Raw genomic sequence first — 72,089 nt, 5'->3', positions numbered from 1 at the left:
AGAACTATGAGGTAAAATAAATATAAAGAGTTTTTTAATTTAAAGCAGAAGAGGTAAAATAAATATAAAAAATAATAAAAATTTTAACTCCAAAAAGCTACTTTAAAAATAAAAATATATGGAGTATTGATTTATTAAATAATTAAAAATTTTATACACGGTTGATTCACCAAACTATTAGGAAGTATTGTAAACGTAATCGTATTAAAAATAATATGAATATATTAATTTTTAATTTATAATTAACAATTTTATATTGTTATTTTTTTAAATCGAATAAATATAATTAATCATATGAATACGTTTATTTTTATTAAAATAAATTAAGTTATTAATGAAATTATATTTATTTAACTTTTAATGTAAAAATTTTATAATTTAAAATTTTAAATTATGTGAATAAAATTAGATTAAATAAAAATTAAAATATACCAATATGATTTAGATTGTACTGGAATGAGTTTATGAAATTTTAAAACAAAATAAATCTTAAAAGATAAAAATAAAAAAATTGTTATGGAGAACAATAATTTTTTATTTTATTTCAATAAAAAAAGTTAACACTAATAAAACACTAATTAAAAAAAATGTTGCTTAATAAGTAAAGATGGGAGATTAATATTTTATTATTATTTTATGATTTTTATTTAAAAGTATAATTTTATGTTAGTGTTAATTTTTTAAATATTAACTTTTTAAAAAAATATAATTTGTTGGCATTAATTGTTTGATGATGTTATCAATATATAATAAAGGCTCTATTAAGTATTAATAGAATAGCTATTAGAAAATTGTGCCAACATATATTATAATATTGATAATATAAAGGAATTTCAAAATTCTAAACATGAGGAGAGTATTGTAACATCCACAGTCTATAAAGACTTTAGTGAGTTTTTGGTTGTACCTTATTTATTTTATTATCTTAGATATTTTTCTTTTATCATTGTTTATATTTTTGAAAAGAGGAATAAAAATTGTTATTTTATGATATGTGTTTGTATATTTTTTGTGTAATTATTTTTATATAAGTTATTTTTGTGACTGTAAAGTGTGATGAGATATATTTATGTTTATTTGTATGTATGTATAAGATAAAAATATTTTCAGTTTTTCAAAGAAAAATTAGTAAAGTTTTTAATTAAAGGCTCTTATTTATTATCGTTATATATAAAAATGGCACAATATAAAACACAACATTCTAATAACGAGAATGTTACAATACAAAAATATTTTAATATTACAAATAAACGCTACAATTTACTATACTTTTTAACCTTCATTTTAAATTTCAAACATCATTGTAAACACTACTAAAATGTAAACATCTTAAGCATTATTGTTCCTTTTGGACTACCATCGTATGAAGAGTCAAACGTTTTTTTTATGAAGGTCAAAGTAAATTTTAAAGTTTGCTTCAACCTACATGTCGAATATTTGACAACAAATTCAATTTAAGATCGTGTTATTGATCTATTCTATTTTATAAAAATTAGATTTATGTATTTATTGATGGAGTTGATACGATATGTTTCTGAGAGTATTTTTGATTTATTTTTTAACTCATTAAATATAATTTACAATAATAAATTAATTATATCAACTAATTAATTTGATTAGATATTTACATATCACATAATTTGTTATAATATATATCAATTTATTTTGGTAGTATTTTTTAATTTATTTCTTTTAATACTCTGATAATATTTTTTAATTTATTAAACCAAATTAATTATGTATATTAATTAATTGATTTGATTAATTTATAAATTATTAAAAAAATAAATTTATGAATAAAATAGTCATTAAAATAATTCATTTGACTAACTATTAGTCATTAATTTATACAATAAATTATATCTATTGAGTCAAATTCAATGATGTGAATTAAAGACCAAACTAAAATAAAATAATTTCTTATTTATTCAAATTGAATATAATAAATACAAATTAATTTTATCAGATAATCATGATCTTTTGATTTTTCATATATAGATGGCTAAATAAATTTATAAGAACATCTCTAATGCTTGGTATTAATTTTATTTTATTTTAGGTCCACAAGATGCCACATGAATATTTGTGGACTATATATCATAAGACTTAATTTGAAATTTAATGTAAAATTTGTCACTCCAATGCTTGGTTTTATTTTAATTTAAAGTTTAAATTATTTTTAATTATTTTAAATAAATTTAATTAAATTGTAAAAATTTAAATAAAATAAAATTATAAAATTATAAAATTAATAATTATATACCATATTTAAATTTAGAGAAAAATTAAAATTTTATAAATAATTAAAAAATGACGTTAAATTGATTTGGATCCATGATGCATTTTTCTACCAAATTGATAAGATAATAAAAAATAAAATAATAAAATATAGAGTACAAATAAGTACATCAAATTATTTGAGTAAATTTAGTTGAGTCTTTGTTACAATATTACAATAAAACAATATTACAATAACAATGTTAGTATTTATTTAATGGATGAGTTTAAACAAATGATAAAATTTCACTCTCTTTTTTTTAAGTGATACGGTATCTTACTGATATTAGTGTCATTTCAAAAATGCTATCTAATGCAAGTTTGAACTTTAAATCAGTTCATTTATTATACAAATCAAAATTGATTTCTAAAATTGATCCCATTGGAGTTGCTCGAAGAATCATCATTTTTTTATTGTTTTTGCTATTTCAACTCTTTTTTTTTCTTTTCTTTTTTCTTTATATATAATTTTTTATATATAAATGTACTCAAAATGAGGAAGCAAATATGAATGTTTCATTGATTGTTTATTTGATGAATACCATAGCTTAGAAATGACTCAATTTTTACCCAGAGTAAGTGGACAACGTCACTACATCTTACCCAGTGGTATATCTCAATTAGATTCAATTTTCATTCTCAAATTCATTTTCAATCTCATTTCAATTTATTCAAAAATCATAATTAGAATTAAGAGGAATGCTACGGACCAGCAACTTTTGTGATTTGTAGCCATCAAATAGCTATCAATGATAGTTTTAATAGTGTGAGATTGATGTAAGATTTCATCCAATGGTTCACTTTTCTTTGCTGGTTACATGCTGGCCATAATTTAACAAAGGTGATGGCCCCCAAGACTTTTCCTAAAATTAATCCTCATCATCCTTCATTCTCATAGCCAACCTCATCATTCTCAATCAAATCCAATCATCATCATTCCTCATTATCACACTCATTATCATCACACTTCTCATTTCATTTAATCTATCTCTCTTTAGTTCACTTTTTCGACTCATTAGGTATCATTTCTGACTCCTCTACCTTCCATTACACCGGCTCTAGACTCATAACAGGGTTTATAGAGGGTTAGGAGACTCGAAGAATAGTTAAAAATACAAAAATACATTTTCTGTAAAACTGGGTGGTCATGCGTACGCATGCCACCTCTCGTGTACGCATGATGTTAAAAATTTGGTTAGTGTATGCATGCCAATAATGCGTACGCATGATGTTAAAAATAATATATTCGCGTACGGAGATAGTGCTGCGTATGCATGAAAATTGGGCAGAGCTAGACGCGTCGCGTGACACCTTCGTGTATGCATGCATATCAGAATCCAGAAAAAACTAATATGCTGCAGAAATGCATTTAAAAAACTTTAAATGCGCATAACTTTTTTGTTAAAAATAAGTTTTCAACCGTTCTTGAACCATTGGAAAGATCAATAAATAAACTTTTATAAAAATCTATTTTCATTAAATTTTCAACTCCGAGGACTGAGTTATGGCCCGCCGAAATTGGCCAAAAACCAATTTTCGCCCAACTCCGAGATATGACTTGAGTAATGAGAAAGAAATCGAAGAAGTTGGCAAAAAAGAGGTGAAAATTGAAGAAGCTTGTCAAGAGGGGGAGGTTATCCAAGAGAAATAAAAGGAAGTGAAAAACACATTGCCAAAAATGTTGGAAGCCTCTCTACCTAAGTCACCATTGTCTATCACATCATTTGCATGGGTAAAAATCTTGACCTTTAGCTTTATTAGCCCACTTGAATACGGTTTGTTAGCAATGGATGGTCCACTTAGAGCCCTTTGTGGATTAAAGAAAAAGAGTGAGATGGTTAGTGGTGGACAACGTAAATCAAGGCTCACTAGGGTTGAAACCTCAAGGTTTAGGTTCCAAGGATGCTGCAACTCTCAATTCAATGGATCTCGGAGGATGGTTTGGCATTTAAGTGAGAATTCCGAAGTCTTGTCACCCAAACAGAATCATGAGAATTAACTAGAAGACTGGTGCAAAATCAAGGTTTGGGATCCTATAATACAAAGTGAGGATCAACAATTTTGGGAGCTTTTTGATTGTTTGAATGAATTTGAAAGTTTGGTGCACTTAATTGAGAATTTTGGAGCATACTTGAAGGCCAAGCATTGGCAGAAGTATAAAGATGAATTCAAGCATAAACCTCCATGACAAGAGCTCACCAAAATGTCCAACTTAAGAACAATAAATAAAAGTGTTAGGTGGAAGACACCTCATCATGGTAAAATCTTTCAACCTTCACTTGTTTTTACTATTCTTGTACATATTTCTCTTAGTTATTAGCTTGTTTGGGTAAATTTTTATTGTTAATTGCATGCTTGAATATCTTGTTTGATGTCACTTTTGAAATAGTTTGTAACTTTCTTAATTTGATTTTCTAGCCTTATTGCATTATTAAGTTTTTCAAGTAATTTTTTAGTTGATTTTAGCTTTAGGATGTTAGAAAGTAGGTTGAAAACTTTTTTTAGGATTAGCTATGCATGTTAAAAAAAACATTCACATCATGCGTACGCATAGAAGATGCATATGCACGATACCTTTCTAGAAGCAAAAGTTATTTGTGCGAGAATCATGCGGACACATAAAACGTGAAATCATGTGTACGTATGCCTTATGTTCACCTTTTTTTCTTCTTTCTTCATCTTCTTCCTCAACCCTCAACACTCAACCCTTCCACCACTCAACCACCATTAACCACCACAACTGGCAAACAACCATTGCCATCGGACCACCCTCCACCACCCATCTTCTTCCTCACCTTCTTTTCTTTCCTTTTTTCTTCCTTCACCATTCCTCTTCTCCCTCGTCACTTCACTGCCGTACCAGCACGAACCACCGCCGCGGCACCCTTAATATCGCAGCCACCTTCTTCTTCCTCTTCCCCTTCTATTCCATTTCATCTTTTTTCATTTCTTCCTCCATTCCATGGTTGGGTCCAAAAATAGGGCAGGCCCCTGTTCTCCATCATTTTCAGCGAACTCACTACCGTCGGCACCACCTAGCAGCGCCCACGGTGCTACTGTAGCAGCCCATATCCCCTTTCCTCTGCCCTATTCAATTTGCCATGTTTCAGGTATTTCATTTATTTTTTTCTTCTAAATTCTATTAAGTTAGATTAATTTTACTAGTTAGTTGATTTTTTTAGTTAATTATTTAGTTAGATTGGTTCTGTTAGTTGATTCTAGGTTGTTAGATTAGTTGCGGTTAGTTTAAGTTAGTTTCATAGGTTTTGCATTGTTGTTGTAATGTGTTTGGAATTATTATGAGATTGATGATTGATGTTGGATTCACTAACTTGTTGTGAATTGCTACTGATTTGATTAATTGCTTGGTTCTATGAATTGTTGTATCACTTATTATTTTGCTGAGATTTTGTCACTTTCAATGTTGGGTTGCTGGATTAAATTGATTTGAATGGCTGCTGAAGCTCTGTTGTTCATGCTGAACTTTTGAATTGGTTGCAAGTTTACCTTTTCAATGCTATTGTATGTTGTTATGTCCTTGCATACCAAATGTTTGTAATTTTGTTTGAAAGAGTTTTGTATTGAACATTTTTTGTCAATTTCTTGAATTTGATGCTTGTTTTTCCTCAAATCTTACCTAATTATTGAATGAATGTGTTAAATCTATAATTGACGAAATTTGTTGAATTTTGCATATTTGAGGTCATTTACCTATTATTGCAAGTTTGATACATCTTATCCTATGTAACCTCATTTGATTCACTTTGTTTGCCCTTAATTGGTTTTTGGGTTACATTAGGCATAAACCACACTCTTTTGATATCAACCTTGTAATATTAGTGTTTGAAAGCATTGATATTTGAACATGTTGTGTCATGCGTGAACATCTTTTCTTTATTTTCTATTTATTTTAAATATGAATTTATTGAGATTTAATTAGATTTTAGTATTTGAAGCCTATTTGGATGCTACTTTGAGCTGCTTTAGCGTTTTAATTATTTCAAGTGAAGTTTGGATCGGTTTGGCAGAGTTCGTGTGCAAGGAAAGAGAAGAATTTTGAATCTGCCAGGCTGGCGCTAAACGCGAACTGATGAGTCCATATATTACGATATATTTTGGTTTGATTTGAGTGGATTTCATCACATAAATCCACATTTATTCATCTAAATAACATGCTTTTGAGATTTCTTCCTAAATTGTGCTTAATTGTGAAAACATACTTTTTAAGCCTTAAAATAGCTAAAATTAATTCACTTTAATCCCATTTGGTGCCTTGATATATTTGTTGAGTGATTTCAGATTTCTAAGGCAAGTATGGGGTGAAAGAAGTGAAGAGAAAAGCATGCAAAAGAGAGAAATCATGAAGAAAATGAAGTTTGGAAACTGTTGCAAAGGTGCGTACGCACGCATCGGTGACTTCGTGCAAGGATGCGTACGCACCAAGTGTCGTGCGTATGCACGATGGGAATTCTGCACAACTGTGTGTACGCACAGTAGGTCGTGCGTACGCATGCGTGCATATGCGTGAGGTCATTAATGCAAATCGCTGGGGGCGAATTCTGGGCCTCCAAAACCCAGTCCAACTCATTTTCTGAAGCTATTTAAGGCCAAAGTGAAGAGGAATGAAGGGGGGCAATTAGGATTAGCTTTTATATATTTTTCTCTTAGTTTCTAGAGAGAGAAGCTCCCCCCTCTCTCTAGAATTAGGGTTTTTTAGTTTAATTTCTTGTGATTTCTACTTTTAATTCTTGTTTTCATTTACTTTTCCTTGTCATTTATTGTTATTGCATCTTTGTTCTTCTTCACTTCTCTTGTTATTTTCCTTTATTTTGTCATTTCATGTTTATGCATATTCTTGTTATTTTAATTTTCAATTAATGCAATTTATGTTTTATGCTCATTTAATGCTTTCTTTAATTGTTATTGTCATTTTCTTGCTTTTTGTAGTTAGAATTTATTTTTAATGTAATTTAATATTATTTTATTTTCATGCACACCAAGTGTTTGATAAAATTCTTGGCTTAGTTTCTACTTAGTTTTTCTTCACTCTTGGCTTGAAATTGTTGGTTTTGGTGATCCTTGAGTCATTGATGTCCATTCTTGTTTGATACATTAGCGTATTTAGTTGATTTGGTCTCCCTTGACTCTATGTGACCCATTAGTGTTGACATAGGACTTAGGGATTGAAATCAACTATGCCTATTTGACTTATCTTCGATGTAAGGTTGACTAAGTAGGATTAACTCTTCATAATCACCATGTGTTTGTGGTCAATGTCTAGGATAGGTAACCTTAGCTTTCAATTACTTGCCAAGAGGTTTCTTGCACTTTAATTTTCCTTGCTTTGACTTTATTTGCTTTGATGTTTAATTCCTTGCATGTTTATCTTTCACACTCTTGGTTGAGAAATTGGTTGTTTGGGTGGAATTGAGTTGTGGATGTCCATTTCGCATAGTGTGGGAATGGCTAATTGGTTTGGTTTCCATTGACGCTAGTCTTTCACTAAGTAATTAGTGAGTTGACTAGGACTTATGGATTGAGACCAATTATGCCCTTTTGACTAATTCTCAAGGAGGATTGACTAATTTGGATTGATTCCACACAATTGCCATGTTTGTGGTCCATAACTAGGATATGAATCCTAAATTCCCCAATTATCACCAAGAGTCATTTTTAGCATTTAATTTCCATTTTCATTGCTTTTAATTGCTTTCTTTTAATTCCTTGCATGCTCATTTACTTTCTTGTAATTTACATTACTTGCTCTTTCTTGCTTTCCCAATTTCCCATGCTCTCTCTCATAGCCAATAAATGTACATTTCATTGTAACTCCTAGGGAGAACGACCTGAGGTTGAATTACTCTCAATCTCGGTTACTTTAATTTAAATTTAACATTTGATTGATGTTTAATTGTTGGGTTTGGACTATACTTGTAACGATGGAATTCTATTTTGTGAAAATCTAGATCGACGATAAATTCCTAACATCACGAACCTAGGCATTTAACGCCAGGAGCCTTGTGAGTCATGCCAATATATTCTCCTGGACCTCATTCCGCACTTTACACATTTTTTAAACCCTAGTTTTTTTTTTGAGTTATGAGCAACTAAACCTCTTTGGTTAATGTTAGGAGCTCTGTTTATTTCCATGGATTAACACTATTATCACTCTATTTTAATTAATGTATTAATTTAATTTCAAAGATTACTTTCGTTCTTCATCTTATGAATCTGAGTGTATTGGAAAATAACTCGTGTTCTATATGAATTCTTGTTGATTCTTGGAAAAGTTATCTCACTTGAATACTAGCTTGAAAGTAAATTCCTCCTAAATTTCTAATTACTTTGACTTAATGGATACATGACATATAATCCTCTTATATTTGGGTAATTAGGATTTTTGTGGCTAACAAAATAGAATTGAACCTAACCCTCTAATCTATATTAAGTGACTAAGGAATTGGCGATTGATTAGGTTAGAGGAGACTAAATCACTAAGGAATTAGGGTTTAGTCAATTACAGTTTGCCATGAAATGAATCTTGCATAATTAAAATAGTTGGTAAGAAATATTAATTCGAAAGAATAAATAACTCCGAAACCTTAACTATCTTCTCAAATACTTTTAACACCAATTTCACTATTTGCTTTCTTACTCTCTGAATTACTATTTAATGCTTTTGAACCTCAAAACACCACTTTTTGCTTGCCTGACTAAGTGATTCATTCTACTATTGTTGCTTGGTCCATCAATCCTCGTGGGATCGACCTTCACTCACCTGGGGTATTACTTGGTATGAGCCGGTGCACTTGTCGGTTAGTTTGTGGACTATGAACTTCCGCACCACTGTGTTTTACTATCTTTTTAAGTTTGATTCAACATCAATTGCATATATTTATGCCTATATGTTTAATTTTTGCTTTGAATTACATGTTGTAGCTACCATGTAATTTCACTCATTATTCTTTATTTAGGCATTTACTTGAGAATGTTGCTTCTATATCACTGAATGATGCTTGCTTATATAATCTCTGTTTTATTGCCTTGTGATTCCATTTTGCATACCCTATTCTCCTACTCTTTTACAGAATGACTGATAGAAAGAGAAAGTCAAAGGCCATAGGGCCGAGTAAGAGGGGAAGAACCTAACAAACCACTAAATCAACGGATGATCCACAATATGAGAGACAAATCAGTAGGAGAGACCAGATTAATTAGAGAACACCTCCTACTAATCCGTCTAAGTTCTCCAACCTTTACTCAAAGCTCAAGTTCTCCGAATTTCAGAAATGAAGCCTCCATGTTGAGAGAAAACTCTAGATCCCTGCTGAGTTGAGAAAGTTCACTGATGATCAGATTGATCAGCGGAAATGGTTGTTTCTAGATAGGAAACTGGTGGAGGTGAACGCATCTTGGGTCTTTGAATTCTACACCAACCACTACACGGGGACCTTCAATGCATTTTACCTTCGAGGTAAGCAAATTTTGGTGACTGACGAAGTCGTCGAGGAGATTCTCCACATCCCGCCTAAGCTTAAAGGCAAGGATGATTATGAGGGGGAAAAGTAGGATTGACTCATTTTGACCTTTGATTGGGATAAGGTCCTGAGCGTGATAGCACAGCTGGGTAGCACATGGATTTATGGTACTCAGAAATTGGGTCACAAATTTATTACCATCAAGTACCTGACTATTGAGACCCGGCTATATTATTAGATCCTTTTAATCTATGTGATGCCGAGTACCCATGAGACCGAGATCACAACAGATATGGCAGTTCTTATCTGGTGTATTTTGGAGGGTAAACAGTTGTACCTTCCAAGACTCATTAGGAAGTACATGGGGCGAGCTCACATTATTGGCAACCTCGCCTTTCCTTGCTTGATTACTAAGTTGGCTTTGAGGCCGAGGTTGTTTGGGAGGATGTTGATAAATACCTACAGTCGCTGGAAGCAAAAAGATCATACCTCATGGCGACTAGTACAAATCTCAGCCATCCACCAAAAAGAGAGGGTGCAACCAGGCATAGGAAGAGTGGCTAGTTATATAGGAAGAGTGTTTTTTAAGGGAAATAAAGAGAGATACCTCACACATTCATATAGTGAGTGAGTAAATAAATAATCAAGTATTGGGATCATATGAAACTCGAGAACTTTCGAAAGAGGCCAAATACAAAACACCCGATAGAAACTGTAACTTCTTTTTATTGTTTTTAGACCTGCATAGAAACTAGAACGTGAGGACCTTTGATGTGAGATCACTGGCCACTTTGACTTTGGCTTCTAGAATTTTTTGTATTGATGTGTGGTGTAGATGCAATGTTCATTCACTTCTATTCTAAGGGAACCCTTCAATTGGATTATCATGCACTTTATTATCTCACATATTTAAACTATAACTCTATAATACAGTTATTTTAGGAAAGTATGTATATATTACAAAAATCACAAATGAGATTATTATTAACATGTTATGAACATGAAGTATGAATCATCAGTGAGCAACATGATTCATAATGTTGTCTAGCGCCATCCTTCCCGCTGCTCACTTGCCGACGGCCGTGTAGGCATCATTACAGCCTCACCGTGCGAGGTAGTGTTGTCGATGTCTAGCGCCATACGTTGTTACATTTTCATACGTGCATAACTGTCACATGCACGTAAATGGAGTCCAACATGGATGAACCATTTTGTGATGTCCCATCGTCATTCGTCAACGACAATTCCTCTCATTCATATGTAGTCACCAATGAATAATAAACCAGATATTCAGTTCATTAGGTATGCGGATGGTTAGTCTAATACTTATGCGGTTTGATTAAGTAGTTGCTAGTAACATATGTCAGATGTTTAATTCCATAGGTATGTAGATAGTTATGCTGATTCTTAATTAGATGGTTATTCCTTCTGATTCGGTTTACTCATGCGAAGTTAACAATGGTTAGATGTTTAATTCACTAGGTATGCGAATGATTATTCTAATGTTAGAATTTAGGGAGTAATTTGGGGTGGACTATTTTTTTACTTTATTGGGCCAATTTTAAAGCCTATTGTTCACATTGTTCACAAAGGTCATTGTCTACCTAGCAAAACCGATTAATTTAACATGCACATATATCATCGAACATGTTCATCTTCGAAAGTATTTTTTTCAGTTGCAATTCATATAACTTAGTATTCTAGAATATTTCTATAAGCCCAATATTAAGAACTGGGTTCAAAAGTATAAGAAGTTCTAAGGAACCGATTTGATGATTAAGTATTCTCTCAAATTCCAAAGCATATGTTACAAAGAGGACATTAACTCCTTGTAACTCATTCTAATACCTAATAACTCAATTTTATGAGGTTAATTGTTACATTGTAATCATCATTCTACTATTAAAGGAGAATATTGCAATATTGACTATATAAAGGCCTAAAAGCATCATACAAAGGGAGGCCACAATAAGACCTCAAGTATCTTATGATGATAGAACCTCATGAAAAGGGCAACCAACTTAAGAGATTCCCATAACATCACAACCTCACAATATATGCACTATCCCAAATACGTGCACTAAGGTATGATCTCTAACTTAGTTCTTCTTGCGACCCATGCTAACTTGAGCGTTGGAGTCCTTGAAGGAACTGATGAACTTGGAGAATTAGCCATTCGGAATAGGAAGATATCAGCAACATCGTGTCTCCAACCTACTCTCTACAATTTTGTTCAGGTAACTCCTAAACTCGGAAGAGCAAAAACCCTTCTGAACAATCGTGCCATGTTACATTCTCTTCATTCTAACTTCTATCCCGAGATGAGTTCAACACAACACATGTTCACAAGATGAACAATGTAGAAAAAAAAAGCAGAAAATGCATAGTCACAAAAGACAAGCATTAAAGTACATAATACAGAAATTCCACCAAAGAGATAGAAATGTTTACAAATTTAAATTTGTGACCATATCACTGTACGCTTCAAATGTTTAGAATTGCTAAACCAATTAAATGGTTAATGATTTGGAGACTTAGTAACAACTTCAAAGTTGTGAAGCAAGAAATCGAAAAAAATTGTAAATTTACCACAAAGAATACTATTTAACATCTAGAGATAGAAGTTTACAAAGTCAGAAGACAGAAACTCGTTCTCTATTAAAAAAAAGGATTGAAAATCCTAATTAAGCTCCTTCAAGCCAAACTACTTTCATACTTAGATACATAAAGGTATGATTTATTTTATTTAAATTTTTATAAAATATTTTGGAACATATTATAATTTAAAAAAATAATAAAAAATTTATGGCAAAAATAAAAGAATAATCTCCGAATAATTATTTATTGAATAATTTCACAAGTCAACTAATCTAAATTAGAAAAATCCACCATTCAATTGTCAAAACATTTGTTTTAGATTGGAAAAAGTTTTATTTTGATAGGTTGCCCTTAAATGAAAAAAATCATCAAGCAATTGTTTTAAGAGAAATAATTTCTTTATTTTACACTCAACATTTTCATGATTGAGTTACTATTTTATGCATAATAAATTTAATAATGATTGATTTTGACAACTTGAATTTGTTTTGATATGTCTTCATCGAAATCTCAAAAACTCGAAAATCGAGCCTATAAGCTACGAGTTGGAGGTACCCACCATAGGAAGTCCATGAAACAGAATAAAAAAATTCAAGAAAATTATTTTGACATTCAAATAATGGAAGCATCGACTCTTGATCCAAGAATCACAATATGTAACTGTGAAAAAAAAATTAACTCCCAAACTCAAAAATCAAGGTTATCTACGATTGATAGAAGTTACGGTCAGAGTTCAGACTTTAATAAAAAAAAGAAAAATAAAAAGATCTACCTTAAAGGATGAGATGCTTAGGTTGATCTGAAACTCTAAAAAATCTTTCTTGAAAGAAAGATATCTCGAGTTTGGGGTCTGTTATAGAATATTTCTATAAGCCCAATACTAAGAACCGGGTTCAAAAGTATAAGAAGTTCTACGGAATCGGTTTGATGATTAAGTATTCTCCCGGATTCCAAAGCATATGTTACAAAGAGGACAATAACTCCCCATGACTCATTCTAATGCCTAATAATTCACTTTTATGAGGTTAAAAATACATTGTAAGAGACCACAATAAGACATTAAATATCTTATGATGAGAGTAGCTCATGAAAAGAGCAACTCACATAAGAGACGCTCATAATATCACACACACACACACATACACACATACACACACATATTTTTACTCTATAACTATTCAGATATAAAAAAATTTCAATAATTTTACTTTTTTTATAAAAAATAGAAAAATGAAGAAAATTTTTACTATGTAACTATTCAGATATAAAAAATTTCAATAATTTCACTTTTTTAGAAAAATAGAAAAATGAAAAAATTTTTACTCTATAACTATTCAGATATAAAAAAATTAAAAGAAGAATGGACAGAAAGCAAAATTAGAGAGAGCTGCATTGGCGGACTGAAGAGAGAGAGAGAGAGAGAGAGAGAGAGAGAGAGAGAGAGATGCGAGCCACGAAGAGGAAAAGAAAGAGAGGTGGCGGCGATGAAAAAGAGAAGGCGGCAAGGGATCTGAACCAAATAAGGAGGACATGTGATAAATCTGGACCAAAGGAGCGAGGGTATATTTTTTGTGTAAACGGATTCACCTCTGACCCCTGGACACGTTGGAACCGCATGAGTTCACTGGGTGGAGCACAGCGGCAGGGACGAATCTGGATAGATCTGGATTTGAAGCAGTAGAGAAAGAAAGATAAAAAGAGAATGGTGTGACGGTGACGGCAGTGGCAGTGACGGAGAAAAAAGAAAGTGACAAAGAAAATAGGGAGAAAGAAGGAGAGAAGAGGAAAAGGGCAGAGCTTCTCAGAAGAAGAATGAGGAAGGAGAAGATGAAAAAAGGGGTTAAGACTAAGGGATAAAAATAGTATTTTAAAAAATAATCAGGGATAAAAGAATAAAAATTTGTGTCTCATTTAGTGTGTCTCAATGTCTTATCTTTTTTTAAGGACATTAAATACATGTATTTTATGTATGTTTGTGTATTCTTGTGTCTTTAAAAAATCAGTATCTTAACAACCAAATATTGTACATCTGTATCCGTGTCTATGTCTTTTATGGACACGCACATGAAACAAACGTACTCTAATGTATGATCTCTAACTCAGTTCTTCTTGAGACCCATGCTAACTTGAGCGTTGGAGTCCTTGCAGGAACACCCCACCATTGGGAATGACAAACTTAGAGAATTAGCAACTCAGAATAAAAAGATGCCGGCAACATCGTGTCTCCAACTTACTCTCTACAATTTCGTTCAGATAACTCTTAAACTTGGAAGAGCAAAAACACTTCTAAACACTTGAAATATACACGTTGATTATATCCATAGATTTTTTTTTTGTAAATCTCAGTAGCCACTTTAGTTTTCTTATTGAGATTGTATTTTGATTTTTGTTGATGTAATTTCAGTTGCAGTTGTGATTTGTTGTTTTTCAATATTTAGCATCACTTAAACATGCAACAATGTCTATATGTAGTTACTTTATTTATTTATTGTTTTTAAATGTTATTTGTATACTAAAATTATCTATTAAAATTACCATCAATGTATTTATGTATAAATATATATGTAGTTTAATTTATTTTTAATGTATATTTATATTCCAACATGTATTTTATACTGGTGGCTAACTTTGGTGGCTGATTTTGGTATACATGTAAGATAATAGATTTTTTTATATATTTTCAACAACTATGCTACATGTACACTAAAATTAGTCACCAAAGTTAGTCATCACTATAAAATACATATTGAAATATAAATATACATTGAAAATAAATTAAACTACACATATATTTATATCCAAATACATTAATAACTAATTTTAATAACTAATTTTAGTGTACGAATATCATTTTTATTTTTTCAAATGAACTTGCATATCTTATTAGTTTTCTACACACGGGACATCACTTTACATGTGTGACTTTTCGAATTGGGAATATGAATTCTGTCAGGGCTATGTTATTCTTGAATTTAATAGTAGAAAACCTTAAAAAATAAGTTAACTATATACCATGATAGGATCAAGAATTTGGTTATGGAGTTAGGGCTGGTGTTTTAGTTGAAAATGGGTGTAGTGAGTGTATTTATATTTTGGTGGACGTGTCTGATGCAAGGTCTAATACGCAGGGGGGCGTGTTACATGCATCATATGAGGGACGTGGAAAACACGTGGTAGAGCCTACTGGGGTTGGCAAGTAGCACGTGAGGGGTGTGTTGTGTCAGCACGTGGGCGAAGCCTGGTTGGGCTGGCAAGTAGCACGTGGGGGGCGTGCTGAGTCAGCATGCAGGGGGCATGCTGACACATGGCAAAGCTTGGTTGGTTGAAGCTCCAGCATGTGGGGGCGTGCTGTGTCAGCACGGGTAGGGCGTGTTGACACGTGGCTCACTCTAATTGGCTGATGAAGCAACACGTGGGGCATGCTGAATGCTCCCCTCTATATAAGGCAAAGCTCCGTACCATTTTCATTGCGTAGAAGAGTGTGCTTTGAGTGTGTTGGTAGTGTAATGGAGGGTACCGCAAACTTGGTAGTATATCACAACAGTGAGATAATACGGAATACTCATGAGGAGTGAGGTTTGTGTGCCAGAATTCATTTTTGTTTGTGGTTCTATGCACCATGACGTTAATGGAGATTCATAACGGTCTTTGTCAAAGCATAGAGAATGGTATGTTAAGGAGAGTTAGCAGAATTCTATACCGGATCCTATTGTAGTTTTTGGTGGTCCAATACAATTTGATGTCATGCCGATCATTGACGAAGCGAGTATACAGAATGTGTTCCAAATTCACTGGTAGACTCAGATGAGACAACCACGGATTGAGCTGTATGTTGAGTTTGAAAACGTAAAGGTAGATAGAATTCAAAATGATTTAGATATAGAGGATGATAGAGCTACAGCGTACGAAGGAATAAATAGTGACAGCGAAGAGGACTTCGAAGCCACTTATGAAGCCGGCGACAAAGATGAGGATGGTGATGTAGGAGTTGAGGCAGCAGTGGCGAATGTAGTAGTTTATCCATCGGGTAGTCAACCAATGAACATTTCACCTTTTATGCGTAACTTGGATCTTGATGCCATGCATGCACCGGAATTTTCGGAATATGCAAACATAGGTACGTGATGACTGAATAATACGTTTTTGTTAATAGTATATTAGAACCCTAATATTAGTATATTAGAACCATAATATTAATGTTTGGAAATAGGAAACACACGAGCCCTAAATATTTACCTCCTCCATGTAGTTTACATCCTGCCTAAATCTCGCTGCGGTCTTCGATAACCACGTTGTGGTCCGTTCCGAATGACTCCACCTGAAACATGATTTATTGAAAAAATTTAAAAAAGTCATTGTAAATCAAACATGCACCATGAATAATACACATGACTAAAATAGGTTTTTCGTTACCTCATTGCAACTGGTATCTCAGCCGGTGGAAGGGCTTGTCTCGGTATGGGCGCAATACAGGCATTCGCTCCCATGCCCAAACAAACAATAGATTAAGAGGGCCATCCATCTCTTTGTATCATATTGTGATGCACGGTATAGTGCTCTGTAAAGATGTGCGAGACATGCTGGCCCCCAACTATAAGTATGGATCCGCTCAAAATCGCGAAGCAATGGTAGATACTTCGCGTGGGCATATGCGGTCGACTTATCTGTGAATAGAGTCGAACCCAACAAACAAAAAATCTGGCATCTAACGTATCTCCTAATGGACTCCTCAGTATCCAACGGCTTTGTGTCTTTGATACGTCGAACCTAACCCAGCTTTATATAGGACTTCGAAGAACTACTGACTTCTGGTTTACGACTGAGTATCGCAATGCTCTGGCTCTATAGGAAGTCGCTACTACCATCTGTCCATCCGCTCACAGGCTCTCCATCAATGGGTAAGCCAAATATATGTGCGACATCTTCTAGTGTCACAGTAACCTCACCCATCGGCAATACAAAGGTGTGAGTTGCTGGCCTTCACTTTTCCACCAGAGCAGCTAATAAGGGATAAAATCCTCTTATCACCCTGGTGCGGTGATTTTACACACACAAACTAACCGACAAGTGCATCGGGTCGTACCAAGTAATACCTTACGTGAGTAAGGATCGATCCCACGAGGATTGATGGATCAAGCAACAATGATTGATTGATTGGCTTAGTTAGGCAAGCAGAAAAGGATTTTAAGATATTCAAAAGGTTTAAATTTGAAAATATCAGAAGGCAGGTACGCAAGTAAGTAAGTTAAAAATAAAATATTGGAGAGACAGTTAAGGCTTAAGAGTTATCTATTTTTCCGAATTAACTTTTCTTACTAACTATTTTAATCATGCAAGATTTAATTTATGGTAAACTATATGTGACTAGACCCTAATTCCTTAGACCTTTCTAGTCTCCTCTAAAATTCATTAACTGCCAATTCCTTGATCAATTAATTACAATTAGAAGCTGCATGATCAAATTCCAGTTTATATGCCACAAAAACTCTAATTACCCAAAAATAAAAGGATTATATGTCACGTATCCCGTTAAATCCAGATAATTAAAATTTAGGAGAATGTGTTTTCAAGCTGTTGTTCAAGTAAAGAGCTTTTCCAAGTTTTACAATAACTCAAATAGAAAGAGGGTCATACTTCCGTTCCACCCAAATTCATAAGATAAAGAGCGAAAATAATTCTTAAATTATAAATCCATACATGAATTAAAATAGAAAAAGTAATAAAATCAATCCATACAAATAGACAGAGCTCCTAACCTTAACAATGGAGGTTTAGTTTCTCATGGAATGCGGAATGTAAATTGGTATAGAATTTCTTAATGGAATCCTCCTAATGGAACCTCTCCAATAGAAGAGAAGTCTTTCCTTTTTATAACTAATCCTAATAAATTTAAAATCTAATTATTTAAAATTAAAAAATAATATTTGAATTTAAATCAGAATAATCAGCAGGTCTTCAGTTGATGGGTGGGGACCACATGTTTTGTCCATTCTGCAGCTTCTAATCTGTGTTTTCTGAGCTGAAAACTGGGTCAAAACAGCCCAGAAATCGCCCCCAGCATTTTTCTGCGTTTTCTGCCTGTGGCGCATGTCACGCATACGCGTCAGTCACGTGTACGCGTTGCTGGTCTTTTTCGCAAGTCACGCGGACGCGTCGGTCACGCGCACGCGTTGCTGAGCAAATCTTCACATCACGCGTACGCGTCAGTCATGTGCACTCATCGCCATGGAAAGCTCCAAATCACGCGCACGCGTCAGTCACGCGTACGCGTCGCTCCTCGCTGCCATCTCCTTTGATTATTGTGCTGCAAAAACTCCACCAAATCCAGCCGAATGTTACCTAAAATAAACAAAATTGAAAAAGACTCAAAGTAGCATCCATATTGGCTAAAAGATAATTAATTCTTTATTAAACTCAACAAATTAGATGCAAATTCACTAGGAAATGATAGGAAAGATGCTCACGCATCACACCCCAATATTAAAAACGTGGTAGAATCCCATCGGGCGTAAATGATTTTTGATCATCGGGTTCCACATTTGTGACAGATCCAGTTTACGAACTATCAAATTCCTGCTACGCTGGTTCCACAAAAATATATTTTATTAGTTTAAATAAATAATAATTCTTACAAATAATAAATCAACATCAATATAAATATTGTTATAAATATTCACATTTTTATTATGATATTTATTTATTAAAATATTTAACAAATATTACCATATTTATTTAAAAAATTATTTATTCATTTATTAATATTCAAATTGTTTACTAAACTCAAAGAAAAATAATTTCATTCTAAGAAAAATAAAAAAATTATATATTAACATTTATTTCTTTAAATATTATAAACAAATATTTATACTTACACTTATTTTTTTAAATAAATAAATATAAATGATTGATTTTTTTCTCGAAATCAAAATATTTATTTTTTTAATATTTAATAACAATATATTTTATAAATATTTATTATAATATTTATTTATTAAAATTTTGAAAATACATGTTCGACATGCATATTTATTTTCAAAAAATCCAAATATTTATTCAGCCAAAACACTTCACTCCATATAAAAACACTTCACTCCCCAATATTCAGCCAAAACACCAATATATCCTCTATATAAAAAATAATTTCTGACACTGTACTTAATTATTTTTCTTCACTTTTATTACTGATCTTCCTTCAGCCCCAAAATGCATTGGGTTTATTTCGCAATTCATTTTTTTGGCATGCTCATGCAAGACACAGGTACATGCACCAGTAACATATGATTTTTGAGACATGATGGAAAAAATTTTATATAGAAAATACAAATCACTTTGCAGTATTGTTATCAAAGCCGAACCGAATCGGCCGGTTAAATCAAAAAATCGAACCCTATACAAGTCCGGTTCGATAATTGGACTGCACAAGGTAAAAAACTGATACAAACAGATCAAACCTGGAGTGAACCGATAGAAACCGATCAAATTTGATAAAAATCAGTCCAAACGAACCATTTCAATTTCAAAATTTTCTCAAAATGAAAGAAATGGGGTTCAAATCCTCCTCCCTCAAGGAGATAAACGAGCCTTTTTCCCATGTTTTCCGAACACAAAGTCAATTGAGATAAAAGTTTATATTTGCTCATTTACTTCTGTTATCGGCATACTGGTCTTGGCCTTTATTGATTAATGATTAGCTCTGGTTCATTACTGATTTTGTGTGTTCTATTTTACTGTTTTGTTTTGTGATTTAATTGTACCTAGATTGCGACTCTGTTGATTATATGATGGCAATTATTGCACTGACTGATTAGTGATTAGCTCAGTGCTCAGTTGTTCATTTGTTCTTCACTTGTTCATAATTTTTTTTTGTTTTTTACGCTCTGTTTTTGTCTTTCGAAGGTCTGGTTGACTGGTTGTGTTGTTAATTTTTGTTGAACGATTATTTGATTGTTGGTTTATTCTGATTCTGCTGTTGTTTATTGATTATTGATTATTTCGAAGCTCTGTGCTGCTGTTTTTGTATTGTGATTTTAATTTACTAATTATTGATTTTAAATATCTTGTGATTGTTGATTAGTGATGTGTTGCTGACTTGTGTTTGTTTGACTGTTTTGTGATTTACATGTGCTTGGGTTGTGACTGCTTTACTGATTTATTGAGTAACATGATGAATGAGCATTAAAGTGTCAAGTTTAGCTATGGATTATTGTAAAATCTTTTTGCTTTTTCTGATTTGTTTTGAGTTTTTTCAAGTGAATACAATTTTGCTGTAAGAACAGAGACACCTCTCTTGATTAGAAATTTATGGTATGTAGTATGTTAGATAGCAGGTTAGAATTAAGTGGCAATAGCTTTGAGTCTATAGCTATAGAAGAATAAGGTTTCTGGACTTCTAGTTTGTATTAAATGATATGGAGTGTATAACTTCTACTTCGAGAAACCTTCATTCTTTTTTTTTGTTGGTGAGGAAACCTTGATTTTTTTTTATGTTGTTTGGACAAATTTAAACCAAAGTTAAAAATAGTTTGATATTTTTTGGTATTTTTTTTTATGTAACTGCTTTATTGATTAATGTCATCACAGCAAATATTTATAGGATGAAAAAAAAATTTTGGTTTCTCTTATAGCAAATTTTGAAAGCAAAAGCTTAAGTTCATTAAAATATTTAAATTTATACTTTATTTAAAAGTCTTAAATTGATGATATTTTATGTAGTGTTTTAAATTTAGAAGATATTTAAAATTTATATTAGATTATAATTATGTTTTAGAATGTTTATTTATATTTTATTTATTATTTTAATATAAAACGATTTTTTTTAGTTAGACCACGATTTTTTTTAATTATGACCAGTTCAATTTTGAGAACCTTGTTACAAAGTCAGTGAGCGACGGCGGACCGTAGAGGTCTGCGGCGCACCATCACAATGGAATTCGAACTCCCAAACAAGGCCTTAACCACCACGTGCTTTTCGGAGCTGAATCCGCCGCTATCAGAGAAGGTTCTCGAAGCCTTATCGGAATCCGGGTTCAACTTCTGCACGCCGGTTCAAGCCGCCACCATTCCCTTGCTCTGCAGCTTCAAGGATGTCGCCGTCGACGCCGCCACTGGTTCAGGAAAAACCCTAGCTTTTGTCGTCCCTCTCGTCGAGATTCTTCGACGCTCCTCTTCTAACCCCAAGCCTCATCAGGTTGGTTCTTCACCTGTTACTTTTCTTTTGTACCACTGTATGAAGCTTGGTAATTGAAATTTTTAAGTTATATTAAGGACTGGTATTCGAATAAGTATCATTCAATTATTAACCTTTCAGCTTCGAAGGATAAAATTCCATTGGCCTCTTTAATTATTTATTTTTAGCTGCTATGACTTTGGGGAATGAAAGACTTGGAATAGGGGTTACTGGATAGAAGTGTGTTAAATGCTGTTTGTTTGTTTGTTTTTTTTTTTTTTTTTTCTTATACTAGGTACTAGGAATAATCATATCCCCCACAAGGGAGCTATCACATCAAATATATCATGTTGCACAACCTTTCATTTCAACTTTAGCGAATGTTAAGTCCATGCTGCTTGTTGGTGGAGTTGAAGTGAAATCAAACATGAAGCAGATAGAGGAGGAAGGCGCTAACATACTAATTGGCACACCTGGGCGGTTGTATGACATAATGAACCGGATGGATTTCTTGGATTTCAAAAACTTCGAGGTATATAATACTTTTCGGGTTCACAGTTAGTTTTCAAGGATGATTTGATAGTATGTAACTATGTTTGCATGTGTGTACGTGTGTGAGATAGTGTGCATATATAACTTTAGAAAGAATATTGGAGGTTTAATGTGGTTCTTGATCTTTTATGGGACATATGCATTTTTCACTTAGCAGAGGACCAAAAGTCCAAGACTTAACGATGCAATGTTATGAACTAGGTTCACCTGGAAAATTTGACTTAAAGTGATAGAATGCTTGGTTTGATTTTGCTTTTTACCACATTGGAAGATGACAGTATTGTGTTTATAACTGTGCTTACAGCTTTTGATTTTAGACGAGGCTGATAGACTTTTAGATATGGAATTCCAGAAGCAGATAACTTCCATTATATCTCTTTTGCCTAAGCTTTGAAGAACTGGCCTGTTTTCTGCTACTCAAACTGAGGCTGTTGAAGAGCTTGCTAGAGCAGGATTAAGAAATCCTGTGAGGGTTGAAGTTCGGGCAGCGGCAAAACTTTTAAATGCTCCTGCAGCATCAAAACATCCTGAATCTACAAAAACACCTTCTGGGCTTCAAATTGAGGTATGAAGTATTCCATCCTAGTGCATATCATAAGTAACTTTGCTATTCAATGGTTTCCCTCCATTTTAGCACCAAGTCACTTCAATATATTTGGTATTTAGCAGCTTGACTCTAGCGTCCCTACCCTAATTCATATATGTTTAAGGTATTGCTAATTCATGTCATGACACCATTCATACTCAGCTTTTTTCTTATATTCAGCTTGTTGTCATTTTGATTTTGCAGTACTTGGAATGTGAGGCAGATAAGAAGCCATCACAGCTAGTAAACATTCTTATTTAGAACCGTTCAAGAAAAGTTATAATGTGAGATAAATATTAACCATAATCAATAGTGTAATCTGAGTAGTAAAATTTTAGCGTATCTTGCTCAAAAGGTGATTTTGACTCCAATACAGATATTTCATGACTTGTGCTTGCATTGACTATTGGGGAGTTGTCCTTCCACGCCTTTCTGTTTTGAAAGGCTTCTCCTTGGTTCCTCTTCATGGAAAGATGAAGCAGGTAAAATCCTTTCTATTACCATTTGTCAATATAGAAGCTTAATTTTCTGTAAATCAATGATAGTTTCTTCATCACTCTCAAGTATTGCTCAACTCTTACTGTTTGTATGGTTGATTGATTATGAATTTCTTTGTTGCTGTATAGACTGTTAGGGAGAAAGCATTAGCCTCCTTTACATCCCTTTCAAATGGAGTTCTGCTATGTACAGATGTTGCAGCACGTGGACTTGACATACCAGGTGTAGATTGTATAGTGCAGGTACCTTCTTGACCATATTTATATGCAGTTTGACTTTCTGTTGATTGGTGTGTTTTATCACCTTTTGGTTTTGGATGCCAAAGTAAATTATTCATTGTCATTCAAATGTTCTCTTGATATCTTACCATTTGAATTCATACATTGACTGAATGATCTTGATATGTTCCCTGTTTCTGCACAGTATGATCCTCCTGAAGATCCAAATGTTTTCATACACAGAGTTGGTCGAACTGCTCGGCTGGGTAAACAAGGTCAAGCAGTTGTCTTCTTATTGCCAAAGGTATCGTCGAGTGTTCATGTTTTAATGCATTTCCACATTTCCAAATACAAGATTCAAGTGTGTTCCTTTTTCAGTTAACTAACTTGTATAAGTGTTTAGGAGGAGTCTTACGTAGAATTCCTACGTATAAGAAGAGTTCCTCTTCAAGAGAGAAAATGCTCTGATGATGCACCTGATGTTGTACCTCAGGTTTGTTTGTGCCCTTATCATCTTATTTATTTTGTTCATGACTATTTTAATCATACAAGAGTAGGAGTCATCACTCATGCTCATTAGTGATTAATAAATTTTTAATAATATAATAAAGACCCCTTTTTATGCTGGTTAGTAATAGTCAGTACTCAGTAGAGCTATGAATTGCTTAATAATTTTTTCTAATAGAGGCAGCATACTGATTTGCAGAAATAAATTCTCTGATACTACTAAGAAAAGCCCTTATGGCTACTTAGGCTGATGCTGATATTGCTGATTCACTCTTGGATGTATTTTGTGTTGATTGATTGTTTGCACAAACATGCATATCAATCTTATATTTATCAAAGTTTGGATGACAATTGTATACAAAATACAAAATTATAACTTGTTTCCCAACTCCTGATAACTATATTACTAAAATATGGTTCAGATTCGTTCTGCTGTGAAAAAAGATCGTGATGTTATGGAGAAAGGAGTCAGGGCATTTGTTTCCTACATCCGTGCATACAAGGAGCATCACTGTTCATATATTTTTCGGTGAGCAATGTTTATGAGAAGTGTTGTTTGTCTTTCTATAAATTCGTTAAAGCATCATAATTTGCAAAGAAATACACACCCTACTTACAGGTGGAAAGAACTTGAAATTGGTAAATTGGCCATGGGACATGGCTTATTGCAACTTCCTCTAATGCCAGAGGTAAAACATCACTCACTTTCTACTGAGGGATTTGTACCAGTTGATGATATCAATTTGGAGGACATTAAATACAGGTAAATGCAAAATTCATGCATAACCCTTCTGTGGTAAAAGCATCAAATGTACCACTCTTTATTTAATAGAGAATCTATCATGCTTATTGTCATATTTTCCAAGAGACGATAATTGAAGCAAGTAACTTGATGTGCATGACTGGATTTGAAGCTCACCAATGTCTAGTTGGAGCTATGTGGAGGCATAAAAGTCTTGGTCTTAGCTAGATTAACCAATTATTTATTTTTGATGCCCTTTCTAATATGTTAGACTGATGGAAACTATACAGTTCTTATTGCACAAATTTGTATTTTTAGGTTGAATGCACCATATTCATATTTAGTGCCTTTCATTGTAATTAAAAATATAATTTTTCCTTTTCTCTTGGAATCCTGTGCTGATACTTTCAACTATTTAGAGATAAATCTCGTGAAAAACAAAGGAAGAAAAACCTGCAAGCAAAGAAAGAAGCGAAAGAGAAGGAGAAAGAGGCGAAACCAGAAAAGCCAACAAAACTCCCAGTGCACCTACTGCCATGAGGAAGAAAACAGCCCGACAGAGACGTGCTCAGCAGACAATTGAAGATGAGGAAGAGTTGATGCAAGATTACCGCATGTTGAAGAAACTGAAGAAAGGGACTATAGATGAGAATGAATATGCTAAGTTGACAGGCGCTGAGGAATTACTCTGAATACCAATTTTGTGTGTGTTATGGAAAGAGGTGTGTTTAGTTTAGTGCAATATTGGCTAGAAAATTGCAGCATCCTTTGATGCCACATTTTTTCTCTTGGCATTCTCCGAAAGGTCTGGGATTAAGACATCTCTCGCTACTGATGGCATTGTTGCATCGAGTCCAGAGAACTGATTTCCATTCTACAGCTCAGAGAGTTGAATTGGCTCAATGACTTCTGCAGCTGATTATACTGGGAAAGCAACGACAAAATGCTTAAGTTTGGGGTAAGGCACAATTTCTTCAATGAGAATGCAACAAACCAGAGAGATAACAGGAATTTAACTCCTTTTAAATATACTTATAAAAGGAGAGGAGAAAAAGTAGCAAACTAAATTTTAAATTCTGAAACTCCACATCTTTAGGACAGTAATTATAGGATTAGATATTATAAATAGGTAGGCTGGAAAAGCTAGTAGGCAGGAAATAAGTGGAGTGAAAATCTAGAGGGAGAAAATTGACCTCTCGAAAGTCAATTATTCTTGTTTTTCTTTCATTTAAATCTATAATATTATTCTGTCAGTGAGGTAATTATCACATCGATAATTCCTTCCTCTGTTCAGTTATTCTGTTCTTCCCTTCTACCCTTATCTTCTACATTCAATTCTGCCCTAACAGTAAGGATACTAGAGAAACCGTAACAATTGGTATCAGAGGTTCGATCTGGGCTTTTTCCTGTGAGTGGTTTCCACACGCAGCGGAGGTGCGATGGAGGATCGGGTTGAGAGTCTGGAGAAACAGTTGAATGAGTTTCGATCTGAACAAAACAGAATAATGGAAACGATGACGCAAAGGATGGATGAATTAGTAATGCGGATCCCATAACAGGATTCGAGCAGTGGGAACTCGTGCATCAACGATCCGGGTGGCGGGCGTCAGCGAGATCCACCTCCAAACAGGGGTGATCTCAATCGCAGAGTGGACATTCCTTCGTTTGATGGCTCGGATGCGAGCGGATTGTTGGTTCGAATGGATCGTTATTTTCGCATATCAAGGATTCAGGTGGAAGAGAAACTCGAGTACGCGGTGCTTGCACTTCATGGGGAAGCTTTAACATGGTTTGAATGGTGGGAGTCTCAATCCACCTTCCCTTCATGGATTCGTTTTAAACAAGATTTGCTCAAACGATTTGAGCCCGGTGCAGATGCGAATCCTCTTGCGCCATTATTGCAGGTGAGACAGCATGGGTCGGTTATGGAGTATCGGAGAGACTTTGAGATAGCGGCTAGGGCACATAGACATTTGGGGGGAGATACCTTGTTGTGCATGTTCCATGAAGGACTCAAACCGTCGATCAAAGCAGAGATGAGAGTTGCTGAGTTTGAAGACCTCCAGGCGCTGATGGATAGGGCCAAGCTATTCAAAAGTGGAAACACTATCTCATGGGACAGCAGTTCACAGTTTTTACTGATCAACAGTCCTTGAAGTTTTTATTAGATCAGCGTGTAGCAGACGAAGGCCAGCAGAAATGGTTATCCAAGTTACTGGATACAATTTTGACATTAAATATAAGGCAGGGACAGAAAACAGGGTGGCTGATGCCCTTTCTAGGAAATTTCATTTCTCCTCCCTGTCTTTTTCCATGGCAGCAGAATGGGATGATATGGAGGCTGAAGTATTGGCTGATGAGAAATTAAATGCGATTATGCAGAAGTTGTTAGTGGGGGAAGAAACTACACCCGGTTTTGCATTAATGAATGGAAAACTCAAATATAAAGGGAGGTTGGTGCTTGCAAAAACCTCTAAATGGATTCCAAAAATTCTGATGGAATTTCATAGCTCCAAGCTGGGAGGCCATTCGGGCTTCTTTAGAACTTACAAGAGGATTTCTGCTATCCTTTATTGGGAGGGTATGAAGGCAGCAGTGATGAACTTTATTAAAGGCTGTGAAATTTGTCAGCAGAACAAGCATTCTACCTTGCAACCTGCTGGTCTCCTACAACCGCTGCCAATTCCTTCCAATGTATGGGCTGACATCTCAATGGATTTCATAGGGGGATTACCCAAAGCCAATGGGATGGATACAATATTTGTGGTGGTGGACCGCATGACTAAATATGCTCATTTCTTCCCACTTTTACATCCTTTTATGACAAAGGATGTTGCTGTTTTGTTCATTAAGGAAGCGGTACGCCTCCATGGTTTTCCATCATCAATTGTCTCCGATCGAGACAAAATATTCATGAGTGCTTTCTGGACTGAAGTTTTTAAACAGGCCGGTACTTCCTTGAAGATGTCCTCGGCCTATCACCCACAGACCGACGGCCAAACTGAGGCGGTGAATAAATGCTTGGAAACCTACCTGCGATGCTTAACTGGTGCTAAACCTAAACAATGGCCAGCTTGGCTTTCTTGGGCAGAGTTTTGGTATAATACCTCATACCATGGCTCTATTCGGATGACACCTTTTCGAGCTTTATATGGCAGGAAACCTCCAGCTTTATTACGAGGAGGGATGGAATCTTCAGTAGAAGAAGTAAGGGTCTTATTGGAGGAACGAAATCAGATGCTAGATGAAATCCAATTTCAGCTTAATAGGGCTCAGAACAGAATGAGACAAAGTGCAGACAAGAAAAGACGTGATGTGTCTTTTGAAGTAGGAGACTTTGTGTATCTCAAACTTCAGCCATATAGGATGAAATCTTTGGCAGCCAGATCAAATCAGAAGTTAGGTGCAAGGTTTTATGGTCCTTTTGAGGTGCTAGAAAGGATTGGAGCAGTGGCCTACAGGCTGAAATTACCTGACACCGCAAGAATACACCTTGTTTTTCATATTTCCTAGTTGAAGAAAAGTGTTGGACCTTCCTTACATCCTCAACCATTACCCGAAGCACTCACTGAAGAAGGGGAATTGCTGGTAGAACCTGAACAAGCCATTGACAGCCGCTACAACAATCAGGGAGATCTTGAGGTCCTTATCAAATGGAAAGAACTGCCAGATTTCGAGAATACTTGGGAGTCAGCAGCAACATTACAGACAACATTTCCCTCTTTCCACCTTGAGGACAAGGTGGCTCTTCATTGGGGGGGGGGGTATTGCAACAAACCAGAGAGATAATAGGGATTTAACTCCTTTTAAATATACTTATAAAAGGAGAGGAGAAAAAGTAGCAAACTAAATTTTAAATTCTGAAACTCCACATCTTTAGGACAGTAGTTATAGGATTAGATATTATAAATAGGTAGGCCGGAAAAGCTAGTAGGCAGGAAATAAGTGGAGTGAAAATCTAGAGGGAGAGAATTGACCTCTCGAAAGTCAATTATTCTTGTTTTTCTTTCATTTAAATCTATAATATTATTCTGCCAGTGAGGTAATTATCACATCGATAATTCCTTCCTCTGTTCAGTTATTCTGTTCTTTCCTTCTACCCTTATCTTCTACATTCAATTCTGCCCTAACAGTAAGAATACTAGAGAAACCGTAACAGAGAAAAACAGGGCCTTTTAAAAAATTTCCAACACAATAGTTGATTTTAGGACTTGGTTTTTTTTTCAATCTACCATTTGTGTTATTCTTGACTTAGGGTGCATCGTCCATGTAACTTTGATTAGTCTGATAGTGTCAGAATATGTACAAGTGTAGAAGCATAATTATATTCTAGTTATTTGTTACGTTAATCAACAGTCATAATAGAATTTTGCCTTGTACTTATTACTGATATTAATTCATTTAAGATTTAAGCCCCTCACCTTGTTCGTGGTGATTTACATTTTATTTTATTTTTCTAAAGAAGTTTTACCCTTGAAGTAGCTCAGAAGTTCTGTCCATGAAAGTGTTGAATTTAAAATTTACATTGAATTGAATATTTTCTTAAGTAACTTATACTGACCTCCTAGGATTAAACGGTATTTTAATACTAACCTCCATTTAAGTTACACGACATTCGGAAGATTGATATACATCATACACCTAAATCCTCTCTCCTTGTTAGTCTGCTAGGGTTCCCGAACACTAACACATAGTGTAGTGAGCTGTCCGTTTTCCTACAACAAATAGTGCCTCACTATCGCCAAGTCCTACATTGTATCGGTTTTCATATCCTGTAAGATGGAAGGAATGTCGTCAGAGACAACACAAGAAACAACAGAACGAAGAGAAGTCTCAAGAAGGTGATGTAATAGAAGGAGTGGAGAAATGCAAACATAGTGTGGTTGGGAAACTGAGCAATATATGGAGAAAACCGGAGGGATTTAGAATGGTGGAGATCCAGCCAAAGGTTTACCAATTTTTCTTCCATAAAGAGGCAGACATGAAGAAGATGCTGAAAGGAAACCCATGGATTTTTAGAAATTCATGGCTCATGGGACATAAGTCCTACAGATATGAAGTTCACAAGAGCAGAAGTCAAGCTACAACTTTGGAACATGCCAGAGCATTGCAAAACGATAGTTTTGAGGAAGAAAATAGCAGCTAAAGATGGAAAATTTAAGGAATGTAGTCTTTTCTCAGCTGGGCTAGGGAAAGAAAGCTTCCTGAAAGCAACAGTAGATATGAGATAACGGAACCGCTTAGAAGAGGAATCACGATGGGATTCGGTCAAGTTTAGGTATGAAAGGCTCCCAACCTTCTGTTATGCCTGCGGAGTGATAGGCCATGATGAAACAAACTGTGGGAAGTGGAATCGGAAGAGGAGGACATATGGGTCACAGTGGAGTGATAGGCCAAACCAAGAGATTGGGGACCATGGGTCATAGTGGACACAATGGGAGCAAAAATGGATTTGGCAGAACCAAAACATAGTGGGGAAGGAAATATGCCAAACAACAATTATACAAAGGTGAACAAAGAAGAGAAAACGATCGTGGTGGCGAAATTGGCCAGCCTCACTACGAAGGATACAAACCTGCAAACAAATGAGAAAGAGACTGCAGAAGCAAGCCATAGAAAAAGTACTGAGGAGGTGATGACAGGGAATGAAGATGAGAACCAAATTAGAACTGAAATCGAAGAGCAAAAGAAATGCCAACTGTACCACATTCTATAAAATCGGAACCAACGACCCATATCTCGGCCACAACTGCAACGTTCACAATAAGATAATCATGGAAACCGCACTATGATCGGAACCACCCAATAATCTCGGCTAAGCCCGAGATTCACTACAACAGACCCGCAATTAAACTCAACAATGAAATCTATAAGACTGAGGGCCACTAAGTAAGGGAGACATCGAAAAAAGCACAGACACATATACTCTTAAGTAATCTTTGTATTCATCTTGAAAAAATACCTTTCACTAACTTGAGCGTCGGAGTCCTTTTTATAGGTACCCCGCTCGGGTCGTGTTCAAGCAAGGCATCCCACATTCCGGACGCATCTCATCAGTCTTTCCCCGGAGTTTGGAGTATAGTTCGGAGAAGAGTGACCTTGCACGAATATTGGCGCCCACCGTGGGGCCCAAAACCTCACGTTTTTCCTTTTTCTGACGAATACCATATTTGCCTTGTACGCTCTCTTCTTTTTGCAGGAACTCAGCCATGACGGATTACTCGGCGACCCCTTCAAATAATCCCACTAATACCGATTTGTTGGCCGCAAACGCTGCCCTGCTCGTAGAAAACCAGCGGATGGCCGAACTATTGGCCGGAGTGCAAAACAACGACGAACGAAAAAGCAAGAAGGAAAACACCGATCAACATGAAGAGCACCAGTCAGAATCAAATGTTAGAACAGGGGAAACTCACGTTAAAACAACAAGACGGCGAAATAATCCCTTCTCGGAAGAAATAATGAGCTTCAAAATGCCCAAGAATTTCACACTTCCGATGACGTTAGCACCTTACAAGGGGATTGGAGATCCCAAAATTCACGTCACGAAGTTTGAATCAATGATGTTCCTTAATAGCGATTCCGATCCCATCCTGTGTAGATCCTTTCCGACCTTTTTGGACGGAGCTGCTTTATTATGGTTTTCTAACCTGCCCGCAGGATCAATATCTAGTTTCGATGAGTTCACTAAACTATTTGTAAACCATTTTGCAGCATCAAAGATCTATGTACGAGATTCAGATTACCTAAGCACAATTAAGCAGGGACAGCAAGAGAGCTTGAGAATACATGACGCGGTTCACAGAAGCAGCCATGCAAATACCTGATCTTAATCCCGAAGTACAATTGCATGCAATCAAAAGCGGCCTCCGACCAGGTAAGTTCCAGGAAGCGATTGCGGTGACAAAACCGAAAACGCTCGAAGAATTCCGAGAAAGAGCGCAGGGCCAGATCGAAATTGAAAAACTCAGGGAGGCTCGAGAAACGAAAAGCCAACGAAAAAAGAAGAAGAAAGACCGCAAAGGTCTACCGGCTGAGACATAAGAAAGCCAATTAAACTAGCACCTAAGTTCGATTCATACACAAAATTCAACACGAAGCGGGAGGACATAATCAAGGAGATCCTGCACAATAAACTCATCAGACCGCCAGCCAGGGCAGGGACATACCAAGACCAGTAGACAAAAATAAACATTGTGCACTCCACCAGAAGTTCGGGCATACAACGGATGAATGCGTAATGGCAAAGGATATGCTGGAAAGATTGGCAAGACAAGGACTCCTAGACAAGTACATTTCGGCCCTTAGGTAGCGAGAATCAAAAAGAGAAAGCAGGCAAAAACAGGTCGAAACCCCCCCCATCCAAGGGAATTATCAACTACATTTCAGGTGGTTTTGCAGGCGGAGGGACTACAACCTCGGCTCGGAAAAGGAATTACAGAACCATGCTGACAATGGAAGGTTCCCGGCCAGAAAGACAAACGTCAATACCGAACTCTCACATCAACTTCAGCGTGGCCGATTTCAAAACAAGCTGTCCGAACTTAGATGATCCGGTTGTCATCTCGCTTTACATGGGAGAATTAACAGTAAAGAAGGTCCTACTCGACCCAGGAAGTAGTGTCGATGTCTTGTTCTACTCAACCTTCAAAAAGATGAACTTTAGCGATAAAGCACTACAGCCATCACCCGGAGAATTGGTAGGATTCTCCGGAGAAAAGGTATCGGTATTAGGATATATTTGGTTGAGGACAACAATCGGAGAACCACCAAATAACAAAACACTAGATATTCAGTTTTTGGTGGTCGATTGCCCTAGCCCGTATAACATTATCTTAGGGCGCCCGCCGTTAAACGCTTTGGGAGCCATTGTCTCAACTGTACATCTTTGTGTAAAATTCCCTTTGCAGGACGGCGAAGTGGGGACAATACATGCCGACCACAAAGAAGCCCGACAATGCTACAACGCCAGCCTCAAGGCCGTCAAGAAGGAGACACCTCGGGTCCATACGGTGTATAATTCGGCAAACATACCAACTTTGACCGAACTTGACCCCCGAAGTGACAATCACCGCCCCACACCAACAGACGATCTTGAAAAGGTAATATTAAATCAAGATGAGCAATTTACTAATGTTGGATCCGCATTTATCGCAGGACAAAAGACCGACCTAATGGCATTACTAAAAACAAACGCCGATCTATTTGCATGGACACCGGCGGATATGCCCGGCATTGATCCCAACTTTATCTGCCACAAGTTGGCGGTCCACCCCAACGCCCAATCCATACGACAAAAGAAAAGGAATCTCGGCGATGAGCGACGAAGGGCAGCAGAAGCAGAAACCAAAAAGCTCTTAAAAGCAGGGTTCATTCGGGAAATCCGATTTTCAACATGGTTGGCTAATGACGTGATGGTCAGGAAAAACTCAGGAAAATAGCGAATGTGTGTAGATTTCACTGACTTAAATAAGGCATGCCCCAAAGATGGGTATCCGCTTCCTAACATAGACAGATTGGTGGATGACATGTCAGGCTACCCGATACTCAGCTTCATAGATGCCTATTCAGGCTATAATCAAATCCTCATGCACCCAGAAGATGCAGAAAAAACAGCATTTGTCACCGACCAAGGAAGCTTTTGCTACAAAGTCATGTCCTTTGGACTAAAGAACGTAGGAGCAACCTATCAACGGTTAATGGACAAGGTCTTCAAGAATCAGATCGGCAGAAACATCGAGATATATGTAGACAACATGGTGGTGAAATCAACTTCGGAAGAACAACATAAAAAAGACTTGGATGAAATATTCGGGCAGCTCAGAAAGCACAACATGAGACTAAACCCAGAAAAATGTGCGTTTGGTGTGCAGGGCGGAAAATTCCTTGGTTTCCTACTAACCCACAGAGGGATAGAAGCAAATCCCGACAAATGCAATGCAGTGATCAACATGCAATCTCCTAGGAACAAGAAAGAAGTCCAACAACTTACAGGTCGGTTGGCGGCTCTTTCCAGATTCTTGCCAGCAGCGGCAGAAAAATCATACCACTTCTTCAACACACTAAAGAAGTCGGACCAGTTGAATTGGACAGAAGAATGTGAAGAAGCTTTCATGAAATTCAAGCATACCTTAGGATCACCACCTACACTAAAAAAGCCAGAGCAAGGTAAACTGTTACATGTCTTCCTTTCAGTTTCAACTAACACAATAAGTTCGGTCCTTGTAACAGAACACGGCAAGGAGCAACACCCAGTACATTTCGTGACCAAAGTTTTGCAGGGTGCTGAAACAAGGTACCCAACGATAGAAAAACTTGCATTTGGACTTATCATTACAGCTCGGAGGCTACGTCACTATTTCCAAGGATACCGAATTATTGTCTAGACAAACCAACTATTACGGCAAATCCTGGCTAAACCCGACCTAGCGGGAAGACTCACAAAATGGTCGGTCGAGCTCTCAGAATTCGACATCACATACCAGTCCAGGGGATCACCCAAGGCCCAGGTTCTAGCCGAGTTCATATCAGAGTTCACGAGTATAATAGAAGAACAAGAGTCATGGGAATTGTACGTCGATGGGGCATCCAATGACAATGGATGTGGAGCAGGTATACTACTACGAGACAACAAAGGCGTACATGCTGAACAATCAATCAAATTCACGTTCCAAACAACGAATAACCAAGCCGAGTATGAAGCGCTACTGGCAGGGTTAAAACTAGCAAAAGAAATCCAAGTGCGGAATTTGCAGGTATACTGCGACTCCTTACTCGTGGTACAGCAGGTAACAGGTAACTTTCAAACTAAAGACCCTCTTTTAGAAAAATACTTACATAGTGTACAGAATATGATAAAAGGTTTTCAAAAATCCGAGATAACACATATACCACGAGAACTAAATAGTAGGACAGATATACTATCAAAGCTAGCAACCTATAGAGAAAGTCAACAATCAGAAAATTTGGTACATCTCACACTAACAAAACCTAGCCTAGATATGCAGTATGCTTTAAACATATCATAGGGAGAAGATTGGCGAACTCCCATAATACATTACCTGAAGACGGGAGCATTACCGGAGGGTGATCCGAGATCTTTCAAGAGAAAGGTGGCGTATTTTACCTTAGTTGGGGACGTACTATACAAGCGTGGATTCTCTCGACCTCTGCTCAAATGCATAGCAGGAGAAGACACAATAATAGCAATAAATGAAGTACACGAAGGCATCTGCGGACATCATATCGGAGGCAGAAGCTTAGCATCAAAAATCTTGCGCGCAGGTTATTTCTGGCCGACCCTAAGGTCGGACTGTACAGACAAACTTCGAAAATGTGAGTCATGTCAAAAGTGTTCCCCACTAATACATAGCCCTGCCGAGACGTTACACATGACGATGCCAGCTGGCCCTTTCATAGATGGGGCATGGATATACTTGGACCACTTCCAATATCACCAGGACAGGTAAAATTCCTTTTGGTGGCCATTGATTATTTCACAAAGTGGATAGAAGCACAGCCGCTCGCAAAAATAACCTCGGACAAGGTACAAAAGTTTATTTGGAAATTTATCATTTGTAGATATGGTTTGCCAAGGGAAATTGTCTCCGATAACGGTAGGTAGTTTAGTGACAAGAAAATCACTAATTTCCTAACTAACATGAACATCAGACATCATTTCTCCTCTGTCGAACACCCACAAACTAACGGGCTTGCAGAAGCCGCTAATAGTGATTTTGCAGGCTCTTAAGAAGAAACTGACCGACACAAAAGGACGTTGGGCCGAGCTCATACCAGAAATATTGTGGAGTTATAACACAACTCCACAATCCACAATGAAGGAGAGCCCTTTCCGTTTAGTATATGGAGCCGAATGCATGATCCCTTTAGAACTTGGTTGTGGCTCAACCCGGACAGAACAGTTCAATGAGGACACCAACAGGCAAGCTCGGCTCGCCGAACTTGATGTCATCGATGAAGAACGCAATCTAACCGAGCTAAGGCGAAGATCAGTGCAATCAGCAATGAAGCGACAATACGACAAGAAAGTCAGGCGAAGAACATTCAAAGAAGGAGATTTAGTGTTTAGGCAACTAGAAGATATCCGAAAACCGCCAGGTCATGGAAAACTAGCGGCATCATGGGAAGGCCCTTTCCGGATCATTAAAGTAGTCGGCAAAGGAGTCTATCGCTTAGAAACATTGAATGGAACAGCCTTACCAAACACATGGAACATCTCTTCGCTCAAATACTACTATAGCTGATCAATTCTATGTAATAAGTAGGATGGCCAGGTACTCTTTTTCCTAACCACGAGGTTTTTCCCTAAGGAGGGTTTACTCGGGTAGGTTTTAACGAGGCCGACCATCCCACAAACCTCAAACATGAGAAACAATTTCAAATGACATACATTCATTATACTATTCATTCAGAAACCATAAATCAGCAAACATCAAAGTCGCAATCATAAAACATCATACCAAAATACAACCGAGACATAAACTCAGAACAAACAGTCAATACAGTTGGAGACAAAAACCAACATCACTGTTCAAAAAACACAAAATACAAGGCCCATCTACTTTTTAATTCAAATATTCACACAGGAGGCGAGACGTTCTCGTCATGATTCTCGCCGGCCTCATCCTGAACAAGCTTTTCACCAACAACAATTTTCGTCACATCAAGGCGACAGACATCAAACTCAGGAGCAAACAACGAAATCTGGGAAACCGCCCGATCAAACCCTGACGTAAACATTTCAATACCTTGATCTTCAAGTTTGTGATTGCGGGCGGTCATCTCCCCCTTTGTCTTATCATTATCTCTTATCTCGGCCTGAAAAGATCTGATTTGATCCTGGAGACGAGTAACTTCTTTTTCTTTTTCTTCCAACTTCGCAACAACGTCATTAGCAGCTTCCTCTTTCTCTTTCATCTTGGCAGTTATATCAATGATAACTTTATCTTTTTCCTTAACTGCACGCTCCAATGCAGCGAACTTCTCAACATCAACCTGCTCGGCCCCGAGCAGTTCAGTAGTACGACCAACACACAACATACGAGCAGCAATAACCTGACAGGAAAAACTCCAAAAAAAATAATAACAACAAAAAAATGAGATAGAAGAGAATATTACTTGAACATATTTCCCTAGAGATTCCAACCCAGCGCGACGAGTAAGTACCATATCTCCCGGATACTGAGAAGCTCTATCGGAAAGCTCGGCAAACGGGTACTGGTCACTCCACAAGGAATGGGGGCTCACCCTGGGAACGAAGCCGTGGAGCTTACGTTGACAATCAAAAGCCAAAGATGGATCCTCGGTAGTAGCATTACCTCCCTCAGACAACACTTCTACAGAAGTCTCAGACTCCTCCCTTTTCCTTTTTGATGAAACAGGCCTCGCAGTTGAAAAGGCAATATCTTCATCGATCTTCGGAATAGAAACTTTCTCTTTCTTCTTATCGAGGAAAGATTGAAGTCTGGACGAGGTAAGGTGAGGAACCCGACCACCTACAGATAAACACATCAAGTCAATAATCAACAACACATTCGCAATAAAAATACAAAAGTATATTACCTATGTAAGTCCTCAACCCCTCCCTATTATTTTCATTCTCAAGACGCAACATCTCGAAAATCGAAAGACATTTGCCAGCAGCAAAATTATTCACTAAAAAATCAATAACTAAATCCTCTTCCTCAGACCTATAAGCCTCGAGGATCTGCATAGGCTCCGAACACCAGTAAAGCGGAAACTTCTCAAACAGCTCATCATCAAGATAAAAAGGATATTCAGTCTCCTTAGAACGGACCTTGACAAACAAAGATTTAAAATTATTAAAAGAAGACTTATATAGAAGAAAAATGGAACGACCGGGAAAGTTACTCAAAAATATCCACAAGCCCCTACGAACACCTTTAGACTGGAACAAAGAAAAGAAAACCCCAAGAGTAGGAGAATACTCCAGAAAAGACATCAGACATGGGAAGGCCTTCAAAAACGCCCAGGAATTGGGATGCAGTTGGGAAGGGGCACAATTTAATTGAGTCAGTACGTCACACTCAAAGGAGGAAAACGGAAACCTAACATGCAATTCAGAAAAGCAAGGGGTACACATATAGAAATACTCCAGTCGCCCCTATGTTCGCAAACCCTATCCTCAGACGAACAAGGAAGAAGTTCGACGGCGATATCAGAACAATCCTTAGTTAATTTCATGGAACGAAGCTCTCAAAGAGACTCAGTAGAACGATACGAAGAAGCACGAGTCTTAACGTCATCATCGACCCAACGATACAAATCATCCCTATTAACTTCAACAACTTTTTGTTTCTCCTTTAATTTTTCCTTCTCTATTTCCAGAAAAACTATCTGACAAATACAGGAGAATAAGAGAGAAGAAGGAAGAGATAAAAAAGCTAACATTTGGAGGTCATTTTTCAGGAACAAAGTAAAAAGGAACGATTTTTTTTTTGAAGATTTCCAAGGGAACCAAAAATCTATTACAGCCCACTAGCGAAATTGGAAGACCAGGAGACAAATCGCTAAGAAAATGGGAGTCATAAACGGTCCAAGTGAAGTCTTTAAGAGAAGTAATTGCAGCACGTTCTCCTAAAAACAGGGGAGAATAACTTTCCAAAACCAATATTCAATCGTTAATTCAATTTCTAAAGAAACGTGCTTTTCGAAACCAAAAAGCCAAGTAAAATGCAGCGTTGAGCTTGAGGGCTCTCTCATCCAGGGCAAGCCGAGATATAGGTCGTACTAAAAGCTCAACTTGCTACTTAACACCCAAGCAAGTCAAGCTTGGGGGCTATGTACCACATCCTATAAAATCGGAACCAACGACCCATATCTCAGCCACAACTGCAACGTTCACAATAAGATAAGCATGGAAACCGCACTATGACCGGAACCACCCAATAATCTCGGCTAAGCCCGAGATTCACTACAACAGACCCGCAATTAAACTCAACAATGAAGTCTATAAGACTGAGGGCCACTAAGTAAGGGAGGCATCGAAAAAAGCACAGACACATACACTCATAAGTAATCTTTGTATTCATCTTGAAAAAATACCTTTCACTAACTTGAACGTCGGAGTCCTTTTTGCAGGTACCCCGCTCGAGTCGTGTTCAAGCAAGGCATCCCACATTCCGGACGCATCTCATCAGTCTCTCCCCGAAGTTTGGAGTATAGTTCGGAGAAGAGTGACCTTGCACGAACACCAACAACAAGAAACAAAACATGAAACTTAGAACAAGAAATCGAAAAGGATGGCACGAGAGGTTCTGGTCAATACCAGAGATGAAAGGAAAAGAAGGAGATGGAGCTGGGGAAGAGGAAGAATGGTGAAACCATAAAAATAGAGATTGATCAGGAGGAAATACCCACCAAGAGGCAACATTATGAAACGGAGGAACACTTGGCAGAGGTTGCAAAGCAGCCCTACCAGGGATCATGAGACTCCTAAGTTGAAACTGCCATAGACTTGAAAATTCATGGGCAGTTAGAGCTCTTAACAAGCTCTTGAAGCAACAAGATCCCAACCTTGTGTTCCTCATGAAAACAAGGAGATAAATAGGCTGAAAAACAGAGGAGGATTAGTTAATGTTATGGGAACCGATTGTGATGGAGAAGGAAAGCAACAGTCAGGAGGATTAGCAGTTTTGTGGGACAGCACATTGGACGTAGAGATAACATCCATGTCAAGGAACCATGTGGACATGATTATTCAAGAAAATGAAGAGGGCAAGCATGGAGAATCAACTGTTTTTATAGTAATCCAAAGGCAACGAATAAACAAAGATAATGGAATGGGATCTCCTAAACTCCTTGGGACAAACCAAAAACATGTCGTGGTTAGTGTGTGGAGATTTTAATCAAGTTTTGGAGCAAAAAAAGAAACTCGGAGGATATGCTAACACTTGGTCTAACAATCAGGTTGGGAAAGCAAATATTCAAGAAAGGCTAGATAAAGCAGTGGTAAAGCATCTTCAAAGATACAGATCAGACCATTGTCCAATCCTAATCGATGTTCATGGGGAGAGTTTAAAAAGGAAGAAGAGGCCATATATTTTCAGATTTAAAGAAATGTGTCTTAGAGACTCTGAATGCAAATAAATTATCAAAAGAAGTTGGGCAGTGAACTATGATCAGATTGAAGAGAAACTAGGAAAGTGCAGTAAAGCATTGCAAGAATGGAGGAAAGAGAAATTTGGGGAGCTTCCGAAATAAATAAAGGAAAAATAAGAATTCATACGACAACTTACATAAACAATTCTGAATTTGAAAACGGCACAGGCAGACTTAGACGAACTCTTCTATCAAGAAGAGATTAAATGGACCCAAAGATCTCGTGTGAACTTGTTGAAAGTGGGGGACAAGAATACTCGATTTTTTCATCAGACGGCATATCAACGAAGAAGAAGGAATAAGATTAAAAGAATCACTGATGACGAAAGGAATCTCTACGAAGAAGACGAGAAAATCGAAGGAACCATTGTAAAATACTATGAGTAACTGACAATGCTTTGATAGCTTTTGATATCTTTCATTTTATGAGGAAGAGGAAAGAGGGAACAAAAGGCTACATGGGGCTGAAGCTAGACATGGCTAAGCCTATAAAGGATTGGATGGGAATGGATCTTTTCAATTCTTTTTAATAATTAAGAGAGTAAAGAGTGATTTTTTACCGTTAATTTTGTAAGAAATACAAAAAATAAATATGAAAAAGAGAACAATAAAAGATTAGAAATTACCCTTTATACCCTCAATTTTTTTTAACAATCGAGAGTTTTCATTTCCAAGATTGGATTGAATGACAATTTCTTCTAGAGGTTCTAAAAGTCATGAGCTTCCTTAACAAATGGATTGAACTCTTTGGCAGATGTATAAGTTCAGTATCCTTTGCAATTCTAATTAATGGTGCACCCTCCAAGACATTTAGGACCCATTTAGATAGGTTTATAAGTGGCTTTTTTTAACTTTTAACTTATAAAAATGTATAGTATTAATGTCTGGTACAATTTTTAAAACAAAATTGTAATTTTTTAAAAAATTATTTTAGTGCTTAAAGAGAAGTAAAAAAAAAAAGACTTCTCTCGTAATAAAAAGCTTTTTATCACTTTTCTCTTAAAATAAATACTTTTAGAACTAAAAAATAAAAAACAAAATAACTTATTTATAAGTTACTTTTAATATAAACATTTATTATTTAAGCTATTTCTTCAAAAATAGTTTAATTAAGTTATTTATCCAAACTGGCCTTAATACCAGGAGAGGGATTAGGCAATGGGGGATCCCCTTACCTTTTCATCTTTTGTGCAGAAGTATTTTTTTAGTTTATTGATTAAAGTTCAAGAAAGATTTGTGCAGAAGTATTTTTTAGTTTATTGATCAAAGTTCAAGAAAGAAAAATAATCCGTAGAATTAAAATAGTAAGACAAGCACCAGAAATTTCACACCCATTTTTTGCATTATCATCTTTACAAGAACATCAGGTCAAGAAATAACGGTAGTGAAAGATATCTTTCGATAAAATATAATTTCAAGTGATGATGAATATTTTTTAAAAATTTAAAATATTTCTTTAATTAACTTTAGAGTAGAATAAAATTTTAATCGGGGAAGGATGTGCGTGAGGATTTTTTTAATTTTTTAATTAAAAATTCTTATTTAAATTAATTTTTAAAAAATATATAATTTCATAAGAGTGATCGACATGTTTAAGAAATTAATAACATTTTTCATTAATCAAAAGTTATTTTTTATTTTAATTTTAGTGTAAAATATTAAATTTGCTTGGTGCTGAGAGGAAAGGGTTAGAAATTTTTTAATTTTGCTTTAGCAAAAAAAATTTATATAACTTTTTGTCAAAATATAATTTTAGAAGAGTGATGGGTGTGATTTATAAATTTATAATTTTTTTGCTTTAACAATTTTTTTTCATTTATTTTGGTCCAAAGTATTGTTTTAATCCTGTAAAGAAAATGGGTTAAAAATTTTTGAATTTTTGTTCTAAAAAAATTAATTTTTATTTAAAAATTTTGAATGAAATATAATTGAAGAAGAGTATGTGAGATATATTTTTAAAGAGAAATGCTAGGGAATCAGCAAGTTTTGTAATTTGTAATCATCAATTAGTCATCATTAGTATTTTTAATGGTGTGAAATTTCATCTAATAATATATAATTATTCACTTTTCTCTTTATGGTTAAGTGTTGGCCAAATTTTAATAAAAATGTTAGCCTTCTAAACTTTTTCATTTTTAAAATATGTGAAAAGTTATATTTAAAAAATTACATCTCTTTATAGAATTATAACTTATTCAAAAGTTGTAACTTATTAAACGGTTATAACTTATTAAACGGTTATAACATTTTTGTTCAGACAATACTTTTTATGTTAACTTTTGTACAAAATATTATTTTAAATGGGTCATATGAATAGGTTAAAAATATTTTATTGTTTGATTTATTAAAAAATATTATATTTTATGAATTTTGGTTAAAGTATAATTCAAGCGAGTTATGAGTGTGATAAGAAATTTTAAACAATTTTATTTAATCTAACATTTTTTTATATTAATTTCATAATATATTAATTGAAATAGGGTGATATGAATGTGTTAAAAAAACTTTTATTGTTGCTTTAATAAAATTTATTTTTTATCTGAATTTTTGATAAAATATAATTTCAAGAGACGATGAACATCTTTTAGAAATTTAGAATAGTTTTTTAATTAATTTTGGAGCAGAATACAATTTTTATCGAGTGAAAGATATGCGTGGGAACTTTTTTAATTTTTCTTTAATAAAAAATATTATTAATTTGAATTTTCAAAAAATATATGATTTAATGATAATGATTGCCATGTTCTAGAAATTAATAACATTTTCATTAATCAAAAAGTATATTTTGTATCATTTTGGTGTAAAATATTAAATTAACTTAATGAGAGAAAACAGTTAATTTTTTTTCAGCTTTAGTGAAAATTTTTTATATGATTTTTTGTCAAAATATAACTTTAGAGGTGTGATAGGTGTGATTTAGAAATTTATAATTGTTTCTTTAACCAAAAAATAATTTTTAATTTATTTATGTATAAAATATTATTTTAATCTTGTGAAGTAAATGGATTAGAAATTTTTTAATTTTTGTTTTAATAAGTTTCATTTTTTTCCAGAATTTTGGAGAAAACATAATTTTAGGAGAGGGATGGGTATCTTTTAGACATTTGTAATATTTTTCGTTGACAGAAAATATTTCTTTATATTGATTTTCATGCAAAATAATTTTTTATATTAATTTTCATGCAAAATATTATTTTAAATGGGTTTCATATATGGATTAGAAATAGTGGATTTTTTTCCTTATCAGAAACAAATTTTTTATGAATTTTGATCAAAGTATAATTTAAGAGAGTGATGAATGTGATAAAATTTTTTTATCATTTTTTTAATTTATAAATATTTTTTATATTTATTTTGGAATAAATATTAATTTAACCTAGTGATAGGAAAGTGTCAGAAATATTTTAATTATTGTTTTAATAAAAGTTATTTTTTATTTGAATTTTAAATAAAATATAATTTCGACGGGTATCTTTAGAAATTTAGAATATCTTTTAAATTAATTTTGGTGCAAAACAAAACTTTAATTGGGCGAAGAATATGCATCATAACTTTTTATATAATTTTTTGCCAAAATATATTTTTAGAAGAGTGACGGGTGTGATTTATACATTTATGATTTTTGTTTTGACCAAAAAATCTTTTTTATTTATTTTGCTCCAAAATATTAATTTAATCGTACAAATGAAATGGGTTAGAAATTTTTGAATTTTTGATCTAATAAAATTAATTTTTATTCTAAATTTTGGACAAAATATAATTGGAGAAGATTGATGGATGTTTTTTAGAAATTTGTAACATTTTTCTTTTACAGATAATAGTTTATTTTATATTAATTTTTGTACAAAATATTGTTTTAAATGGGTCATTTGGATGGGTTAGAGATATTTTATTGTTTGATTTTTTTTAAAAATATTATCTTTTATAAATTTTGGTCAAAGTATAATTTTAAGAGAGTTATGAGTGTGATAAGAAATTTTAAACAATTTTTTAATCAAACATTATTTTTATATTAATTTCACAGTAAAATATTAATTTAAATTGGTGATATGAATGTGTTAGAAATATTTTTATTGTAGCTTTAATAAAATTATTTTTTATCTGAATTTTTTATAAAATATAATTTCAAGAGATGCTGGATATCTTTTAGAAATTTAGAATATTTTTTTAATTAATTTTAGAGTAGAATAAAATTTGAATCGGGTGAAAGATGTGCGTGATAACTTTTTTAATGTTTTTTCTTTAATAAAAATTATTATTAATATGAATTTTGAAAAATATATAATTTAATGATAGTGATTGATATGCTCAATAAATTGATAACATTTTTCATTAATCAAAAATTATTTTTTGTATTGATTTTGGTGTGAAATATTAAATTAGCTTAATGAGAGAAAAGCGTTAAAAAAAATTTCAGCTTCATATAACTTTTTGTCAAAATATAATTTTAGAAGTTTGACAGGTGTGATTTAAAATTTATATATTTTTTAACTAAAAAATAATTATTTTATTTATTTTGGTATAAAATATTATTTTAATCTTGTGAAGCAAATGGATTAGAAATTTTTTAACTTTTGGTTTAATAAGTTTCATTTTTAATTTTTCCGGAATTTTAGAGAAAACATGATTTTAGGAGAGTATGGGTGTCTTTTAAAAATTTGTAATATTTTTCGTTGACAGAAAATATTTTTTTATATTGAGTTTCATACAAAATATTTTTTTATATCGATTTTCATGCAAAAATTTTTTTTAAATAAGTTAGAAATAGTGTATTTTATTGCTTTATCAAAAACAAATATTTTTTATGTATTTTGGTCAAAGTATAATTTTAAGAAAGTGATGGGTGTGATAAAATTTTTTTATTATTTTTCTTTAATCTAAAAATATTTTTTATATTTATTTTAGAATAAAATATTAATTTAATTTGGTGATAGGAAAGTGTTAGAAATATTTTTAATTGTTGTTTTAATGAAAATTATTTTTTATTTGAATTTTTAATAAAATATAATTTCAAGAGATGATGGGTGTCTTTAAAAATTTAGAATATTTTTTAAATTAATTTTGGTGCAAAATAAATTTTTAATTGGGCAAAGAATATGTATGAAAACTTTTTCAGCTTTTTTATTTAACTAAAAATTATTATTCAGATAAATTTTTAAAAAATATATAATTTTATGAGAATGATTGACATGTTCAAAAAATTACTAACATTTTTTATTAATCAAATTAATTTTATGTTTTGAGTTCTTGTCCTTTTTTCTCCGTCTTCTCTATCTTTATAATCATCAATATCATAACATCATGATCACCATCATTATTATCATTACTTGGTAGTTTAAAATATATTTAATTAACTTAGAAAAATTAACTCTGTATGAATTAGTTAAGGTAAAGTTAGAAATTAGAATTGTCTAGATAGTTCATATTTTTTTATGTAGTTTTTGTTTGAAATTGTTTTTCTACTAAAAAATTTTAAGTTCTTATTCGTTGTTGTTATTATATTTTTCAGATGTAGGACACAACACACCTTGCTAAGAGTGCGAGATTTCTTATGATGAAGCGAAGATGATTCTTTTGATATGTATTTTGATTATAAAGTTCTTTCTCTTTTTAAAAATGTAGTGTTGTATAACTTGAATTTCCTCTTAAAGGCTTTTGTTAGAGAGATATGTTGTCTATTTTGTAGATTCTCTTATGTTATAATATTCTAACCGATCTTTTTCGCGGGTCGAGACTAGTGACTATTATGTACCTTCACTTGAACTTATTTATATGTTCTACTTTTGTATACGACGTTTATTACGTTAAAACATTCATGTGTGATTGACGGCTATCAATGCTTACTTTTTTTTTATAGGTTCCTAGTTATATTATTATGTATGTATCTCTCTTTTTAAGTATCGTAATACCTCAACACCTTTGATTTAAAACTATAGCGTATAACTTTGTGTGGTAAAGTATTATAATTATCATCATCATTATTATCATCATCTTCTTCTTCTTAGTTTAGTATTCCAATTAATATAACAAAAATAATACAAAATTTTTTTGTTAATAGCACAAGAAACTTTTAATAAATGACACAAGAAATTTTTAAGAATCACAAATCTAAAATTTTAACTCATTTAACAAACAAAATATATTCAAATGCATTTTATAACTAAAAGCTACATCAATTTATTACAAATGACACATAAATAATTAGATCTTTATATGTGAGTTCAATACCCCTCAATCAATTCAATGATAATAAAAATTGGTTAAAAAATTTTCTGTCTCATGAGTAAAAAATTTTGATATAAAAATTAAAAAATTTCTTATGTCACGATTAAAAAATTTTGGCAGCTTTTTTATAAATTCAACATAATTCAAAATTCTTCTCCCTCCTCTTTTTATCATCATCATCATCATCATCTTTCTCATCATTATTCTTATTTATCATTAAGAAACTTTCTATGTCAAAGTTAAAAAATTTTGATACTATTTCTAATAAATTTTGCACAGTTCAAAACTCATCATCATCATCATGTCACAATTATGAAATTTTGTTGTCAAAATTAAAAAACTTCATGTATCACGTTAAAAAAATTTAATGCTATTTTTCTGATAAATTCTGTACGATTCAAAATTTTCTTTTTTCTTATTTTTCATCATTATCATCATCTTTTTTTTTCATCTTTTATTTTTGTTTTACCTTCTTATAATTTTTTTCACCCTCTTAGAATAAAAACAAAAAAAATTCCAAAAAAATAAAAAATACTGTAATAATCACTAGGAAAAAGAGGAAAAAGAAGAGAAGAAATAAAAAATATAACAGAATAAAAGAACGATAATTAAAAAAAAACATACGAAGAAAAAGAAATGTAAAAAAAAAGTGTGTGATTCACATAATGATTTTTGTTAGATTTGACCAAATTTAATTAAATTTAGTTGATAAAAATATTTGAATATGTGATAAAATCGCAATAAAAATTCATGTACTATAACAATTATAATCAAATTCTTTATAGATTACTTATAATTGTTTTAAATTTGTTTTATTTTATTTTTTCTCATCACTTACTAATTTAGCTTGTTTTATTAAATTTTGTTATAAACTATTGAAATAAAAGAAAAAATTAATTAATAATAATAATAAGTATTATGTCTTTAATATTTTTCATTATTGTTAAAAATAGAAATAATTAATATTAATTAAAGAAATAAAAACAAAAAAGATTAGTCTCTTAACATTAGATACATTAATATTGATATGGAAGATCTCCGATCCTTATATCTTATGCAAGAATGCAATAAAATATTTCACCTTTATTTTGATTTTTTAAAAGAGAAATGTTAAAAGAATATTAGAATTTATTTTTTTAGTTATTAGTTAATTATTAATATTTGAAAGTATGTGATAAAGTATATTATTGGATTATTAAATTAAAAAAATTAGGTTAAAAAAATTGAGTTAATGACTAAGTAATAACTAAAATAATAAAATTTGATGGTCTTCTAGCATTTTTTCTTATAAAATTTAGGTTTAAAATCTATTATATATATATATATATATATTATATATAATTTTACACTAAAATGTGCCACATGTCACTTTCTCATTGTAATTAAAATCAAAATTTTTTCTCTAAAATTAAAGAATTCTATCATCTTTCCTACTAATTTTACAACCAAAATGTACCACATGTCACTGTCTTATTACAATTAAAATCAAATCTTTCCCTCTAAAATTAAATAGTTCTTCCCTCATCCCTACTAATTTTACAACTAAAATGTGCCATATGTCATTCCCTTATTGTAATTGAAATCAAATATTTCTCTCCAAAATTAAAGAGTTCTCTCCTCCTCCCTCTCTCTTTATCTATCCCTCTCATTCCTTCAACCATTCTATCTCTTTTATATATCATTATCATTATCAATGAATAATTATAAATTTGACAATCAAAATGTGCAACATGATATTCTTTAATTATATTAAAATTAAAATATTAAAATTAAAATTAAAATATAATTATATTATATTATATTATATTATATTATATTATAAATGTGTCACACGACACTCTTATTAAATTTGAAAAATAAATATTTTCTTTTAAAATTACTAAACTCTCTTCCTAAATTCTCTCATCTACCTGTCTCTCTCTCTTTTCTATTTCTCTCTACCCTTCTCACTCTATATATAATTTTGATATATTAATATATTATTATCTAATTTAATAAACAAATGTGTCATATGACATTCTTTTATAAAAATTGAAAAAAAAATTTCCTTCCAAAATTAATAAACTCCCTTCTTAAATTCGTTCATCTATCTCTCTCCTTTTTTCTATTTCTATCTACTCTTTCCGCTCTATATATAATTTGTAATTTATATTTTATATTAGTAATTTGACAAATCAAATTATGTTATTAGATATTTTTTATTATAATTAAAATAATTTTTTTTCTTTCAAAATTAATAATCTCCCTCTCTCAGTCTTCATCTTTATCTTTTTCTCTCTTTTCTCTCATTCTCTATTTTTTCTATCTTTTTGTTCAACAAAAAATAAAATTAATAAAATAATATAATTCAAATAAAAATATTATTATTATTATTATATACATATTTTTTTTAGTTTTAAATTTCACTGTTTATCTTTCTAATTTATATTTTTATTTTTCTTCTTTCAAATATTTATTAAATATAATTTAGAGAGAATACTAATGTTATGATTAAAAGTTAAAATCAAGATTCTATCGTTTAAAAAAATTAATTTTCAGTTAATTTTATAATTATCAATATAATTTTTTCATACTAATATCTAATTATATTTTTATATACACAGAGAGAAAAAAATTATTTTTAAATAATAAGCATAAAAATTAATTATTTCTATTTGTGCAATAAACTTAACACCTAATCAAAAGTATACAAGTTAAATCGTTTCAAATTTTAGATAAGGAATACTAAAATTAATTATTAGGAATAAATCAAACTCTTTCACATGAAAATAATAACTAAAAGTCTTATTATTTGATTTTTTATCTACAGAAATCCTGGTCTTCTTAGTCGACGGAGACTTTTGTCCTCTATGATCTTTTTGTAAAAGTAGCTTGATTCTATAAATCTTTTGTGCTATAATCTATAATATCAGGACAAAACCGACATCGTTTTAAAAGATTTATATTTTCGTAATGTAATTACGGGTAAAAATACTATTATTATCTAATTTAATAACCAAATATGTCACATGACATTTTCTTATTCAAATTGAGAAAAAATATTTCCTTCTAAAATTAATAAACTCCCTTATTAAATTCACTCATCTATCTCTCTCTCATTTTCTATTTCTCTCTACTCTTCTCAGTTCCCACTCTATATATAATTTGTAATTTATATTTTATATTAATAATTTAAAAAATTAAAATGTGTCATTAGATATTTTTTATTATAATTAAAATAAATTTTTTTCTTTCAAAATTAACAAACTCCCTCTCTCAGTATTCATTTTTATCTTTTTCTCTCTTTTCTCTCATTCTCTATTTTTTTATTTTTTATTCTACAAAAAATAAAATTAACAAAATAATATAATTCAAATAAAAAATATTATTATTATTATATACATATTTTTTTAGTTTTTAATTTAGTTTTAAATTTTTACTGTTTATCTTTCTAATCTATATTTTTATTTTTCTTATTTTAAATATTTATTAAATATAATTTAGAGAGAATACTAATGTTATGATTAAAAGTTAAAATCAATATTCAATTATTTTAAAAAGATTGATTTTGACTTAATTTTATAAGTAGCAATATAATTTTTTTCATGCTAATATCTAATTATATTTTTATATACATAGAGAAAAAATATTATTTTTAAATACCAGGCATAAAAATTGATTATTTCTATTTGTACAACAAATAAAAAGTATACAAGTTAAATTATTTTAAATTTTAGATAACGAATATTAAAATTAATTATTAGTAATAAATTAAATTATTTCACATGAAAATAATAATTAAAAATTTTATTATTTGATTTTTTATTTACGGAGATCTTGGTCTTCTTAGCCTATGGGGACTTTTGTTCCTACGATCTTTTTATAAAAGTAGTTTGATTCTATAAATCTTTTGAGTTATAATTTATAATGTCAGGACAAAATCGACATAGTTTAAAAAGATTTATATTTCTGTAGTGTAATTATAGGTAAAAATACTAATTATATCTAAATTTGTTAAGCTTCTATTCATCTAAAATTCTCTCCATCGTCGTACTATCATGCAAATTAAAAGATATAATGTGAAGAAAAAAGAAAACTTGTCTTCTAATATAAAAATAGCTAATAAATTTTCGGACATATGGATACATTTCAGTAAATAATACTAATAAGGAGGCATGCATGCATGTACGGCGATTGTGAGTCTTTAACATATGCATTTTTTGTGAGTCCTACACTCACTTATTATAATTTATAAACATCAATATCTAAAACAACAGAAGCTCATTATTTCTGACGTCAAGATCAGATCAGAACAGATAACATATTTATTGTTCATTAATGAAAGTAGCAATCCTTGGCACGACGAGAGGAACGTTTTCGTCATATGGCTTATAAACTTGATCGGAATGTCCAATACCCTTATTCAGTTCCAGCTCAACACGCCACCTCAACTATTATTCTTCAGATCCCTAAAGAAGTTCTCTCCAGCAGGTCTCAACGGATCAGTCTCTGCCACACACACCAAAGCCCTCCTACACCCAAAAGTATTTAAATCTTCCGCCGCCGGTTTCAGCCTTGGATCCTCCGGCCGCTCATTATCCTTGCACATATACAGCCACTGCCTATCTTCCCCTAATCCACCAAAGAAAGGGTGCACCATAATCGCACCCTCCACATTTATACCTTTCGGATGTCCTGTTTTCCCACTTTGCTGACCACGTAATGGGTGATGTTAGTGCCGGCACTGTTTCTGGCGACGAAAACACGCTGCAGGTTGACGTGGTTGTTTAGCCAAGGCTCCGGCCCATGCCCGCTTGCGTGCAATGCGATCCAATCGAGGGAGGTCAAGGCCTCCTCGTAGCACGCAGGTGGGTGTCGGGCCGGAAACTTAGAGTACTCTACAGAGACAGCGAGGACATTGGATTGATTGGCGATGTCTGCAAGATGGTTGCTATATTCTGGACCGAGGGCGGACCTGGAGTAGAAGCCACTCCCATTGAAGTAGAGGACGATGGGGAGTTTTTTGTTCTCGTGGCTTTTTGGGAAGAAGAGGCGAGCGGTGAGGCGGGTTGGTGGTGGTGATTTCAGCATCCTTGATGTGGAGTTCGAAGGGAGGAACGAATGCTGGTGGAGGACAGAGGACCTCCATGTTAAAATTAAATTTGATGGTTAGAATTCAAGAATGAATAGAAACCACACTTTGAATAAATTATCTATATTTAATTTTAATTTAAACCATTTGTTTATTAGGATGTATTAAATTTAGATGTCAAAGAAAGATATAAATATATATGTAACAATTATTTCAAGAAAGACAACACACAAATACATTCAATACATACATTTCTCTTCATTTTATATTTTTCGTGAATGTGTGTGCCTTGTTCTTTTATTTTCCAACAAAGTGGTATCAGAGTCACTTATAAAATGTCTTCATCAAAAGCAACTACTTTATCTTTTCAATATTCACAATTATTTAAGCTCAACTATGACAACTGGACAACTCGAATGAAAGCAATTTTCGGTGCTCAAAGAGTGTGGGAGATGATTGAAAAAGGTTATGTAGAACCAGAAAATGTGAAGAAGCTAACAGAAGCTCAGAAGGAAGAATTAGAAAATAAAAGAAAGAAAGATCAATGTGCACTTACTATCATTCATCAAGGCTTGGATGATGATATGTTTGAGAAGATTGCTGATATAACCAACGCAAAGAAAGCTTGGGATACTCTTCAAAATTCCGTCATAGGAGTTGAAAAGGTGAAGAAGATTCGTCTTCAAACTCTAAGGGCTGAGTTTGAGTCTCTAATGATGAAGGAAACTGAATCCATTTTGGATTATTTCATCAAAATTTTGACGGTAGTACACCAAATGAAAAGGCTTGGAGAAAAATTAGAAAATGTTCATATTGTTGAGAAAATCATTCATTCTCTCGACTTAAAATTTTACCATGTGGTGGTAGCCATTGAGGAGTCCAAAGACTTGGATACGATGTCCATTGATCAGTTGAATGGTTCCTTACGGGCCCATGAAGAAAGAATGGATAAAGGCAAGCAAGAACGTGTGGAGCATGTCTTACAGGCAAAATTTTCATGGAATAGTAGAGGAGAAACCAACGAAAGTGGAAGACAAGGACGAGGTCGAGGCCGTGGACGAGGACGAGGGCGTGGTTACGGAGGAGGAAGAGATGAGAAAAATTATTCTCAAGAGAAAAGAAATCAAAATTTTGTTCGAGGTCGTGGAAGAGGAAGAACAGTTGACAAAAGACACGTTGAATGCTATTCATGTGGAAAGAATGAACATTATTCTTGGGAGTGTCAAACATCCAAAGAAGAAGAAAATAAACTTGTTGTGCACAGTGAAGATATTGAAGAACCAACATTATTCCTTACGCTCAAGGAAGATCAAAATTCTGAAGATAGTACATGGTATCTTGACAATGGAGCTAGCAACCATATGACAGGTAATAGGAGTAATTTTGTAGCACTCGACACCAACGTAAAAGGACACGTGCATTTTGGTGATGAATCAAAAGTAAAGATTGATGGCAAAGGGACGATTCTATTCAAGCTGAAGAATGGAAGTCATAAGGTTCTTTCCAATGTTTATTACATCCCAAAGATGAAGAATACTATCTTGAGTATTGGACAACTTATGGAGAATGGTTGCAAGATAGTCATGGAAAATCACTATCTTTGGCTTAGAGATAAAAATGGAAATCTTATTGCTAAGGTTTCTATGACAAGAAATCGTATGTTCTTGTTAAACATGAGAAGCAGTGGAGCTATATGTTTGAAGTCATGTATTGAAGATCCACCATGGATTTGGCATATGAGATATGGACATTTAAATTTTGGTGGGTTTAAAGAATTAGGAACAAAGAAGATGGTAAAAGGAATTCAAAAATTGATCATCCTCATCAGTTATGTGAAGCTTGTTTACTTGGAAAACATTCAAGAAGGAGTTTTCCAAAGCAGTCCAAATCAAGAGCTACCAAGCCACTTCAGTTTATCCACGCGAATGTTTGTGGACTTATCAAGCCTTTGTCACTTGGTAAGAGCGCCTATTTTTTGCTTTTCATTGATGATTATTTAAGAAAAATATGGGTTTATTTCTTGAAGTAAAAGAGCGAAGCATTTGAAGCATTTAAGAAGTTTAAAGCCCTTGTTGAAAAAGAAAGTGGCTATGAGATAAAAGCTCTCAGAACTGACAGAGGTGGAGAATTCACTTCAAATGAATTCAAGATGTTTTGTGAAAATCATGGTATTCGACGTCCCCTAACTGTTACTAGATCGCCTCAACAAAATGGAGTTGGTGAAAGAAAGAATAGGACAATTTTAAATATGGCAAGAACGATGTTAAAAAGTAAGTCATTACCTGACCAAAAAAGCTATGGGGAGAAGTAGTTGCATGTGCAGTTTATCTCTCAAACCGCTCACCTATCAAGAGTTTGAGAGATATAACACCTCAAGAAGCATGGAGTGGTTTGAAGCCTAATGTATCACATTTAAGGGTATTTGGATCTATTGCATATGTCCAAATTCCTGAGCAAGAAAGATCGAAGCTTGATGATAGGAGTCAAAAGCTTGTATTTATTGGTTATGAGGAGAATACTAAAGGCTACAAATTCTTCAATCCCATAAATAATAAAGTAATAATAAGCAGAGATGTTGAGTTTGAAAAAAATGCAAAGTAGGACTGGAGTACACAAAATGAAGTCATTTATGATTTTCTGCCTTACTTTGAGAAAAAAGAAGCCCCGATACAAGAAGTGCAAGGCGAAATCGATCCTTCAACACCAGCATTAACCCCACTAGCATCATCATCGTCATCTCCATCCTCTAGTTCAAGCGAAGGCCCTCACAGATATTGAAGTCTCCCTGATCTCTATAAGCAAATAGAAATGCTAGAGGATGAAAATTTATTGTGTTTACTCTCCAATGATGAGCCTTTAAGTTTTAAAGAAGCTGTCAAAGATGAGAAATGGATACGAGCTATGGAGGAAGAAATTCAAGCAATTGAGAAGAACAACACTTGGGAACTTGCATCACTTCCAAGTGGTCATCAGGCTATTAGAATCAAATGGGTTTACAGAGTTAAGAAGAACTCTAAAGGTGATGTAGAAAGATATAAGGCAAGACTCGTTGCAAAAGGGTATAAGCAGAAGCAAGGAATAGATTATGATGAGGTGTTTGCTCCAGTTGCTCGTTTGGAGACGATAAGGCTATTGTTGTCACTTGCAGCATAGAACAATTGAAAAATCCACCAAATGGATGTGAAATCTACTTTTCTAAATGATAATCTTCTGGAAGAAGTTTATATTGAATAACCTTTGGGTTTTGTTGTTGAGGGTTGTGAAGATAAAGTGTTAAGGCTTAAAAAGGCCTTATATGGACTGAAGCAAGCTCCAAGAGCTTGGAATGATCGTCTTGATACGTATTTTCAAGATAATAGTTTCACTAGGTGCATTCATGAATATGCACTCTATGTGAAAGAGGAAAGAGAAAATTTGTTATTTGTTTGTGTCTATGTGGATGACCTTATATTCACAGGAAACAATCAAATAATGTTTGAAGAATTTAAGAAAGTAATGGCTCAAGAATTTGAGATGAGTGATATGGGACTAATGTCTTATTATCTGGAAATTGAAGTGAAACAAATGGAGGATGGAATTTTCATCTCACAAAAGGCTTATGCAAGAGAGCTATTGAAGAAACTCAACATGCTAGACTGCAATCCTACCAATACACCTATGGAGTGTGGAGTCACTTTCCAAAGAGGAAGAAGGAGTAAGAAAAGTTGATCAAACATTATTCAGAAGTCTCGTTGGGAGTTTGAGGTATTTGACCTGTACCAGACCTGACATTTTATTTTCAGTTGGGTTAGTTAGTCGTTACATGGAAAATCCAACAGAAACCCACATGAAGGCAGCCAAGAGAATTCTTCACTATCTTAGAGGCACTCTTGAGTATGGCATGTTTTATTCAGCTTCAGATGAATTCAAATTAATGGGCTATTGTGATAGTGATTATGTTGGGGATATTGACGACAGGAAGAGTACTACTGGCTTTGTTTTCTTTTTTGGAAATAATGCAATTTCTTGGTGTTCAAAGAAACAACCTATAGTCACTCTTTCAACTTGTGAAGCTGAATATGTTGCTGCCACTGCCTGTGCATGTCATGCAATTTGGCTGAAGATACTACTGAAGGAACTTCATTTTGAGCAAGCTGAATCCACCAAGATCATGATGGACAATAAGTCAGTGATTGCCCTAGCAAAGAATCTAGTGTTTCACGACAGAAGCAAGCACATAGAAGCAAAGTATCATTTCATTCGACAATGTATTGAGAACATGCATGTGGAGGTTGAGTATGTGAAATCACTTGATCAAGTTGCTGACATTTTCACAAAACCTCTGAAATATGATGCTTTTCAAAAGTTAAGGATTATGATTGGAGTCAGAAAATTATCAAGTTTAAGGAAGGATGTTCAAAATAAACTTGATGGTTAGAATTCAAGAATGAATAGAAACCACACTTTGAATAAATTATCTATATTTAGTTTTAATTTAAACCATTTGTTTATTAGGATGTATTAAATTTAGATGTCAAAGAAAGATATAAATACATATGTAACAATCATTTCAAAAAAACAACACAAATACATTCAATACATGCATTCCTCTTCATTTTATATTCTTCGTGAGTGTGTGTGCCTTGTTCTTTTATTTTTCAACACTCTACGGTTCCGTCTGTGTAAACAACAAAGAAGTCGAACTCGTGAAATATCTCCTTTGTCGGTGGGGTAGCTGCTGCCACTGTTAACATTATGGGTTTTTTGTTGTTTGGTGCAGTGCTTAGAGAGAGATTGATGAATCTTAGGGCTGTAGGTGAATGAAAGGTTTGTTTCCCGAGGTGGCGTAGGGGTCATCAGACGGAAGAAAGCATGTTGCTTGAGGACGGAGGAGCTCAACGGTGTGATAGTTGCCATTATTGTTGTTGGAGTGCTAAGATAGAGTGATGAATGTGATGAGGGTTTAAGCGGACCAAGGCTTCACTTATATAATCAATGGATTCACCTAATAAGCATTCTCCATTCTTCATGGAAAAAGAGAACATGTTCGCTGGAATATAACTTTTTTAAATGGAAAAGTATAGGTAGATAATGAGAATACTAAACATTATGAACAATAAATATGTCGGATGTTCAATTTAATATGTACATAGATGATGTTCATTATTTTTAATTGGATGGTTATTTCTTTTGATTCGGTTTACTCATGCACAATTAACAATTGGTGGATGTTCAATTCATTAGTGTGCGGAGGGTGATCCTAATGTTAGGGTTTAAGGGATAATTTGGGAGTGGAGTATTTTTTTTTATTTTATTGGGCAAATTCTAAAACCCATTATTCACATTGTTCACAAAAGCCATTGTCTACCTAACAAAACCCTTTTTAAATTTGATACATAGTTCTAAAAATCGAACAGGACGGTTCAACCAAGTTAACCGGAAACCAGTCACCTAGTCAGTCCGAGTAAGTCTTTAAACTGTCTGACAAAAAACCGGTTAAAAAATCGGTCGAACAGGTAGTTAATCGGTGAACTGGCAGAACAGTCCAGTTTTTAGCGAGTTTCCGGTTCGACAATAACCCTCCAAATGGCGTCGTTTTGTCCTTTAAAAAAGAAAAAAAAGAAAGAGAGGCTAAACGAAGTGAACCCTAAATCAATTCCCGTGTGTTTACCCATCTTCTTCACAAACCCATCGCTCCTCTCTTCTTCTCCGAGATTCATAGAAGCCACGCATTCCGTCGCCACCGCATCCCACAGCTATCGCAGCGACGGGTTTCACCACTGCAGCCCCCACCGCGTCGTTGTCATCGCCGAGCTTGCCTTCTCTGTGTTCGTCGGTATCGCCTCCTCTGTCGTTGCCGTTGCTCTCCTTCCTCTTTGCTGTCGGTAAGTGATACTCTATTCGCAGTTTCGCACTTTATAGCCATCTCCTCGGCATCTGCTTGCTGGCTTAGGGTTTAGCAGTTGATTTTGATAATAGTTGTTATTTGTTAGTAATTCATTTGCTGATTAGCTGAATTTTCTGAAGTTATTATTTGTTGGAATAGATTTATTTGTTATTTTTTATTTTCTGTTCATGATTTTTTTTGCTGAGGTTATTATTTGCTTGCTGAGCTTATTGTTTGTTGAGCTTATTGTTATTCGATTCATGATTTGGTTGCTGAGCTTATTATTGTTTGCTGAGCTTATTGGTTGCCGAGAATTTTTGTTGCTGAGCTTAATTTATTTGTTATTGGTTGCTGAGGTTTTTGTTCTATGTTACCGATGGAACAATCACAAATTAATCCACAACCACAAGATAATGCCGTTCAAGATTCTCAAACTGATTCTTCTAGAGGTAAATCTGATGATTATGATTTTTGATGAGTTGCAACTTTGATTAGTTAAAAACTTGTTAGTAATTGTTTCTTTTGATATAGTAGAACATTATGTGTTTGTCATTATATGTAGTTGTTATTTTTAGTTATGAACTTCGAATATTAAATTATAGATAATTTATTATGTGAAATTTTAAATTTTATTAAATTAAAAATTATTGAATTTATATATTTAAAATTATATATAAGTTTTTTAATAATTTTATTTAATATTTAATTAAACCGGTTGAACTCCGGTTGAATCTCAATTAAATCAGTAAACTATTAAATCAATGACTTTACCAGTTTATTGACCGATCCGATTTTCGCAACCTTATTAAGAACAATACTTTCTTGTTTTTGACTATAACACCGAGAATGAAAGAGAGGAAACGGAAGAACGAAACAATGAGAGCTATGGTTTTGACGGTGACAACATGGTGGGTGGGATGGACTTTGCAAAAGGAGAAAACAACCAAAGAGTAACCTTTTATAAGTTAGAATGTGAGTGGAAAACTATTCAACGAGAAAGGAAATGACGCGGCTCTTAGCTGAAATCAACTAAGGTTTAAGTAGTTTAATCGTTTTTAAGATTTTATTTTTTAGTACATAAAAATTAAATTTTAAAACAACTAGTAGATTCAAACATGAGAACAAGATAAAATATTGAGAATAAGATAAAGAATACAAACATAAAATTAGTATTTTTATATTTTATTTTGTGATAAATTAAATTATATTGTGAAAGTCCAATTTATTTTCATTTTTTTCATTTAAAATATTTGAGAAAAAATATAATAATAAAAAATAAAATTATAAAAATTAACAAAAATAATAAAAAAATAAAAAATAAGGTGTATTTCTAATGTGTTTATCAAGATAAATATAAAATATACTAATTCAATATTGGACATAATATTTTTATTTATGTCTCTTTCTATTAATAAAAATAAAATATATCAATTCAGTACTTTTGGACATAATATCTTTATCATATATGTAGGAACATAAATTTTCAACTTATCTGATTATGTAATATAATGTTTATCTTTAAGAATTTAATTTTGTAGTTGTTCAACTGTCAATAATGCAATTTTAAATTGACTTTTTTTTATAGGTTTTATTTGAATACAATTGCAATTGTGTAACTATTATTTATTTTAACTTCTAGACATATTTTGTTTTAGTAGAATTATTTGAATCATCATGTGATATAATAATTTTCATTTCATGTTTATTAATAATGTGAAATTGCAGTATCAAATTATCCATATGTAAAATCTATTTGTTTAAAAAAAAAATCAAAATCATATTTTGCCCAATGGAAGGAAGGTAAAATCTTATTTTTTATCTTTCTTTGAATGATGCCAAAACTTTGTTGTCTCTACTTTTATGCAAAATCCTAGTATGAATTCAAATATCCATGTTCCTTTGATGTTTGTCAATCCCATTATATTAAACTTCAATAGTTAAAATAGTATGCATAAATATTATATTTTAAATGCTAAAATAACTAAGATTAAGATAAAAGCTAAAGTGCTTATATATGCAAGATTAACTCATAATTTATTAAGTTTTTTTTCTTTCTGTTACTATATTCTTATTTTATAGTAAAACTTTAAAAATAAAAAATAATAAATGTTTTTAATGAATTAATACTTAAACTGATCTCCAAATTTTAATTTTGACACAATTTAATCTTCTAATTTTCAATTTATCTAATTTATATCCTAAAACTTTAAGGCGTGTCTCAAATTGATCCTTCAATATAACTTATGTGCCACATTACTTTACAAGTTGTTCAGCACAGGTCATGAGTTGTAGCATGCACTAGAAAGTGTTGTTTGAATTTGCCATGTTTACTCTGTACAGGAATTCAGAGGGGTGAAAGAGATGAATATACTGGAATGTTATCATATAAAAGGGTGCAAGCACACCACTAATTAGAGATGAGTATTGATTATACAAGTGTCTATTAAGGAGTAATATCGGGGTATTAGAAAGGAGTATTGATTATAAAAGAGTGCAAGCACACAACTAATTGAGTAATTATTAGTGTAATTAAGGAGTAATATGAGGATGTCAGCAACAATTAAGCAAATTTAGGGGTCTTAGGAACATGTCTCTGGATTCTTGGGGGCTAGGTGCCTAGCATATAAGAAGAGTGGTTTTTAAGGGAAATAAAGAGAGATGTCTCACACATTCATATAGTGAGGGAGTAAATAAATAATCAAGTAATGGGATCATATGAAACTTAAGAACCTTCAGAAGAGGCCAAATACAAAACATCCGATAGAAATAGAAACTGTAACTTCTTTTTATTGTTTTTGGACGAGCATAAAAACTGAAACGTGAGGACCTTAGAAACTGAAACGTGAGGACATTTGATGTGAGATCAAAGGCCACTTTGACTTTGGCTTCTAGCATTTTTTGTATTGATGTGTGGTGTAAATGTAATGTTCATTCACTTCTATTTTAAGGAACTCTTCAATTGGATTATCATGCACTTTATTATCTCACATTTAAACTATAACTCTATAATACACTTATTTTAGGGAAGCATGTATATATTACATAGCAATCACAAATGAGATTATTATTAACATGTTATGAACATGAAGTATAAATCATAAGTATGCAACATGATTTTTCTTTTTCTCTTTTTCAAAATACTTTAGTTTTGTACACATCTATGATGGATTTTTTTTATAACACGTAATTAATTAAAAAAATATAGAGAAACAATAAGAATACTAAATAATGTAAATAATAGGATAAAAAAATAAAATTAAAATCATAAATCAAATTATTAATTAAATATTTTTAATTTCAGATTTTGAATTTTGAAAAAGAATTTGCAATTAAACCAAATACAGTTACTCTCAATATCACGCTAATCACCCGTTCTTCATTTGCGATCTCTGGTCCGCAGAGTTATCCTGACGTCACTGCACTTCTCCGTGGTCCGATCCGACACCGCCCAGCCTCTCTTCGTCCTGTCTGCACTCCGTTGCAATGTGAGATTGCGTCGTAGCAGCCCTGTACATTCTCATTCCTTCTGCACACCCGCCACCGGCCATGTAGACCCCATCGCAGCCTCATCATGCGCGGAAGTGTCATCGATGTCCAACGCCATACGTTGCTACATTTTCATACGTGCATAACGGTCACATATACGTAAATGGAGTACAACTTGGATGAACCGCTTTGTGATGCCCCATCGTCATTCATCAACGACAATTTCTCTCATTCACACGTAGTCACCAATGAATAATAAGCCAGATATTCAGTTCATTAGGTATGCGAATGGTTAGTCTAATACTTATGCGGTTTGATTGAGTAGTTACAAGTAACTTATGTCGGATGTTCAATTCCATAGGTATGCAGATGGTTATCTTGATTCTTAATTGGGTAGTTATTCCTTTTGATTCGGTTTACTCATACACAGTTAACAATGGCTGGAAGTTTAATTCACTAAGTATGCAAATGGTTATCCTAATGTTAGAGTTTATGGGGTAATTTGGGGTGGAGTATTTTTTTACTTTATTGGGTTAATTATAAAGCCTATTGTTCACATTGTTCACGAAGGTTATTATTTACCTAGCAAAACCGATTAATTTAACATGCACATATATCATCCAACATGTTCATCTTCGAAAATATTTTTTTTCAGTTGCAATTCATATAACTTAGTGTTCTAGAATATTTCTATAAGCCCAATATTAAGAATCGGGTTCAAGAATATAAGAAGTTCTAAGAAACCGGTTTGATGATTAAGTATTCTCTCGATTTCCAAAGCATATGTTACAAAGAGGACATTAACTCTTCACAACTCATTCTAATGTCTAATAACTCAGTTTTATGAGGTTAATTGTTACATTATAATCATCATTGTACTATTAAAGGAGAATGTTACAATAATGACTATATAAAGACCTAAAAGCATCATACAAAGGGAGACCACAATAAGACATCAAGCATCTTATGATGAGAGTAGCTCATAAAAGAGCAACCAAATAAGAGACACCCATAACATCACAATCTCACAATATATACACTATCCCAAATACATGCACTAAGGTATGATCTCTAACCTAGTTCTTCTTGCGACCCATGCTATCTTGAGCATTGGAGTTCTTAAAGGAACAATCCCACCATTGAGAATGGAATAGGAAGATGTCGGCAACATCACGTCTCCAACCTACTCTCTACAATTTTTTTCAGATAATTCCGAAACTCGGAAGAATAAAAACACTTCTGAACAATAGCGCCGTTTATGGGGATACGTCGCCTGTCACATTCTCTTCATTCTAAATTCTACCCCGAGATGAGTTCAGCACAATACATGTTCATAAGATGAACAATGTAGGAAAAAAAAGTAGAAAATATATAGTCACAAAAGACAAGCATTAAAACACATAATACAAAAATTCCACCAAAGAAATAGAAATGTTTATAAATTTAAATTTGTGACCATATTACTATACGGTTCAAATGCTTAGAATTGCTAAACCAATTAAATGGTCAATGATTTGGAGACTTAGTAACAACTTCAAAGTTGTGAAGTAAGAAATCGAAAAAAAATTATAAATTTACCACAAAGAACACTATTTAACATCTAGAGATCGAAGTTTAAAAAGTTGGAAGATGGAAACTCGTTCTCTATTAAGAAAAAAAAAGGATTGAAAATTCTAATTAAGCTCCTTGAAGCCAAACTACTTGCATACTTAGATATATAAAGGTATGATTTATTTTATTTAAATTTTTATAAAATGTTTTAGAGCATATTATTATTTAAAAAAATAATAATAAAAAATTTATAGTAGAAATAAAAGAATAATCTCTGAATAAATGTTTATTGAAAAAATTTTCGAGTTAACTAATTTAAATTAGAAAAATACATCATTCAATTGTCAAAACAATTATTTTAGATTGTAAAAAGTTTCATTTAGATAGATTGCACTTAAATGAAAAAATTCATTAAGCACTTATTTTAAGAGAAATAATTTTTTTATTTTAAACTCAACATTTTTATGGTTGAGTTACTATTTCATGCATAGCAAATTTAATAATTATTGATATTGACAACTTGAATTTATTTTTATATGTCTTCATCGGAATCTCAAAAATTCAGAACTCAGCCTAAAAACCAAGAGTTGGGGTACCCACCACGAAAAGCCCATGAAACTGAATAAAAAATTCATGAAAATCATTTCGACATTCAAAGAATGAAAGCATCGACTCTTGATCCAAGAATCACAATACGTAACTTTGAAAAAAATTTAACTCCAAAACTCATAAATCGAGGTGATACCCTACGATTGATAGAAGTTACGGTCAGAGTTCAGACTTTATAAAAAAAAGTAAGAAAAATAAAAAACCCACCTTAAAGGATGAGATGCTTGGGTTGAGATCTGAAACTCAAAAAATCTTTCTTGAAAGAAAGACATACCGAGTTTGGGGTTTGTTTTAAAATATTTCTATAAGCCCAATACTAAGAATCTGGTTCAAGAGTATAAGAAATTCTAATGAACCGATTTGATGATTAAGCATTCTCTCGGATTCCAAAGCATATGTTATAAAGAGGACATTAATTCTCCATGACTCATTCTAATACTAAATAACTCAATTTTATGAGGTTAATTATTACATTATAATCACCATTCTATTACTAAAAGAGAATGTTACAATATTGACTATATAAAGGCCTAAAAGCATCATACAAAGGGAGACCACAATAAGATATCAAACATCTTATAATGAAAGTAGCTCATGAAAAGAGCAACTCACATAAGAGATGCTTATAACATCACAACATTATAATATATGCACTACCCTGAATACATACACTGTAACACCCTACCACACAAAATCTTATGCTTAAATCATAAGATGGTGGTGAGGTATTACGACCTATAAAAATAAAATTATATATATTGAAAAAAAAAGTTTGTAGCTAAGAGCCTTTGAAAAAAAAGTTTAAAACAAAGGGTGCAACGCTCACGTACACAAAAAATTTGCGTACGAAAAAACATAATATATATATATATAACAAAAGTAGAGATCAAGAATACATAGTAATCAAGCTCCAAATTCAGCTTGCGAAACTAATTAAGGTTAGCCAGAGTATTTATATACATACATATAATTTCAAATCTAAAGTTCTCACAATAATCATATACATGTAAAAGTGTTCATGGAAAAAGGAAATTGAATTTTTTATTGGTAAGAAGCATTATGTATGTGTGACTTTGTGAGACAGGACTTTGTATTAATTTATTGGTTAAAAATAAAAGTGATTGCTATAATGCCTATTATATTTTACTTAAGTTATTAAAAGGGGTAAATAAATAATATTTTAATAAATTTTATATAATTTATTTTTTATTTTAAATATGTTATTTTTTATTTTAAAAGATAAATTAGATAATTTAAGCATTATAACAAAGATACTATATAACTCACCAAAAGTAAAACTTGAGTACTTGACTACAAACTACAGGATAAATGCAAGCACAACAACATGCATTTCTATAATTCAAAGTAATAATACAATAATAAAAAATATAGTACATATTTTAATCTATATAATTTATGCATAAGGAAAGAAAATGAGTATGGCCAGATTGTTACTGTTATTGTTGTTAGAAACCATAAAACGATAAAAATTCTTAGCACATGTTTGTAGATAATCATTGAAAGATGAAACTAGTGCTTGCTTTGAATTAATTCTTTTTGGAAGGGTGTGTAAATAGAACATGAAATAAAAATAGTTAAAAAATAACAAAACATAAATTATCAGCACATATATAAAATATAAAATTAAAAATAAAAAGTGTACACAAAATTTATGCATACTAAAAAATATGTTTCAACTTTAGAAATATTTTTTTAATTTTTGCCAAAATTGTATAGACATCATTATAACATACACAGGAACGGATACAAGGGGTGCGAGTGGAGGCTTCGGTCCCCCAATTTTTTTTTTAAAAAATTAATAGTAAGTTATTATGTATAATTTAATTTTAAAAAAAATATTTAGTATTTAGTCTAGTATAAATAAAAGTTCAGTCTAATTTAAATATTAATAATTTTTAATATTTAAAAAATAAGTAATAATATTAAAAATATCTAAAAAGATATTATTATTAATATTATTTAATTAAATAAAAATTTTTAAATTTCATAAAGTGAATTCTTTTTCTTTTTGTGACTATCTTTTTTATTCATTTGGTATTCATTTTCTCTGTTTTAACTGCTACAATTAAGAGATCTTTTTTAACTATGAATATTGTGAAAAATAACTCAGAAACAAAATAAAAAATAAATTTTTGCTAATTGTCTTTTAATTATATTAAAAAGAAAATTGTTGAAAAATTTGACACAAATTCTATTATCGATAAATTTTATGATATGAAAAATTGACCACTTCGTTAGTAAAAAGTATACACATATTTTTTGTAGTTTAAAATATATTCTCTATCGGTACTTTTTTGTAATACATCTTATATTATATAATTTTTTACATAATTTTTAATATTATATGTATTATTGGCCCCCATGATAACATTTCTGGATCCGTCCATGAACATACACTAATTAATTTATTATTATATATGGAAAATGTAACCAACTATCTTAATCTTTTAACTAATTTTAATTATTATAATTATTGTTCCGGGGCTTACCTAGAACCGGACGGTGGTTAGGCTTGTTTGTGAGGCCCAAGTACTAGAGGAAGGTGGTCTCCGACTTGGTTTACGTCTAGGAGCCGCCTCCGAGTTGTGTATGTGAAAGAATGGGGGGTGGTACCTGCAAAGACACTCCGATGCCTAAGTCAGCAAGAGTGTAAGCAGGTCTAGAGAGTATTGGGCTTAGAGATACCTGAGGGATGTCAGTGTATTTATAGTGGTGAACCCATAACCACCGTTAGAGTAGTTCTGCCTTTTAAGGGGAATAACCATCCCTTTATCTTAGGGAAGTTGAGATATTGCTCCTGGAAGTGGTTAGAGAGATTTTAGGGGCAGTTATCCTCTTGAGTGAGGGTTTATCTGCTAGCTAGTCCCTCACTCCCAACTTCTTTAGAGCAAGTCGTGGTAGGCACCGACTTCGTAGATTGAAGGTCGGTGTAGGGTGAGGCTCAATCCTTTGGATTGGGCCTTTCGTTGGATCCTAGGTCTTATCATTGGGACAGGGTATGAACAGTGCCCCTACTCGAGCCCAATTTCTTTTAAGATTTCGGTTCCAGTATTCTACTCGGGGTCGTAGCCGACCTTGGAGGGAACCGACGTGATCATTGGGAGCCGACGTGACTTTTCGTGGCTTTTGATTTTCACAGTTACGTCTAATCAAACGTCGCGTCCGTTAGAGGTTCGCGTAGGGATTGATTACCTTGGTAACGGTGCACTCATTAATGACCGCTTCTGTTTTTACCATTATGCCCCTGACGTGTTTATAAATATTTTCCCTCTCTTTCGTTGTTTTGTTTCTGCAATTTTTTGAATTTTCTTCTTCTCATCCGTTCGTGGGGCATTCCTTGTTTGAAGGCTTTCATCTTCTTCTACCTTATTTCCAAATAAAGGTTAGTCTTTTCTTCTCTTCTCTTTTTACAACGTGCTTTCTGTTTGCATGCTTTTATTTTTTAGAGAGAGAAGTTGATTTGTAGGCTTCTGTTTGATTCCGTACCCCCTTTAGAGACCATGTTTTTTATTTTCTTTTCTTTTTCCTTTGTAGGTTTCACTAACCCTTTTTAGGAAAAGAAATGTCTTCCGTAGAAATTCTTGCTCAGTGGGTCGATGTCATAGTCTTAGGGGAGGAACCTTGGGTTGACACTGATTTTATTACTGATCTTCGCACTCGTCACCGGCTCTGCACCTCTGATGAGGATGAGCCAAAGTATGAACTGCTTGTCCTGGGTCCAGAAGATCGGGTTTGCTTAGGTAGGGCTTCGGAGGTAGTCCCTCATTTCTTTTATATGTATGAGAGCATGATCACCCGCCTGGGCATTTTTCTTCCTTTCTCTAATTTTGAGATTGCTGTTTTACGTCATTGTCGTGTTGCACCTATCCAGCTTCATCCCAATTCCTGGGGTTTTCTGAAAATTTATCAGTTTATCAGCCATGCCTTAGACTTTCCGACTTCTTTGAGGATTTTCTTTTTTCTTTTCCACATGACCAAGCCTTTCAGTGGGCAAAATAACAAGCAGCAGTGGGTGTCCTTCCGAGTTATACAAGGTCGGAGGGTCTTCACCCTTTTTGATGAACCTTCCATGACTTTAAAAATTACTTTTTCAAAGTTCAAGCCGTAGAGGGTCACCACCCCTTTTTCTTGGATGAGAATTCTTCTCCTTGCTTTCCTCTGTACTGGTTAGAGGCCTCCCCCTGTGAGAAATATAGTTTGGACGACCTGGATGAGGTGGAGGCGGCCGTTGTGGGGTTCCTCCGAGAAGTGTGGGGGAGGGCCCCATATTTGGATACCAAAAAATTTCTCCAGGGGTCGCCACCTTTGTCCAGACATAACTAGGTAGCGTTTTTTATTGATCTACTTTATTTCCGACTTGTTTTTACTGATTTGTTTCGCTGACTTTTTGGCTACTAATTATTTTCTTACAAAGATGGCGAAGAAGAATTCCAGTGAGTCTTACCAGAGAGTCCAGGAGGCCAAGGCGAGATCTCACGCCAAGACCGGCGGTGCCAGGGTAACTAGCTCCTCTCTTCCTCCTCCTCCTTCTTCTCAAAATTTGGGGACCCCTTTTTGACCTATCGTTATTTTCTCCTCGGCTTCTTCTCAGCCGCCCACTCCCCCCCGATCTTCTCCTGAGCCAGAGAAGAAGAAGCGTAAGATTTTAGAGTCTAGCTCTTCTTTTGAAGGTGAGGCTAAGGTGGATGCTCCTGCGTTTATCCGAAAATACATCTATCCTCATACCCGTATAGGTATGGATGATGTTTCTATCCGGAACCACCTCACTATTCTGGCTCAGGAGAGTGTCAGGGCGGCGGTAGTGTGCACCAAGTTTCTTGATATTTTTGAGAAGACTCCTCTTAGCTCTCTAGGTTCAACCTCAAGGGTTGAAGAGTTGGAGGAAAGGCTTTTCATATATCAGAAAAATGACAAGGAGTTGAAGGAGGAGGTCGCTAAGTTGAAGGAGGAGAGGGATGGTCTTTGGGAGAAGGAGAGCAAGTTACAAGCCCAATGCAATATGGAGGAGGGCTTGAGGAAGAAGGCGCAGGAGAGTTATTCGAGCTTGTTCAAGGACCTCGTGGAGGTGAGGAAGGACTTGTTGAATTCTCAGAATGCTTACGCCGAGTTGGAGGACTCTATTGCTGAAGGAGTCGAGGAGGCCTGGAGGATTTTTAAGGAGCAGGTCGGGGTCCTTGCTCCCGACCTGGATCTCTCTCCTTTGGATCCTGACAAGGTCGTCATTGATGGTGCCATAGTTTCTCCTCCTGCTCCCGAGGTTGTCTCTGAGTCTGATTTGAAGACTCGGGGGCAGAGAATCATTGAGTCCCCTCCTCGTCCAAAGGATGCTCCGAGTTCCTCAAGGTCTCACAGAACCTCCTCTCCGTCTCCTATGGATACTTCTCTCACTGGTCCTGATGGCGCTCCGTCTGCTCTTCCCGACTCTGGTGGTGATCCGACTACTCCCTTCGGCTCTGGTGGTGATGTTCTCTAAAAAAAATTTATTGGCTATATGGGGGCCCGGCCTGTGGGTCTCCCCTTTTTAAACTCTTTTTCATGTTGTGGTGGTTGTTCCCTGACATTTCTCTTGGCCTTTTAAGGCCGTAAACAAAATATTTATAAATACCCTTTTTGAATAAGGGTTTTAAGTTAACGAAAGAATACCCTTTTTTGGATAAGAGTTAAGTTACCTTTTGCGTGCATGCTTTTTAGCTTTTTGAGAAACCCTTTTGATCTTTTTGAAAGCCTTTTTTGGGGCTGTCTGTCCTTTTTTCTTTTTCTCTAAGGACTTAAGATAGTCTTTAGCTTTGACATTTTTGATAGGTTTTTCAATCTCCTTTTGGTATTCCTTATACTCAATTTCAGAATTTATTGAGTTCCTATGACTTAGGTTACTTTTGTGATGCGTTTTCTTTGCTGCTCGGTTCTTCATTTCGACTTATGAGTCGGAATGTTTCCGAGTTCTTCGCGATCAACCTTTGTAACCTCTTTATACCGACTTGTACCTCGTCGTTTTATCCTGACGACCATCTAGGTCGGTTCATGGGATTTTCACGCTTTGTCGAGCTCAAGTCGGTGCGTTTCATAGAAAGAAAGAGAGAGAAAAAGGAGAAGGAATTTATAAGAGATATTGTAAAAGATCTTTATTTATTTGGGAAGGTACTTTACTGCTACTAAGGGCTTTTGATGGTCTATTTTCCCTTAGCCTCTACTGTGATGCCTCATTAAAAACCCTTCTTCAAAAAAAACCCTTTGATTTTTGGGAAAAATCGTGAAGTTGGAAAAAGAGTACATCAGGGAGTAGAGTTCACTTTTAATTATAGTACCTTTTCAAGTTACAAACATGCCACAACCTTGGTAACTCGGTGCCGTTTAGGTCGGTCACCTTATAATAACCTTTTTCTAAGACCTCACTAATTTTGTATGGTCCCTTCCAATTAGCAGCGAGTTTTCCTTCTCCCGATTTGTTGACTCCAATGTCGTTTCTGATTAAGACCAAGTCGTTTGGGGTGAAGCTTCTTCGAATGACTTTTTTTGTTGTACCTGGTAGTCATCCTTTGTTTCAACGCTGCTTCTCTTATCTGGGCTTGTTCTCGGACTTCGGGGAGCAGTTCAAGCTCCTCTTTGTGCCCCTGTATGTTTTCGATCTCATCGTGGATAATCACCCTTGGACTTTGTTCGCTGATTTCTACTGGTATCATGGCTTCTACGCCGTAGACGAGTCGGAAGGGCGTTTCTCCAGTGGCAGATTGTGGCGTCGTCCGGTAAGCCCATAACACTTGTGGGAGCTCCTCAGCCCAGGCTCCTTTTGCATCTTGTAGTCTTTTCTTTAGTCCTGCCAATATGACTTTGTTGGCTGCCTCGGCTTGTCCATTTGCTTGTGGATGTTCCACCGAGGTGAACTGGTTTTTGATCTTCATACTGGCCACCAAGCTTCTTAAGGTAGAGTCAGTGAACTGGGTTCTATTATCTGTGGTAATGGAATATGGTATCTCATACCTTGTGATGATATTTTTGTAGAGGAACCTCCGACTTCTCTGGACTGTGATGGTGGCTAATGGTTCTGCTTCTATCCACTTTGTGAAGTAGTCTATTCCCACAATCAAGTATTTGACTTGTCCTGGGGCCTGGGGAAAAGGACCTAACAGATCCATCCCCCATTTTACAAAGGGCCATGGAGAAGTTATACTGATTAGCTCCTCGGGGGGAGCCACGTGGAAATTTGCGTGCATTTGGCATGGTTGGCACTTTTTCACAAATTCTGTGGCATCTTTCTGCAAGGTCGGCCAGTAAAATCCAGGTCGGATTACTTTCCTGGCTAGCGACTTGGCTCCGAGATGGTTTTCGCAGATCCCATTATGAACTTCCTCTAGTACTTCAGTGGTCCTTGAGGTCGGTACGCACTTCAACAATGGTGTTGATATTCCTCTTTTATAAAGAATATTTTTCACCAGAGTGTAATGTTGTGCTTCCCTCCAGATTTTCTTAATCTCTTTTTCCTCTTTGGGGAGGATGTCGAATTTTAGGTATTCGACCAAGGGATTCATCCATCCGAGGTTTAGCCCAGTTACCTCTAGGACATCTCGTTTGTCCTCTACTTTTACCACAGAGGGTTCTTGGAGAGTTTCCTGGATCAAGCTTCTATTATTCCCTCCTGGCTTGGTACTTGCTAACTTGGATTGGGCGTCTGCTCTGCTATTAAGATCCCGGGTTATGTGCTTAACCACGGTTTCCGCAAAGTGCCCGAGGTGCTCCAGAATTCTTTCCAAGTATCTTTTCATGTTCGGGTCTTTAGCCTGATACTCTCCATTTATCTGGGAGGTCACCACTTGAGAGTCACTGTATATCATCACTTTTGTTGTACCGACTTCTTCTGTCAGCTTCAATCCTGCAATCAAGGCTTCATATTCTGCCTGATTATTTGAAGCTGGGAATTCAAATTTGAGGGATACCTCTATTTGGGTTCCCCTTTCGTTGGCCAGTATTATGCCTGCACCGCTTCCTGTCTTGTTTGAGGATCCATCTACGTAAAGTTCCCATGCAGTTGGCTTCTCTTGATCTCCCGCGTATTCTACAATGAAGTCGGTGAAGCATTGGGCTTTGATCGCTGTCCGAGTTTCATACTTTAAGTCAAACTCGGAGAGCTCTATTGTCCATTGAACTATTCTCCCTGTAATATCCGTCTTTTGGAGGATTTGCTTCATGGGTTGGTTCGTTCGGACTCTTATCGTATAAGCTTGAAAGTAAGGCCGTAGCCTCCGTGAGGCTACTACTAAGGAGTAAACAAATTTCTCTAATTTGTGGTACCTTAGTTCGGGGCCTTGTAGAACTTTGCTGATGAAGTACACTGGATGTTGTCCGACCTCGTCCTCCCTTATCAGGGCTGATGCGATAGCTTTGTCTACTACGGACAGATATAAGACGAGATCTTCCCCAACTAGAAGTCGGGTCAGGATTGGAGGTTGGCTCAAGAACCTTTTGAACTCCTGAAACGCTCTCTCGCATTTTGGAGTCCATTCAAACTGGCTTCCCTTTCTTAATAAAGAGAACAGTGGAAGGGATTTTAATGCTGATCCTGCCAAGAACCTGGAGAGGGCTGCAAGTCGGCCATTTAGTTGTTGAACCTCCCTTAAGCAAGTCGGGCTCTTCATTTCCAGTATAGCTTGACACTTATCGGGATTGGCTTCAATCCCTCTTTGTGTCAGCATAAACCCTAGGAATTTTCTGGCCTCCACTGCGAAGGTTCACTTTGCAGGATTTAGCCTCATCCCGTGCGACCTTATGGTGTCGAAGACTTGCGAGAGGTCTGTCAAGAGATCAGCTTCTTCCTTAGTTTTCACTAGCATGTCATCTACGTAGACTTCCATTAAGCTCCCGAGGTGGGGGCCGAACACCTTGTTCATCAGCCTTTGGTATGTGGCCCCTGCATTTTTTAGTCCAAATGGCATGACCACGTAGCAGAAATTTGCTCGGGGCGTGATGAACGATGTTTTCTCTTGGTCTGGCTCATACATAGGGATTTGATTATATCCCGAGTAGGCATCCATGAACGACAAGTATTGATACCCCGAACTAGAGTCTACTAGAGTATCAATACTTGGGAGTGGATAAGGGTCCTTGGGACACGCCTTATTTAAGTCGGTGTAGTCGACACACATCCTCCATTGGCCGTTTTGCTTCTTGACTAGCACTACATTTGCTAGCCATGTTGGATATTTAACTTCTCTGATGAAGCCGGCTTCTAGGAGTGTCTGTATTTGCTCCTCCACCACTAGGGCTCGTTCCCGGCCGAGCTTGCGCCTTCGCTGTTGTACAGGTCGGAATCCTGGATACACCGAGAGCTTGTGGGACATAAGCTCGGGATCTATCCCAGACATGTCGAAGGCTTTCCAGGTAAAGAGGTCAAAATTGTCTCTTAGGAGCTTAGTCAACCCTTGCTTCAGGGTTTCCCCTAGGTTGGCTTCTATGTTGGTATTTTTCCCTTCCTCTTTGCTGACCTGTATTTCCTCGACTTTTCC

At 34.2% G+C, this 72,089-nt stretch overlaps 1 protein-coding gene and 2 pseudogenes across 1 annotated transcript; 2 read left to right on the top strand and 1 right to left on the bottom strand.

The window, feature by feature from the left end:
* The first annotated feature begins 21,181 nt into the window (after nucleotides 1-21,181).
* Nucleotides 21,182-30,130, top strand: LOC112745359 (DEAD-box ATP-dependent RNA helicase 18-like; annotated as a pseudogene).
* A 1,937-nt stretch (nucleotides 30,131-32,067) lies between these two features.
* Nucleotides 32,068-45,575, top strand: LOC140179353 (uncharacterized). The gene is made up of 2 exons (XM_072218159.1): nucleotides 32,068-34,417; nucleotides 45,273-45,575. The coding sequence occupies exon 1, from the start codon at nucleotides 32,068-32,070 to the stop codon at nucleotides 33,061-33,063; it is 996 nt and encodes a 331-aa protein (XP_072074260.1). The 3' UTR covers nucleotides 33,064-34,417; nucleotides 45,273-45,575.
* A 4,472-nt stretch (nucleotides 45,576-50,047) lies between these two features.
* LOC112745342 (probable carboxylesterase 1) lies at nucleotides 50,048-51,116 on the bottom strand (annotated as a pseudogene).
* Nucleotides 51,117-72,089: the final 20,973 nt, after the last annotated feature.

Source organism: Arachis hypogaea, chromosome 2, assembly GCF_003086295.3.
Source record: "Arachis hypogaea cultivar Tifrunner chromosome 2, arahy.Tifrunner.gnm2.J5K5, whole genome shotgun sequence".
NCBI classification, from domain to species: domain Eukaryota; kingdom Viridiplantae; phylum Streptophyta; class Magnoliopsida; order Fabales; family Fabaceae; genus Arachis; species Arachis hypogaea.
Note: the sequence above shows the minus strand (reverse complement) of the source record. Positions and strands in the feature narration are given on the sequence as shown.

Excerpts from the sequence above, each read along its gene's own strand:
- LOC140179353 (XM_072218159.1), top strand. The coding sequence starts at position 32,068 with ATGCTGACAATGGAAGGTTCCCGGCCAGAAAGACAAACGTCAATACCG.